The sequence below is a fragment of the Rattus norvegicus genome, chromosome 12 (assembly GCF_021556685.1).
Source record: "Rattus norvegicus strain SHRSP/BbbUtx chromosome 12, alternate assembly SHRSP_T2T, whole genome shotgun sequence".
NCBI classification, from domain to species: Eukaryota; Metazoa; Chordata; class Mammalia; order Rodentia; family Muridae; genus Rattus; species Rattus norvegicus.
The window spans coordinates 28,780,664-28,851,218 of NC_141545.1; the positions used below are offsets into that span (position 1 = coordinate 28,780,664).

Genomic DNA, 70,555 nt, shown 5'->3' on the forward strand with positions numbered 1-70,555 from the left:
TTCTCTGTGTAGGCCTGGCTGTCCTGGAACTCTGTAGACCAGGCTGGTCTCGAACTCAGGGATCCACCTGCCACTGCCTCACGATCACTGGGATTGAAGGCGTGTGCCACCATTGCTTGGCTCCATGGTTCTTCCTCCTGAAGCCTGTGATGATGAGGAATGAGGGAATGCTGACTCCTGTCTTAAGTCCTGAACCTGGCTGAGACGTTCTGACCCCACCTCTTCACCCCACATGTGAGTGTCTGGAGATGCCTTGAGTATCCATTCCTGAGTTCACTGTGAGAAAGAAGTCTACCAGTCTGTCTGCCACCCTCCCCTCAGCGCCCTCTGTCTTCTCTCTCCTGAGACTGTCTTATGTAGCCCAGGGTAGCCTTACTCTATGTATCTGAGGATGACTTTAAACTCCTGATCCCTGGGCTTCACTCCTGAATGCTGGCACTACAGGGCGTAGCCACCACAGCTGGCTTCGCAATCCCGGGGATAAGATAAGAGCTTTAGATCCATGCTAGGGAGTTACTCTACCCACTGAACCACATCACTAGCCCCAAGAGTGGTTACTTGATACAGGATGGTGACTCTTGCACCTTGGAATGTCTTTGTTAGCTTGGTCTCAGATAATCAGAGAAAGGTTAGCATGCTGGTGACCAGCAAGGGAAATGAAGTTCTGGCCTCCCTCCTGCCCCCTGCTGACAGGAAGGAAGTTCTTTTTTTCCCCCTTGGTTTTCAAAACCTGGCTGTCCTGAAACTCACACTGGGAACCAGGCTGGCCTCAGAGTCACCGAGATCCACTGTCTGGCAGGAAGGACTTTCTGTGGGCAAACTTGTCGCCCTGTCCATTTCAGTCTCTGGAGACAGCAGCAGCTCAGACGGACTTCCACTGCTCAGCACAAACCGTGCTGTGGCTTCCCTAGGGCAGCAGGCGGTGGGCGTCTTTCTGGTCACAAAGGGCAGGGTGTGAGCCATACTGAGCTGTCTTCTGCCCAACTGGCAGGTGATAGAATTTTCTGGTAGTGACATCATCAGACAGTCAACTATCTGGAAGGGCTTGTGGAAGTCCTGTGTGGCACAAGAGGGTCACCAGACTCAGTGCAAGGCCTATGACTCCCTGCTGGGACGACCTGAGTCTTGGCAGAAGTCTCGGGTCCTCATGGTCACGTGTATCATCACAGCTGGACTGGGTTTGCTTCTGTGCGTGGTCGGGAGCAAGTGTTTGAAGTGTGTGGAGGAGGAGAACACCAAAGCCAAGATCAGGATGGGGGCAGGGGCATTGTGCCTGCTGGCTGGCCTGCTAGTGACAGTGTCTGTGTCCTGGGTAACACACGACATCATGCAAGGATTCTCCAGCCGGCTGATCCCCTCTGTGCAGAAGGGAAAGATGGGTGCTGTCCTCTACATTGGCTGGGCCAGCTCAGGATTGCTGCTTCTAGGAGGACCCTTGCTCTCCTGCAACTGCTCACCCCTCACTGACCGCCGTCACTCAGTCAGGTACCAAGCGGCCAGCTCCAGCATCGTCTGTAACAGTGGTCTCAACCCTCCTAATGCGGCGACCCTCTAATGCACTTCCTCATGTTGTGGTGACCCCCAACCATAAAATTATTTCTGCTTGCTATTTCACAGCTATAATTTTGCTAACTTAATGAGCCGTAATGTAAAGTAAATATTTTTGGAGATAGAAGTTTGTCAAAGGGGCCATGAGAACCACTGACTATTCAGTAAGCCTGACACCTTCTATCTTTCCGGGTGTCTGTTTGCTCTTGGATTGACCTCAGCATTTCCTGTGACCCTTCAGGACGGTCCTGCGAGGATCACTGACTGAGTCTGGCTGGCGGCTGGTGGTCCTAGGGAATTTTTTTTTTTGACTCATTTTGACACCTTCCTAAGGCTTTCAATTGTCACCAAAAGTCACAGAGAGCTGTTGTCCTAGGAAACAGTCCAGTTACTGATCACGCGGGACCAGGAACCTCAACCCACGAGGGGACTCTGGATTGCTTTGCTGTGGTTCGGATGCTCGACAACCCTGGGAATTCAATGCACTGTTCGTCACATCAGGCTCCTCTCTAAATAAATGTCATCTACAGAATTGCTTGCTAACTGATGCTTACCTGAGCTGGAGCGTTCCACTGGTCCTTGTCCCAGCACTTGGAAGCTGTGACTGGTAGGAGATGGGAGAGGTGCCCGTGTGAGGGCAGCATGGACAGTTCTACGCCCATGGGTGACTTCCAGAAACCCAGGTGTCTTCATTACTGTGACAGAATAGTTGGCAAAGCAATTTAAGGAAGGATGGGTTTACTCAGCGTGTAGTGCCAGAGCTCAGACCGTAATGGTGGGGAAGGCACGGCAGCAGGAGCCTGAGCCGGCTGCTCACGTTGCATCCAGGGTCAGGAAGCAGCGAGAGAAGGATGTAGGTGTCAGATGGCTTTCTTCTTTTTATTCAGTCTGGGACCCAGTCCCCACGGGGAAGGTGTCAAGCACAATCAGGGTGGGTCTTCCCACCTCAGTTAAGTTACTATAGAAACTCCCTCACAGGCCTGCTAAGAGGTTTGTGTCCATAGTGATTCCAGAGTTAACAAAATTAACATTCCCCTGAGTAGAGCACTGTAGGTGACCTGACTGTCTCTGAGCGTACCCACCATCACTACTTCATGGTCGGTCCCTATGTGTGGGGTGGAGAAGGAGGATGACCCCTTTATATGTTGTGGACTCAGATCTTCCTTGAATCAATCTAGTACCAGTGATGGACACGGGTTGGGATGAGGCACACCAAGCCATCTCTGCAGGGTGCAGAGCGCATGGAGGAGGTGAGGTGTGTCCAGTCTTGGGCTAACGTCAGGCCCAGCGAGAAATATCACCGAGTATTCAGCATGGGGATGGAGACTGGGTAGGGGATGGGGGCTTTCTTGGTGGGAGGGGGGTGGGACAAGGGGTGACCTTGGAGCGTCTGTCACGTGGGCAGGGAGGGGTCTCCTAGGCTGTGCAGTTAAGACCAGTGAAAGAGCGAGCAGCTCGGCAGAAGAAAGCTCCCTCCGCTTGGGAAGGTGTAGAGAGTAACCTTGGAGTGTCACACGAATGGAGAAGGACCTCGGGGCTCAGGCTGAGGTGGGGGTGGTCTCCCTGGCTATGCATTCCAGCACCTTGGGACTGTAATCAACCCGATTGGTTACTGAGCTGTTCCTCCTCTGTCCCGAGACAGGAGACTTGTGGTTAGGACACTGGGGAGCTGAACTTTACCAGTTTTTGTTTCTTTTCCCCCCCCCCTCTGGCTTCTCTGAAACGAGGTCTTACTATGTGACCTCAGCCTGGCCTGGAATCCGAGATCTTCCTGCTTCAGGGCCTCAGGATGCTGAGCTGGTGCCAGTCACCACGCCCATCTTCAAGGATCCCTTTGATGGCTGAGTGTCTTTTGTGTGCATGTGTGTACATGTTTACGTATGTGCGAGTGTATATGTCAGGAGCCACTGGCCTGTGCCAAGTGGATGGAAAAGGCCGAGGAGGGCTCAGGATATAGGGTAAGGACCTCTATAACTGCTGGGTAGGTCATCAAGTACATCACCTCAAGTCCTGGGGAAAACCACAAACTATCAGGAGGTGAAAAGAACATTATTTGAAAGACGGAGTGGAAGGCTAATGGCTCTACGGGTTGAGGCGTCATTAAGAGAACAGGGAACCTGAGCATCTGAGCATGCTCAGCATGTGGGCGTGGCCACTGGGGCTTTTGAATGGAAGACAAGACTACAAGGCCGGTTAACCAGAACCTACAGATCTCATCCAGATGCTCGCAGGCTGGAGATGGCTCTATCTACCTGTCGCATTGTGGAGCCGGTGCTGAATGTGTGAGGCAGAATGACAGCCCTTGGCGGCCTCCTCCTCCTCCTCCTCCCCCCTTCTCCCCCTTCCTCCTCTTCCCCCTCATCCTCCGTTGGTCCCGTGGCAGGAAGAAAGAACAGACTTCCATTGTGTGAACAGTGAGATTTGGGTTTCTTTGTTTAATAAATTACTATCAGATCTGTTGTACACAGCAATCCTTTCTCCTTTATTTTTATGTGTGTGTATATGCGGTGGTTTGAATAAGAAGCCCCCTCCTCGAGCTCATGCATTTGAATGTTTAGTCTGTCAGAGGATCATAAGGATTAGAAGGTGTGGCCTTGTTGGATAAGGTGTGTCACTGGGGATGGACTTTGGAGTTTCAAATGCCCAAGCCAGACCCAGGATCTCTTTCAGCATAAAGTTATTGCTAACTTTATGCACCCACCATGATGATAATGGACTAAGCCGTCGAAACTGTAAGCTAGCCCCAATTAAATACATTCTTTCATACGAGTTGCCTTGGTCACAGTGTTTCTTCACAGCGACAGAATGGTGATTAAAACAGTGCATGTATTTGTGTGTCTGTGCATACATAGGTTTGTCCAGGTACATAGGAATGTGTGTGTGCACACCCGTGTGAAATCCAGATATCAATTTGTTTCTCTTCAGGTGTTAGGCATCTGGGTTTTTTTTTTTTTTCTTTCTTTTTCAGACAGGCCCTCATTATAGTGCACTGGCCCTGGCAAGCCTGGCACTTGCTATGCAGCCCTCCAGTCTGTGCGTTTGAATGGGAATGGCTCCTATAGGCTCATACTTAGCTCCTGATTGGTGGAACTGTTTACCTCAGCCTCTCAGGGGCTGGTAACGCAGGTAGGGACCATCACATTCAGCTAAGTCTTTGACTGACCTCAGATCCTCTATTCTGCTGATGTTTGATGGCCAACACGCTCACTCCTGGAGCCAAGTGGGAGCCCCGGAAAACTTCCTCAAGAGGTCCCTCTCCAGATTCTAGAATCATTGAACTGGAGGGACAAAAGACAGGTCTACATAGCTGCCCATAAGCTGTGCCGTGACCTCTGTGGACACAGCATGCCGAATCGGCACCATGCTGAGGTGGGCTTCGTGGTGATGAAGTTGCCTGAGTCACCTATAAACCTTTAAGGGACCCCAATAAAGTCACTGTTTCCCCAAACTGGACTTGGATGGAGCTGGTTCTTTGGTCTGTGGGGTGACCAGATTTTACCCTCTCAATTTGGGGTGACTGGAAATAGGGAAAAAGAGAAATAGCAGACCTCAGAACAGTAATGCCAGGGCTTGCTGGTTCTTGGGGGAGGGGCAAGAAGAGACGGAGCCAGCCTGGTGTCACCCTTGCCCACCGTGACACCTTCCTAAGGGTCTTGTCACTAGGCTCAACTGTGAAATTTCTGATAGCCCTTTGTCCTGGCACCCCTGCCACTGCCTTACAGAAGGCAATTGCTGCTATTGATAACCACCTGCTCCTGGCTGGTAGTCACTAGGGCAGCACAAATGCCAGCCCACAGGAGACTCCAGCCTGGTTCCATACATCATGTATGTGTTATATGCATGCGTGCTTGTCTACATGTGTGATGGGGAGAAAACGTGTGTGGAGGCCAGAATGAGATGCCTTTCTCTGCCTGATCTTTGAGATAGATTCACTCACTGAATCTAGACCTCATGGAATCTTCTAGACTTGATGGCCCTTCTTCAAGCTCCAGGGATCCTCTTGTCTGTGCTCCCTGAATGCTAGGATCGCAGGTATGTGCCTCCCCATGTGGCCTTTTACATGGGTGTTGGGCTTTGAACTCAGGTCCCCATGCTTATGTGGTCACGCACTTGAGCAGTTGAGTCCCTCGGATGAAATGCTGACATGGAATACAAGAGTCCTCATGGGCTTTGGCTCAGTGCTCCCTGCTCCTCCTACATCTGCTGGCTTAAGTCCTGGACTGAGCAGGGCTGAGCAGGGCTGAGCAGCTCCTCCATTTCTTTCTTCAGAAGTTCTGACTGTATGGTGAGCAGGAGGAGAAGGAGGAGGAGGAGGAGGAAGAAGAGGAGGAGGAGGAGGAGGAGGAGGAGGAGGAGGAGGAGGAGGAGGAGGAGGAGGAGGAGGAGACAACCTGTATGTATGGAAAGGTAGTGGTGGGTGTTCCTCATGTGGCTTGGTGACCTGTGAACCCAGGTGTCTTTCTTATCCTTCTAGTTGCTCTGACCAAACACCTGACAAAAGCTACTTTAATGAAGGGTTTATAGTGGGGTAGTAGTTGCCCATGCCTTTAATCTCAGCACTAGGGAGGCAGAAGCAGGTGGCTCTCTGGATTCAAGGTCAGCCTGGTTATACAGTGAGTCCAGGACAGTCAGGGCCACACAGAGAAGCTCTGTCTTAGAAGAAGAGGAAGAAGAAGAGGAGCAGGAGGAGGAAGAGGAGGAGGAAGAGGAAGGGGAGGGGGAGGAGGAGGTGAGGGGGAGGGGGAAATGAGAGGAGGAGGGGGAGGGGATGGGAAGGGGAGGGGGATAGGAGAAGGGGAGGGAGGAAGAGGGGGAGGGGAAGGGGAGGGGAGGAAGAAGAGGAATAGGAAGAGGAAGAGGAGAGAAAGAAGCAGATAAGGAGGAGGGGAAGGGAGGAGGGGGAGAAGAAAGAGAAGAGGAGCTGCTCGGTTCCTGATATGTGGCCAGGGACTGAAGCTTCTTCCCCTGCCCTACCCTCAGCCAGAACCACATGGACAATCAGTATCACTCGGTCCCTATGTCAACTGCTGTGACCACACTTGCTAACACAGACATTCCGCAGATACCCGTGTTGGTGGAGCCTCTGACTAGCTTTGACCTCACAGGTAAGGCTTTTTCAGCCTCTGTCTAAAGGGCACCATCAGCTCTTAGAATCCTGCAGCTCAGAGCTGGTCTCCCCGCCACCCCCACCCAGTTTCCTTGTCCTGACTCCAGGGGATTCTGAACCATGGCTCCCCTGGAACTAGAGCCAGTCAGCGTCTCTTTGGCCACACTGGGCTGGCTAACGCTCCCGTGAGCTGTGTGCTGCTCATTGTGGTGAGAGATAGAACATTTGGAAGATAAGAGGGCCGTAGCTGTCTACGTTTGGGAGGTCTTGTGGAAGATCTGCGAGGTTCAGGGGTGTGGCTGGATGTAGAGCAGACATGTGCCTTCCAGACAACACTGCTATAGAATGTGCATGGTTCTCATGGTCATCTGCATCATTGTAACAGGGTTGAGCTTTCCTCTGTGAGGGACCAGGGGCAAGTTCAGTTGAGTGGAGGCTGAATGAGAGAATCAAGGTCAAGATCCTGATGGGGTAGCCCTTGGGAGTTATCCTGCTGGTGTCCATGTCCTGGATAATACACATTATCTATGGCTTCTCTGACCCACTATTGGTCCAAAAACAGATATAGGGGTTGTGGTGATTTGAAAACGCTTGCCCCAGGGAGTGGCACTATTAGGAGGTGTGGCCTTGTTAGAAATGAGTCACTGTGGGGTGGACTTTGAGACCCTCCTCCTAGCTGCCTGAGGACAGTGTTCCAGGTTTCCTTTGAATAAAGATGGAGAACTCTCAGCTCCTCTAGTGCCATGCCTGCCTGCACGCTGCCATGCTTCCTGCCATAATGATAATGGACCGAACCTCTGAACCTGTAAGATAGCCTTAACTAAATGTTCTTATAAGCATTGCCTTGGTCATGGTGTCTCTTCACAGCGATGGAAACCCTGACTAAGACAGAGGCCTGACTCTACACGGGCTGGAATAGTTCAGTCCCCCTACTGCTGGGAGGGGCCGTGCTCTGCTGCAAATGCCCACCTCGCAGTGGCTTTTTCAGTGTCATTGGTGACTCTGAGGACAGCTCTGCCCCAGACAGCAAGGCATGAGGTGGCCTCTCTACCTTTTGCGTTTGTCTAGATTTTAGGTGGAACTTACTCTGCCTTATGAACCTATTCTGTATTGTTTAGGACAGAAACATTCTCTGGGAGACTTGGGAGACTTACAAGACTCAAGAGAGCTCTCCCTAGGTTCTAGATGTGGTCAATTATTGCTGAGTTAGGGGAGAGGAGACTCCTCTAGGGAGCTTTCTAGTTGGGTAGAAAATCCCGGGATAACGTTTTATGGGTTCCCATCATTCTGTGATGGGGTTGTCCGAGTCACTGGTGATCCAGTGAGATCCCGGGATGTTAATGCCAGAACTGATGGCTGCTGGGGGATGGGCCAATTTGGACAGAGCCAGGCTAGTGCTGTCTTGGCCCACTCAGACACCTCCCTAAGGCTCCTTTGGTTGTGACTGCTCTGGCACAAATGAATATATTATAAAGAGACACCTTAACTATCAGAATATTAAAACAAAGAACCCCAAGAGACTAGAATATTCCCGGGAATCTCATGCTGAGAGAAGAAAAGTCTGTGCTGGCCAGAGTGGGGGGAGATCCATCATCCCCTCCAGGAAAGAAGTGTACAGACTTCTGGAGAAGACCAGTGATGGGCAGGGCTGCACCTTGGTGCTGCTTGAATGTGCGTATCCCTAAATGTTAATATCACGTGGGGACCCCAGGGTGTCACTGGATCTCTCTGTCCATTCTCTAAATGTGGCTGTATTTAATGAATCCCCATTTTAAATTAATTTAGGTATTTTAATTGGCTTGTTGAGGATGGTTGGGGTATGAACTTGGCTCCTTGGGGCCCAGACTGCCAGCCGGTCAGCCTGGCACCACTGCTACTTCTGTACAGTAAGCAAGCTGGGGCGCTGACCACCCGCTCCTGGCAGTTAGATTGTACCAGGTACACCATCCTACAGGGCCCTCCAGCTTGGCTGAGTGAACAGAGATGCAATGTTGGTGTGTCTGCATGCATGCGTGTAAGCGTGTATGTGTGCATGGATTGCAGTACAAATAAAAAAAAAATAGCGGAACCTGTTTCCGCGTGTACCCTGGCTGTCACGTTCTCTCGCTAGTTCTGGCTCCGGTAGGCCATTGGAACTAGCACTAATTCATCAGATTAGAATCTCTCCTGGTGGCTCTCTGCTAGCCACAGACTCTCTGGTTCCAGCTCCCCAGTAAAATCAAGACTCAACGAACTCTAACCCAACAATTAGATTTACGCGTTAAATTCTCAATCCACAATACATCCACACAATAAACTTACAACCAATTGATAAGGATATAAACTGTCCACCTAGATAAGATATAATTTAGTCATCTAGATAACACAAAATCCTGTGCACATCCATCCCTTAAGAATAGTCATAACCGGGGTTGGGGATTTAGCTCAGCGGTAGAGCGCTTGCCTAGCAAGGCCCTGGGTTCGGTCCCCAGCTCTGAAAAAAAAAAGAAAAAAAAAAAGAATAGTCATAACAACCTGTAATATGTGCAGAGAGGAATCTTAACATCTGCCTCCATGTTCCCCTGGCTGCCTCCACGGCTGACTCTGGCCTCCTCTGCCTCCCTAAAACTTTTCTCCTGCCCATCCTTCCTTCTTGTCCAATGACAGATCTCGTTCGATCCTGTACCTGCCTTTCCCTACATGACATCAACCTACATGCATGGTTTTGTGTGTGTATGTATGTGTGTGTGTGTGTGCGCGTGTGTGCGCGCGCATATGTGTGCATGTTTGTGTGTGTGCTCACACATGCATGTGCACAAGTGAGCACAAATGAGTGGGGTCCAGAAGTCGATGGGTGAGACAATAAGTGTCCTCAATCACTTCTTCCCGTTATGTGAGACAGAGTCTCTCACAGAACCTGGAGTCCTAATTGGCTGATCCTCAAGTTTCAGGAATCTCTTTCTAACCTCCCTCTGCCCCCACCCCTACTGCCCACACCCCCACCGCCCCCACCCCACCGACTCCACCCCCATTGTGGGTGTGACAGGTGCATGCATCTACCCCTGACGTTTTAGACCGTTCTGAATGAAGATCCAAACACAGGTCTATCTGCTTGAGAATCTAGCACCTCACCAACTGTGCCATGTGTCCCCCCCAACCCCAAGCATTACTAACCAGTGTCCTGGTGGGGCATTGCCTAGTCTCCTCTCCTCCGCCATGTTACATTGCTCCAGTAAACCTCTTTTGCAAAGGCACTGCCTAGTTCTTGGCAGAGCTAGGCTGGTAGGCTCTCCATTTCCCTGAGGGGTGTGCGTGCCTGTGTGCGTGCGTGCGTCCTATGTCCTCATGCGTGTGTGTGTGTCCTATATCCTCATGTATGTGTGTGTGTCCAATGTCCTCATGCATGTGTCTCTGTGTGTGTTCTATGTCCTCATGCATGTGTGTGTCCTATATCCTCATGTATGTGTGTGTGTCCTATATCCTCATGTATGTGTGTGTCCTATGACCTCATGCATGTGTGTATGTTCTATGTCCTCATGCATGTGTGTGCATGTGTGTGTGTGTGCGTGCGTGAGTCCTATGTCCTCATGTATGTGTGTGTGTCCTATGTCCTCATGCATGTGTGTATGCATGCGTGCATGTATGCGTGTGTGTGTGTGTGTGTGTGTGTGTGTGTGTGTGTCTGTTTATGTCAGGTGTCTTCCTCCATTACTTTTCCACCTGTTCTTTTGAGTCAGGGTCTTTCAATGAACCCTTTGCTCACCAATTGGGCTGGATAGCCTAGCCAGGGTCCTGGGGATCCTGCTGTCTCCACCTCCCTGGAGTGGCATTATAGATGTTCACCATTGTATCTGAGGGGTGTGTGTGTGTGTGTGTGTGTGTGTGTGTGCACGTGATACACACACACACACACACACACACACACACATATATATATATATATATATATCTCCTGTGGATTTGAACTCATGTCTTCACACTTGCATGCACTCTATTAACTGAGCCATCTGTCCAATCCTTCAGCTTCTGTATTGAACTGGCAGTACAACAGTACCGATGGACTTTAGGGCAGTGTTCTCCCCTGCTGTTGTCTCTGCTCCTTATTTATTTAATCGAACTCCTCTGCCCCATGCGGCTGAGATGCTGGGCAGCTCTGAGGGGCACTGCCACTCCCTAAGCCTGTGGGGCACCAAGGCCTATGTGGTGTGGAGAGAAGGATGGTTATATGTGTGGAGTGTGTGTGGGGGACTGGTTGCTCCCCACCCAGCTCAGCTTCCATAGGGTCAGGTAGGACATTGGGTGTCACTGAAGGGACCCCACCCTCATCATCGCATACAAGATTCTGTATGAGGATACACATGTCAGAGAGGCCAGGACAAGCCTGTCTATTCAGGACACAGATACTGTGTAGTGTGTGTGGAGAGGATGTGCCGCTGGGCCTAGTGTCCAGACTGGAGGCTCAGTGAAGGATGCTCCCGGTGAACTCTAGGGTTACATGGTGGCTCTGTATTTTTTTTTAATATTTAAAAGATTTATTTATTTATTATATATAAGTACACGGTAGCTGTCTTCAGACACACCAGAAGAGGGCATCAGATCTCATTACAGATGGTTGTGAGCCACCATGTGGTTGTTGGGATTTGAACTCAGGACCTCTGGAAGAGCAGTCGATGCTCTTAACCACTGAGCCATCTCTCCAGCCCTTTTTAAAATATTTTAATTATTACTTCTCTCTCTCTCTCTCTCTCTCTCTCTCTCTCTCTCTGTGTGTGTGTGTGTGTGTGTCTGTGTGTGTGTGTGTGTGTCTGTGTGTGTGTGTCTTTTTTTTTTTTTTAAGAGACAGGTCTCGCTATGTTGCCCAGGCTGGAGTGCAGTGGCTATTCACAGGCGCGATCCCACTACTGATCAGCACGGGAGTTTTGACCTGCTCCGTTTCCGACCTGGGCCGGTTCACCCCTCCTTAGGCAACCTGGTGGTCCCCCGCTCCCGGGAGGTCACCATATTGATGCCGAACTTAGTGCGGACACCCGATCGGCATAGCGCACTACAGCCCAGAACTCCTGGACTCAATCGATCCTCCTGTCTCAGCCTCCCGAGTAGCTGGGACTACAGGCGTGCGCCACCGCGCCCGGCGTGTGTGTGTCTTAATTGTTGTGACGAGACACCATGACTGAAAAGCACTTGGATGGAAAGGAAAGGGCTCATCTAGTGTACACTTCCTCAGCACTGTCCATCGTCAAAGGAAGTCGGGGCAGGAACTCAAACAGAACAGGAACCTGTGGGCAGGAACTGAAGTCATTTCTCATCTTCCACCATGGGGTTCCTAAAGTTTGAACTTAGGGTTATAAGACTCGATGGTAAGTGTCTTTAAATGCTAAGTCAAGTCTCTCAACCTGTTGGTCACGACCCCTTTGATAAATCCTTATCTCTAAAAACATGTACATTACGAATCATAATTACAGATATGAAGTAGCAACAAAAATAATTGTATGATCGGGGGTCAGCACAACATGAGGAGCTGTATTGAAGGGTTGCAGCATTTGGAAGGAGTTGAGTTTATTCAGAGTTTTTTTTTTTTTTTTTTTTTTTTTTTAACATACAGTCTTAGGATTTTCATTGCTGTGAAGGGACACTATGACCATGACAACACATGGGGTTTGGTTACAGTTTCTGAGGTTCAGTTCGTTGCCATCATGGTAGGAAACATGGCGGAATACAGGCAGACATGGTGCCGGAGAAGGAGCTGAGACTTCTACATATTGATCCAAAGGCAGCCGAAGGGAGAACTGTCTTCCACAGGCAGCTAGTAGAAGGCTCCCTTCCCCACTGGGCAGATCTTGAGCATAGGAGACCTCAAAGCCAACCCCTACAGTGATAGCACTTCCTCCAACAAGGCCACGCCTCCTAATAGTGCCACTCTCTCTGGGCCAAGCATTCAAACACATGAATGGGGGCCATTCCTATTCAAACCACCATACATACATTTTAAACATCATGGTTAAGAGAAAAGAGAGGATCTTGGGAAGAAACTAAGATATAGCAGCGAGCATGCGCATGCGCATGCACATGTGCACTTTCCCCAAGCCTTCGCCTAGGTTTCTTTGCAACAGACACGGAGCCACCTAGGCCATTCTGGTGGCTCATGAGTTAAATCTTCCGGCTGCTCAGAAATGTCCCTCCTCTTTTTAGAAAACTGGGACTATGGGTGGCTTTGGAGAGAGTTGGATAGCAGTCTGAGAAAGCAGCTGTCAATGCGCAAGGTAGTGGTCAGGACGTGGCTTTTGTTGTAATGGAATCTCTGGTAAGAGTCTTCAAAAACTGCAGGTTTGCATATGGAAAAGGAGAAGGGCCTTAAACGCGGAGTTGACTGTATCGGAATTCTAGATTCTCAGCTGGTGAAGGGTTTCTTTCCCTTTCCACATCCTTATATTTTCCCTTTAAAGATAATTTCTTTTTTCATTTCTTTTTTTTTTTTTTTTTTCGGAGCTGGGGACCAAACCCAGGGCCTTGAGCTTGCTTGCTAGGCAAGCGCTCTACCACTGAGCTAAATCCCCAACTCTCTTTATTCATTTCTTTATCTAGTGTATAATTAAAAACCCAATTGTGAAATTCTTAAATGTTTAAAGAGTATTTATTTTGATGTGTATTTAGGGATCTGTCCTCCCCTTCCACTGAAGTGTGCCCTGAGGACATCAGGGTTGGTGGCAAGCTTCTTGATTCACTGAGCTATCTCAGCAGCCCAAAGCCTGGCAAAGGCTGTCCCAGAATTTGTGATCTTCCTGCTTCTACCTCTTTAGCATAGGACACCAGCTCACTGCACAATGCCTGGCTCAAAATTCTTCTGTTGTGCAGCCAAGGAGCTGGCTACCTGTAGAGATCCCTAAAAGATTACAGGAACTTGCCCGGCGGCTTCCAGCAACAGTGTGGTGCCATGCCTCTTTTCCTGCTGTACCGGATACTCAGGCTCATTCTTAGAACGGGTGCAAAGTCTTCAGGACTTGTGGCTCCAAGGTGCAGGTCCCTTTCAGACCCTGTCTTAGGTTTCTAGTGCTTTGACAAAACACCATGACCAAACTCTAGGAGGAAAGGGTTTCTGTGGTGGTCTGAGTAGATATGGCCCCCATAGATTCATGTGTTTGAATGCTTGGCTCAGAGGGAGGGGCACTATTAGGAGGTGTGGCCTTGTTGGAGGAAGTGCGTCACTGGGGGTGGGCTTTAAGGTTTCAGATGCTCAAGCCATGCCCAGTGTTGCATGCAGTCACTTCTGCTGCTTGTGGATCAAGATGTAGGATGCTCAGCTCTTTCTCTAGTACCCTGTCTGCTTGCATGCTGCCATGCTTCCTACCATGATGCTCTAAAAATGTAAGACAGTCCCAATGAAACATTTTTCTCATTTAAGAGTTGCCATGGTCATGGTGTCTCTCCACAGCCGTAGAAACTGTAACTCAGAGAGTTTACTTCAGTTCACAGCTTGTAAGCCATCATCCAGGGCAATCAGGGCAGGAACTCAAGGCAGGAACCTGGAGGCAGGAGCTGATGCAGGGGCCATGGAGAAATACTTGCTTATTGGCTTGCTTTCCATGGCTTGCTCAGCCTGCTTTGTTATATCACCCAGGAGGACCAGCCCAGGGGTGGTACCACCCACAGTGGGTTGGACCCTCCCACATCAGTCATCTATCAAATACCCCACAGAAGACAGAGAGCCAGACTGGACCTGGCATGGGCTTTTGAAACTTCAGAGTCCATCCCAAGTGACACACCCACTCCAACAAAGCCACACCTCCTAATCCTTCCCAAACAGTTCCAATCCGGTCTGAACATTTTCTCAGTTGAGTTCCCTCTTCTGAAACAAAACTCGAGCTTGTGTCAAGTGGACACGGACTGGCCAGCATGAACCCTGAGTGAATTATGTGTTGAAGAGTCTGATTTGGAGGTTACAGGACCAGTTCCAGAAGAAGCCGGGTAGGGGCAGTCCTTTGGACAGGGCTGCCCCAGAGCAGAATAGGGAGGTGCCAGTGAAGAGAGGGAGTCTTGGTGCAGGGTAATTGTGGCATGGTGGGCATAGAGACAGGCATTTTCCTTCCTCTGGTTTGTCTTCTCTTGCCTGCTTCATGATCTGTTTCCCCTCTGCATGGGTCTCTTCTCCCCACCTACTTTCCATCTCATCTTCTGGGTGGTACGTTGCCCAGGCGGACCTCAGACTCACTGTGTAGTCAACGATGACTGTGGATTCCCCATCCTCTGTCTCCATCTCTGGAGTGTGTGCAGGAATTCAAGCATCATGTGCCGCTACTTCTGGTTTATACAGGGCTGAGGACCAAAACTCAGGGCTCTGTGCAGGCTAGGCAATCCTTTTACCAACTGAGCAACATCCCTGGTCTAAATTCTCTCTGTCTCTCCCTGTCTTTGTCTCTGTCTGTCTTTCTCTCTGTCTCTCCTCCCTCCCTCTCCCTCCCTCCCTTACTCCCCCTCCCTCCCCTTCCCCCTTCCTTCTTTCCTTCCTTTCTTGTGTCTAAACTCAGGCCTTGCACATGCTAGGCAGGGGCTCTACCTATACCCCAGCTCACTTTAAAAAAAATTTTTTTGATGGGGAGGTGTGATGGTTTATATGCACTTGGCCCAGGGAGTGGCACTATTTGGTGTGACTCTGTTTGGAGTAGGTGTGGCCTTGTTGGAGTAGGTGTGTCGCTGTATGTGGGGGCTTTAAGACTCTTATCTTAGCTGTCTAGAAGCCAGCCTTCTAGCAGCCTTCAGATGAAGATGTAGAACTCTCAGCTCCTCCTGCACCGTACCTGCTTGGACGCTGCCATGTTCCGGCCTTGATGATAATGGACTGAACCTCTGAACCTGTAAGCCAGCCCCAGTGAAATGTTGTCCACATAAGAGTTGCCTTAGTCATGGTGTCTGTTCACAGCAGCAAAACCGTAAGACAGGAGGCGAAGTGGGTAAGGCATTTGCCATGAAAGCCTGGTGGTTTGAGTTCGATCTCTAGAATCATATAAAGGTGGAAGAACAAAATCAGCTCCATAAAGTTGTCCTCTGACTTCTGTGCACTGTCTTTCAGACCTCATAGATGTCCTCTGGTGGTCTGAAGGAGAATGGTCCCCATAGGCCAATAGGTTTCAATGTTTGGTCCCCAGTTAGTGGAACTGTTTGGGAAGGATTAGGAGGTGTGGCCTTGTTGGAATGGGTGAGCCACTTGGGATGGACTCTGAAGTTTCAAAAGCTTATGCCAGGCCCAGTCTGGCTCTCTGCCTGATGCTTGCAGATCACATGCAAGCTCTCAGGTAGAGCTCTAGCACCATGCCTGCCTACTACCCACCATGCTCCCTGCTATGATGGTTATACATTAATCCTTAGAAACTATTAGCAAGCCTCCAATTCAAAGCTTTCTGGGATAAGCTGCCTTGGTCATGGCATCTTATCACAGCAATAGAACAGTAACTAAGACATCATAATATTAATAATTAAAAATAAAGACTTTGACAGGGTCACCAGGGTATCCCAGTCTGGCTGGGAACTCACCAATCCCCTTGCCTCAGTCTCTCGGGGGCTGGTAACACAGGTAGGTGCCATCACATTCAGCTGAGTCTTTGATATATTTACCTGCATGTCCAGAACGATATACGTAGTATTTCATAGAGATTTGGGGAACATACATGAATGCTGTCACGCTACACACAGCTCTGGGGAGCTTTCTCTTTGCACTTAACCTTCTTTTCCAGACCTCTCCACGCCAACCCATACAGATTTCATTTATTCCGGCCAACCTTGAGTCACCCCTCAGAGGAGTTTCCAATTTTATTTATCCCTCTCTTTACTGATGGGAAGACCTGTCTGCAGTTTTGCACTTATCTTTGTTTCTGAAAGGAGCCCTTTTGCCTTTGTGAAGTAGGATCGTTGAAATGAGAGCACATAAATGGTAATCTAGGCAGGGGCTCTACCACTGAGCCACGCCCCCAGCCCCTCACTGGGGGATTCTAGGCAGGGGCTCTACCGCTGAGCCACGCCCCCAGCCCCTCACTGGGGGATTCTAGGCAGGGGCTCTACCGCTGAACCAACCATTCAGCTATTTGTCTATTTCTAGTTTTAGCTGCCCATGTGTTTTATGGGCAGCTTTGTATGGTCATATCCTGTATGAATCTTGGAGATCCTGCATCAGGCTCTGGGCTCTGCATGAATTTATATTTGCCCCCTAAAGTCACTGGTGCATGATGTGCTCCTGACTCTTTTGTTTTTGCTAAGGAAGGGGAGATAGCATCTCAGGGTGCCTTTGATTCACATCCCCACCCCCACCCCCACCCCCGATTGCTAACACGATTTGAGATTTGACCATCTTTGCACAAACCTCATGGGTGGTTCTTTCCGTTCCTTTTGTTGTTAACTATCTTTGCCCACGCTCCATCAGGCCCTTTGCCTTAAAAAAAGATTTTAAGCTTTCCTCCCTCCCTCCCTCCCTCCTTCTTTTCTTTTCATTTTTCTTCTTTCTTGCTGTGGTCTTGCCTGTGGAGATGAGAGGGCATCTTGGGGCAGTAGTTTTTATTTTTCCAACATGTGGGTTCTGCGGATGGAGCTAAAGTGGTTGGTATTAAGTACTTTAACCTTGACCTCTGATATCTCTCCCTCCTTCCCTCTCCCCCACCCTCTCCTCCCTCCCTCCCTCCCCCTCCCTCCTTCCCTCCCTTCTTTCTTTCTTTCTTTCTTTCTTTCTTTCTTTCTTTCTTTCTTTCTTTCTTTCTTTCTCCATATTGGAGTGAAACTCAGTCTCTTGCACATGCTAGCCATATACTTTATTCACCACCTCCAAATTTCAGCAGTTGCTTCTCTCCTTAAACCATGTGTGTCTCCAGTCTGGGTTCAAATGCAAGTCAATAGTCCTGACAGCAAGTGCTTTACCTCCTGACCTGGTATTTGATTCCTTCTTTCCTCTCTTTCTTTTTGAGACAGGATCTCTGTCTCTGTCTCTGTCTCTCCTCCCCTCTCGTTATTTCAAGACAGGGTCTCTCTGCGTACCTTGGCTGTCCTGGAACTCACAACGTAGACCAAGCTGGTCTTAAACCCAGAGGTCCCCTTTGCCTCTTGCCTCACAACTGTTGGTATTAAAGGCATGTGCCACCGTGCCTGGCTCCATTATTTTATTTCGAATTCGTTCTTTCATTATTTTCTGGAGTTTACAAAAATCATCGATATGACACCACGCACATTCATATGGGAACTTTTATTTTTATCTCGCTGAAAATGGCTCTTTTCAAGTTGCATAAATTAAAAAACAATCACGTTAAAAGACTTGAAATAGCATGTGGGGCAGAAGACTCAGAAGTTAGCCTCAGATACCTAGAGAAATGGAGGCCTGGCAGGGTGCGTGGCTTGCAGAGTCCTGGCCTCAATCCCCAGTTCTGCACAAATAATGAGAGAGCTAAATAAGGGGAAGACTCTGCATCTCATTATCTCGGGTTGGTTTCCTTCTTGTAACCCAGGCATTGACAGGAAATCCACAAGGATCTCTCAGGTGCCTCAAGGAGGTTGCTACCAGGAAATCAGCCTTGCAAAATGAGAAACATTCACGTGCCTTCCAAGGGCCCTGCTCCCCCCTGCGGTGTCTTCTGCCCCCGCGCGACCACATCCCGGTACTGCACCCGCTCGGAGCTCTTTTAGGTCTTGCTCTGGGGATGAGATCATACTTCTCCAGAGAGAGAAGCGGAATGGCGCCCCCTGGCGCGGTGCAGGGGAGCATACACCGATTCCTTTGTGCTCTCAGCTGGTCCTTCCTGGTTCTCTGAATGGAGAAACTCCAAGACTGCACACTCATTCTCCAGCCTGAAACTGATGGGGACAGGGAAGGGACAGGGAAGGGACAGGGAGAGAGGCCTGGTGGTGAGGATAATGGGGTGTCAGTTGAGGAAGCTAAGCTGGGGCTTCTCCTATGGCAAATCTGCTACCCTCAGGGTCCGATCTGGAAGGTAAGTCCATACAGATTTGTTCTCCTCATCCCTCCTTCATTTTGTCCTTCTTTCTCCACATCCCCGTCTCCCTACCTCTCCACCACCCATGTCTGGCAGATAAACTGAGTAGATAGAGAATTGATCCTAGGGATCAGTTATCCGGTCTGTGATGACCTTGTAGCCAGACTTGAGCTCAGAGGAGCAGGTAAGGGGATCAGTGGAAAAGGGTAGTGTGTCATGTGGCAACTGGGTCCCCATGGCAACTGGACCCCCACCCTGTGGCATCTGTGAGGTCACCCTGCCTCTCCTGGCTGGAGGAATGGACGGAGGCCAGACATGGAGGCCGCTCCCCGGGTCAGATTTGGCCTTCCTAGAATTCTCCTGCAGGTTGGGAAGCTCTCTGCGCTGGTAAGCATGGTGCGAATAGGGGACCTGTAGAGAGCCAGCCATTTCCAGCCCCCAAGGGGTAAAGGGCTAACTCCAGAGTATTGTGGCATGGCTGTCTACCCACAATCTCACCTCTTTCCCCTCCCCTACCCCTCTTCTCTTCCCTCTTCCCCATATACCTGTGTGTGTGTGTGTGTGTGTGTGTGTGTGTGTGTGTGTGTGTGTGTGTGTATTTGAGACAAGGTCTTATTATGTAGCCCTGGTGTCCCCGTACTTGCTATGTAGACCAGGGTGGCCTTGAACTCATAGAGATCTGCCTGTCTCTGCCTCCCCTGTGCTGAGACTAAAGATATACTCATCATTACACCTGGCTCTTTCTTTCCCATATATATGTGTGTGTATATATATATATTATATATATATATATTATATATATATATATATATATATATGTATTGTGTGTGTGTGTGTGTTGGGAGTCAGTTCTCCCCTTCCACCGTGTGGGTCCTGGGGGGATTGAACTCAGGTTGTCAGGCTTGGCAGCAAGCGCCTTTAGCTGCTGAGCCATCTCATTGGCCTACTTTCACCTTTTCTTTCTTTCCCTTCCCCTTCTCCCTCCCCTGCTTCCTCCTTTTCTTTCTCTCCTGTCTTTCCAGTGTCTTAGTCTGTGGGTATAGGTATGATGCATGTACATGTGTGCAAATGCCTGTGTGTGCACATGGAAACCAGAGGAGGACGCTCTCTCTCCTTTATTTCTTTGATCCATGGAACTTGGAGCTGATAGATTTGTTTGTTAATTTTATTTTGTTAGGCAGTTTTGCAAGCCCCAGAGATCCTCCTGTCTTCAACAACACCTTCAGTACTGGGATTGCATGCATGTACTGGGCCATATATGCCCTGGGCCATGTGTGCACTGGGCCATGCCTGCCCTGACTTATGATGTTGGCACTGAGGCTGGATATCCTCATGCTTCAGCAGCAAGAACTCTCTCCTCCTCCCTCCCCTCCTCCCCTCCTTCTCCTCCCCCTCCTCCTCTCCCTCCCTCTCCTCCTTCTCTCCCCCGATTCCCCCTCCTCCTCTTCCTCCTCCTACTCTTCCTTCTCCTCTTTCTCTTCCTCTTCCTCCTTGTTGCCAGTGTGATCCTCCTCCTTTTTTCTGTGTAGCCCTGGCTGTCCTGGAACTCTGTAGACTATGCTTGACTAGAACTCAGAGACCCACTTACTTCTGCCTCCTGAGTGCCGGGAGTAAAGGTGTTAACACCACTGCCTGGCTTCAGCAGTGAGCACTCTCAATTACGGAGTCATTTCTCTAGTCCTCTCTCTTTCTCCTCTTTCTCTTCCTCTTCCTCCTTACCTCCTCGCTGTCTCACTATGTGGTCCAGGCTGGCCTGAAACTCACCACTGTAGCCTAGGCTAGTTCCAAAACGTACTGTATAGCCCAGGCTGGCCTTGAACTTCTGACCTCTGCTTAACGGCAGTCGTGAGCCCCATGCTTGGCTTTCTATCCTGGTCCTTCAGAACCCACAGTTCCCAGATGGTCCCATAGATATTGGGTATTAGGGGGTCGGTCCAGGTTGATCATCTCTGTCACCTATGGGCTGGAGGCTTTAGGCTCTACCAGAGAGGGATGCACTTCACTGAGGAATTCTCAATTACAACCTTATCCCCCCATTAATCCCGCTTCCTGGCATGTAGAAGTCACCCTTGAACAGCCTGCCACTCAGACGAGAGACCTGGAAACCTGTCTCTCCTTCTACACTTCTCACAGTAGGTCTCTCATTAAATCTGCCATCCCTCTCCCCTGTCTCCACATCTCTGTCCTTAATGATACCTTTATGCCCAGCTTTCCTCATGATGACAAGGGCAACCAGGGTCCCAGGCGAGCCCAGGGATTTGGGGGAAGCCAGCCAGCCGTGTGTTCGAATCCCACAGTTAATCAGAGGGGAGGTAATTTCTACCATTTTCTTTTAAAATTTTATCAATCATTATTGTGTGTGATGTGTGTGGCTGGTGCTCCATTGCCGTGGCACCTGTGTGGAGGTCAGAGGATGATTTCAGGGAGTCAGTTTCTCCCCTCTCCCCTCTCCATGGGCTCTGGGACCATCCTCAGGTCACCAGGCTTGTGGGGCAAGAGCTTGAACCACCGAGCATGCTCTGTTGCTCATTTGTCTGGTTTCATGTAGGTTAGTGTTGAACTTCCCATATAGCCAGAGAGCCTGGAACACCGGATGCTCCTGCCTCCGAACTGCTGAGCTTACAGGCGTGCAGCGCCTCTCCTGGTTTCATGCAGGACTGGGGCTTGAACCGAGGCTTTCATGACTGCAAGGCAAGCAGGACACAGCTGAGCTCTGTCCCCTAAGGTCACTCTTTTTTTTTTTTTTTTTTTTCTTTTTTTGGAGCTGGGGACCGAACCCAGGGCCTTGCGCTTGCTAGGCAAGCACTCTACCACTGAGCTAAATCCCCAACCCCCCCTAAGGTCACTCTTAAGGAGCTGGCTCAGCGGTTAAGAGCACGGACGGCTCTTCCAGAGGTCCTGAGTTCAAATCCCAGCAACTTCAAGGTGGCTCACAGCCATCTGTAATTGGGTTCTGATCTGTGACAGATGCTCACATTAAAAAAGTCACTCTTAAAAAATAAAATCTTGGGAGGTAGAGGCAGGCAGATCTCTGAGGTCAAGGCCAGCCTGGTTTATAGATCAAGTTCCAGGAGATCCTACACAGAGGTGGGGAAAAAAAGATTGTAGGCAGGGCATGATGGCACTCAGCAGGTAAAGGCGGGAGGATCTCTGTGAGTTCAAGGCTAGCCTTGTCTACACAGTGATCTTGTCTACACAGCAATCTCCAGGACAGTCAGGATTACTTTGAGAGATCAGGTCTCAAAAGAAATAAAAATCGAATGAATGAATGAATGAATGAATGGATGAATGAATGAATGAGACTGTTCTTGTGCATTACAAGTAAACTGAGGCTTAGCTCACAATGACTGGGCAGCCCCTATTTCTAAAGCACTGGTTGGGTTCCACCCCAGGTTGGTGGCACTGGTGACACTGGTGTCCCCGTCTTCCTACAGCTGATCCAGAACCGTATTCACTTGTACCAATTTCTCCTTCTGAAGATGGCCATCTTTCAGCACTGGGTGTCGGGACTAGCCCAGGAAGCCCGGGGTTCTGGCAGTGACCAGGCCTGCCTACTTCCAGAAGTCATCATAACCTATGCTCTGGGCTTGGTCCTTCGAGCTGGACTGGCATTGCTGTGGGTCCCTATGTGGCTGCTGCTCTGGGGACCCAGGTTGTCATACAGAGTCGGACTGTGCTGCACCCACACTATGAAGCTGGCCCTGGGGCACCTCTGTGCCTGGGAACCTCCGGGTCTGTCTCCAGCCACCTTCAGGGACCTGTTTCTATCCTGCCTGCATCGCCTGATGCTGGTGGCCTTGCTGGTACTGCTGCTAACCTGGAAGCTGTTGCAGAAAGCCCATCACTCCAGTCTGGGCTGGCTGCACAGCCAGGTGGGTTGACAGGGATGCAGGCTTGGGAGGCAGCTGGTCAGTACTGGGCATGGGAAGGTCCTGGGGCCACTTACCATGCTCTCTCTCTCTCATTCTTATTTTTAAAGCGTGTGTGTGTGTGTGTGTGTGTGTGTGTGTGCGTGCACGCGCACGCACACGCACACACACACCTGCGTGCACATGTGTGCCCGTGTGCAGATGTCCTCTGAAGCCAGAAGAGGGCATCAGATTCTTTGGGACTGGAGCTGCAGGCAGTTGTGAGCCTGTGCCCACATTATCTAATGTGGGTAACAGAGACCACACTGGAGCCCTCTGGGAGAGCAATAGTTGCTCTCAGCCACAAACCCATCTCTACAGCCCAGTACAACATTACTTTTTTTTTTTTTCCCAGACAGGGTCTCTCTATGAAACCTTGGTTGTCCCGGAACTCAATTTGTAGAGCAGGCTGACTTTAAACTCTTAAAGTTCTGCCTGGCTCTGCTTCCCAAGTGCTGGGAATCAGAGAGGTGCGCCACCACCTCCTGGCCCTTAGAGTGTTACTTACGAAAAAAAAATTGTGTGCATGCATGCTGCACTCAAATGGGTGTCGGAGAACAGCGGGGTTTGCTTCTATTCTTCCACCATGTGTGGGCTGGGGCTCAAAGTCGGCTTACGTGAGCCATCTTTCCAGTCCTTACCAATGCTCCTGCCTGTCTGGACCCTCCTATAGAGTTCTATGCTCCTGGAAGCCCTGGCTTTGCTGAGACGCCTCTACCTGTGGGTGGAGCACAGGACCACACTCACTTCCTGGAACCTGGCCTATCTTGTCACTTGGACTACCTGTCTCGCTTCCCACCTGCTTCAAGCTGCCTTTGAGCACACAGCCCAACTGGCCCAGGCCCAGGAGGTCTCATTCGAGGAGACCTCAGAGCCCTCATCTCAGTTCTTAATTCCAGAATCCTCCACCACCGAGTCTGGACCCCTCCCTTCCCAGCCTGAAACCCCCGGAGAATAAATGTGTCCCCCACCTGCCCTTCAGACTCACCACCTTTTTACCTCGATGGACTGGAAGGCTGTTCTGCGTCATGTGGTGCACGTGCCTGTGCGTAGGAGCACACAGGGGTGAACTATCAGGCTCAGGCACTTCTGGGAAGAAAATCACATTCCTCAAGTGCCTTTCAGGTGTCACGCATCATGCTCCTCAGACACTTTACACATCATTTGCTCTGTCTCCTAGCAACCCCAGCATCTGGCTTGACTATCATTTTCCACACAAGAAAACTGGGCCTCGGAGACTGGACATTTCCAAGGTCATAGAACATACCAGAATCGGCTCAGGTCTCCAGATGGCTTTGTTTCCCGCCCAGGCTGCAGAGTCTAAATCTATGTCCCTGGTTCTTAGCTCCCCAGGGATTTGAAGGGAGCTGGGCAGTTAGAGACTCTGGCCTCTTGAGGGTGCCAGGACCTCACAGTTTAGAGTCGGAGACAACATTTGGAGTAGCTTAAAGTCTGAAAGCAGCTTATCCACTCACCCACACATAGGTATAGGTCTGCACGCTAACCACTGCATCTACACACCCTCCAATTATCCAGAGGACCCTCCCTGTCTCCTCCCTCCCTTCTTCCCAACTTTCTCTCTATCCCTGCCTCCCTCTCCCCTCTGTCCCCCTCTCTCCCTCTTATCTATCCGTTCCCTCACTCCTGCCTCCCTCCTTCCCTCCCCCTCCCTCCTTCCCCCCTTTATCCATCCATCCATTCCTCCATCCACTCAAAACCCATCCATTTATCCATCCTTCCAAACATCTCAGATTCACCCATCGATTCTTCTATCCATCCAAAAGTTCAGCCACCCACTCGCCCACCCAGCCACCCATCAATCCATCTGCCCCAAAACTCATCCTTCCATCCCTCCACTCCCCAGTCCATCTATTTAATCCCCAAATGCATCCATCCACCCATCCTGCCCTCCACTCTTTCACAGATCCATTAGTTAGCTTGTTCTTTCCTCTTCCCAAAATGTCACATCACAAACTACCACTCTCCCCGGGCAAGAGAAGACTTATCCAGTCCCCTCAGCCTCTCACTGGCAAAGGCAGGCTCCTTCAGACATGGGCTAGCCCAGGCTCCGGCCCTGGCCTCAGATGAGTGATGCTTAATGAGGAAAGGGGAGGGGCTTGTTTCCTGAGAGTCAGCCATCACCCCCTCACCCCTGTCCCTGGCTCAACTCCTGGCACATCCGTGTGTGTGTGTGTGTGTGTGTGTGTGTGTGTGTGTGTGTGTGTGTGTAGGTTCAGAGAACCTATTTCCCCTCACCTCACCCTGTTCCTCATCTTCAGGGCTGCTAGTGCCTCCCCTATGGCTGTTCCCTGCTCTTCCTCCAAATACAAGAAGCAACTTACCTGCCTTCAAGAGACCTCAGAGTGGGCTCTTTTTGTTCAAGGGAGCACGGTTGCTGGAGTGTGTGGAATGGCCTACAAGCTCCTGATGAAAGGACAGCCTCTTCCGGCTTCCAGAGAGCCCAGAGCTTGCTGGGGGAGCCTAGGTACCAGACCCAGGAAGGTGTTTGAGCTGCCTGGGACCAGGGTAGGGCCTCTGCATCTAGACAGGAACAGAGAAAAACACAGGCCCAAGGCGGGAAAGGAAGGTGACAAAGATCCGAGCAGGGGGACACAATGCTAAGTGGGGCGGGGCTGGGGCTGGGATGGAATCGGCCTTGGCATTGAACTGAGGTGAGATTGTCTCTGCGATACTGGCGATTTTTTTTTTTTCTTTTGGTAGCTCCCCGCCCCCACCCTGCCCCCATGTGGCATTCGTTGCAGACAGGCAGGGGACTTGGGGTGGCAAGAGGTTGACACACACCACCTGTCACTTTCTACCTCTCTGATCGCCTCTGAAGGTCGCTGATTTTGCCAGACTGGCTGGCTGTCTACATCTCCAGGCCCCTGTTTTTGTTTTATTATTGCTGTTGTTTGCCTTTTGAGACGGTGTAGCTCCGGCTGATCTGGAACCCACAAGGTAGACCGAGACCTGCCTGCTTCAGCCTCCTTAGAGCTAGGATTAAAGGCATGGGCCATCACTCCAGGCTCTTTTTGCTTGGAGACAGGTTGGTCCATGCTGGCCCTGAAACTGCAGTCGTTTCTCATTCTAAACAGCTGGGTCCGCCCGCCCACCAATCCCGGCTTTGGAATCCCCTCGGAGGGCAGCGGTGGCCTTCCTTGGACTGGGACATAGTTCTGGCCTGGCAGTTATTGGGTCCTGTGACTCTCTGCCCTTGCCTTCCCATGAGGCCTTGGATGAGGCTCTTGCCCCGGTCTCAGCCTCAGTTTCCCTGTGTACAGATCATGATGAGGGGAGGTCACCCTCATTTGATGACTAGCTTACCTGCAGACTGGTTAGGTCAGCCTCTTGTATGCACAGCCCTGGCCAGTGAACCTTTACACAAGCTCATGGAATCTGACCTCTGAGATCCCTGGCCCCAGATACCGCTGTGTTTGCTTTAGAGCCTTGAAGAGAAATACTCCAGTCTCTTAAAGACCCTGGTGGCCTGGGGCTAGGATTTGGGAGAAAGGATAAGAGTATCCTTCCGGTTGCTGCTCTGGCCTCTCACCTTAGCTCATTGACGGACTTTCCTGCAAGCTGAACAACCAACCCAGGCTTATCTGCATGCAAAAGATTCTCATGGCTGGGCTGGTTCACTGCTGGTGTTCCCTCATAGACGGGAGGGCTCGGTAGGCTCACCGGATCCTCTAACCTGATCTTCCAGACATTTCCTTCCAGCCATTTGTAGGCAGTCAGTCCTTCCCTAACAGCACATGCTTTGAGAGGGCTGGAGTACACAGTCTAGGGAAGACTAGGAGAAGGGAGTGCCAACTTTGTGGCCACAAAGGCGTCATCGGCATGCGACACGCAGACCTTCCAGGGTAGCTGCTTTGGACTCACCCATTCTTATGAGCCCATAATCCTTCACTCGAACCGTATGGGAAAGCCCAATAAACCCATTAGTTCTCTGGGTGCAAGTTCAGTTTGTCAGTGGAACCTTGGGAAGAGGGGGATAGATGCTCACACTCCAATGTGGAAGGAATTGTGTGTGAGCATCAGCATGTGGACCACAGCACATGTGTAGAGGTCAGAAGACAATCTCTGGTGTTGGTCCTTGGCTTCTGCCTCACTTCAGACAGTCTCTGCTGACCCATTTTATATACCAGGCTACTTGGCCAAGAGATTCTCATGTCCCACATGTCTCACCCTAGGAGCACTTCAGCTGGGGATCCTTGCACCCAGCTGCATGTGGCTTCTGGGGATTTGAACTCAGGTCCTCATGCTTTTGTGGCAAGCACTTTATCCACTGAGCCATATCCTCAGCCCTTCAGCTGCCCCATAACAACACACAGAGCGGAGGCCACAGAGTTAGAACGCCTTGGATTGGAGTCTCAGCTCTAAAATCTAGACCCTCTCAGCTATGTGAAATGGCTGGGCGAGTTAACTCTGCAAGCCTCAGTTTCCCCATTTATGATCAGCAACTACATCCCCGCCTTCACAGGGCTGCTGTGATAGCCTATGCTTGTGTCACGATGCTCTCAGCTGGTCCCACTGCCCCTGGCTATCTCTCCTAGTTTCACCGGCTTCCCAGGGGCCACACTCTCATAGGGATTCTGAGGTGCTGTGGCCGAGGGTCACCAGTCCATCTTTTTCAGGCCTGCGAGTGCAGAGTCGTCTCTGGCTTGCTGGAAGAAAGCGAATGGGGAGCAGTGAGGAAAGGGGGGAGGCCTTGGGCGGGGGGGGGGGAGCGGGCTGGAGGACTGGCCGGCAGATCCACGCAATCTGTCTGCTATGCAGCCCCGGCCCGGCCTGTATTTATTTATGCTGCGCATGTATTTATACCAACCCCTTTCTCATTATTACTACAGGAAACGGCTAGAATTGTTACATACCTGGCGGCCTAGGGGTCCCGCTCAGCCAAGACACACAGGGCCCTTGGCTGTCTCGCTCTGATTGCGAGAGGGCCCCCCATCCCCAGACTCTGGCCCTTCCCTGACCTTTCCAGCACCGGCTCCCAACTTTCTCTTCTCTCTGGGGCCATAGCTTGGGTGAGGGATGTCTAAGTTTCTCCCTGTGTCCCTGGTCCTCACCTCATCTGACCCCAAATAAGGCAATGTTTTCAGGAGTTATGTAGGTGTTCCGCTGGAGATGAGCGCCCCAGGCAGGACAATAGATTTGGGGGAGGGTAAGTGAGCAAAGCGCCCCTCCCCCCCAGTTTGGGGATGAAATCCTGGTTATTCTGGTCTAAGTGTGGGACTGGGCTCTCCGGACCAAGCCCACCCAAGCCTGGGTAACGTTGTACCTGCGACTGTCCCCCACCCTCTGCCCACAAGAACTCGACCATCTCTCCTCGTTGTCCCAGACTTGTCAGGAGTTGGGGGGCTCAGCTTGGACTGCTTCCCCCCCTCTGGGGCCCTCATGCTCCATCAGAACCGCCAGTCTCTCTCCAGTCCCAGCTCTGGGCTTAGCCCAGGTGGGGCTTGCCAGAGCCGAGAGGCGTGGGCCCCCTCCCCAGAGCTCTGGCTTGACATGAACTGTTAGGACTTCACGCCTCAGTCTGAAGGCTCCCTGGCTAGACTCTCCACCCAGGCCACAGGATGCCAACCTGTGTTCCCTATAGCTTCCCTATAGCCTCCGCTTCCGCTTTCTTCCTCAGCAGGGTTAGGGCCTCAGTTGCCCTGTGGGTGAACAGGCTTGACCTTTGACCTCTGCCTCCTCTGGCCACCATACCTTCCTGCCTGAGAGTCAGGAGAGGACGGGTTTCCCTCCTGTCTTGTTACCTTTGATTTTTCAGTCTCTGTGCCTGGTAGGAGATTGGGGCTGGGAGGCTCTACTTGGGCAATTTTTTTTTTAATTTTTTTAAGGATTTGTTTATTTATTTTTCATGTACATGTGTACACTGTAGCTGTCTTCAGACACACCAGAAGACGGCATCGGATCCCATTACAGATGGTTGTGAGCCACCATGTGGTTGCTGGGAATTGAACTCGGGACCTCAGGAAGAGCAGTTGGTGCTCTTAACCGCTGAGCCATCTCTCCAGCCCACTTGGGCAATTCTTAAAACATATAAAGAGAAATTAGATTGAGAGGCCGGAGAGACGGCTCAGTGGTTAAGATCACCGATTGTCTTCCAGAGGACCTGGGTTCAAATCCTGGCAACCATCTATCAGCTGTAACCCCAGTTCCAGGAGATCAGATGCTCCCTTCCGATGTTCACTGGTAGCAGGCACACGTGTGGTATAGACATACAAGCATACATGTATTCATTGGCTATTTGTGTGTGTGTGTGTGTGTGTGTGTGTGTGTGTGTGTGCGCGCACACATTCAAGTGCCACTGCACACACCTGGAGGTCAGAGGACAACCTACAGCTTTCAGGAGTCACTGCTCACTTGCACCACATGGGCTCCTTGGTTTCAAGCTCAGGTCATCAGTCATAGTGGCAGATGCTTTACCCACAGAGCCATCTCCCCAGCCCTGGGGCAGTTCTTGATATGGAGAGGGGCCTCTGGTTGTTGGGAGAGAATAGCTGCAGGGCCCCGGGGCAGGCTCAGGCCCGCTCTACTGTTAGCCGGAGTTCCTGGTTATCGCTGCAGTTTGACCCAGGGTTCCTTTCAGAGGCCCTCTCAGAAACCATTTGGAGTTCCTTCTTAGAACCTTCTCAGCTTCCACTGCACTAATGCATTCGATCAGTGTGTGTGTGTGTGTGTGTGTGTGTGTGTGTGTGTGTGTGTCCACGTGCGCATATGAGGCGAGTTGGTCCTGAATTTATTCTGTAGCTGAGGATGACCTCGAACTTCTAATCCTGCTTCCAACCCTCAAATGCTAGGATTGCAAGCATGTGTTGTGAGGGATGCTGTACACAGTACTAGGAGTCAAAACCTAGTGCTTCAGGCATGCGGGGCAAGCACTCTGCCAACTGAGGTCCATCCCCAGTTCACGTTATCTGCGTTCTGAGGGACCGCAGATCCTTCGTTTGCACCAGGACTCAGTTCTGACCGGTCTCTGGTTTATATAGCCCGGGGCAGGGCAGGCTTGGTTCTTATTTCCACACAGGGCTTTGTTAACATCTGCAACTTAGCATTGGTGGATCTTGAAGCTTTCTTGAACTGGGGATCAGAGTCCTGGGATTAGGGGTTCTGGATGGGACCCCCCCAGGTCTAAATAGAATAGCGAAATCCAAGTCCCGCCTTCAGGTCCCTGATGCCGCAGCTGGATCCTGCACCCATTCTTGGTCACAGTGTGCACATCTGGGGTGATGTACTCCTCACCCCACCCCCAGCTCAGGCTCACATCTGGAGACCAAAGCTGGCTCGCTGGCTAAACACAGAGCATCTGGACGTGAAAAGCTGTTTCTGGGTTAACACGGCCCATCTGGGCCCCTCGCTGCTGCTCCGCCCCGTCTCCACAGCGGAATGCTGGCCGCACATCTGGAGGGCTGGAGCCCGTGTCCAGCTGGGTCAGGAGCCGTGTCTGCCACCATCACCCCCGTCTGCTTGAGGTCCTTGCCCTGAGGCAGGGGGCCTGTATTCAGAGAGTTCCTCAGACTTTCTCTAAGGTGCCGGTCTCTGGGTTTTGCCTGATGGGCTTCCCTTGGCTACAGATTCATCCCAACATGCTCTGTACACATGTCCCTTGGTCCCAGATTGGTGACAGCTGCTACTCTACACCAGCCCACCCGAGGGAGGCTGTTGGCATCACTTAAAAGAGCCTCCGGGACCACTGGATTGCCTGTCTGCGTGCCCTCTCTTAGGCTTCCACCAACTGGAAGGCAAGGATACAGCCTTGGGTTTCTGCCTCGGGACCCACGTCATTGGAACAACCTGAGCCCAGCCTTCTATGCCAACTTCCATGCTTGGCTAGGGGGAGCAGGTGATCTTCCTAGAACCCCGAGACTCACATGAGGACAGCCTGGGAAAAGAGTCAACTAGAGGGAACTGGGCTAGCCTGTGGAAAAGATGACTACCCGAAACGTAAGGACCTCCTGAGCAGAGACTAACATCACCACAACTGGATTTTTTTTTTCAAACCAATGAGAAGGGTCTCTCTCATGTAGTCCAGGCTGGCCTCAAATTCCTTATGTAGCTGAACATAATTCTCGATTTTCCTGGATACTAAGCAAATGCGTCACTGACGGAGCCACATCCTCCTCCGCCCCCTTAACTGGCTCAGGTTCAGTCCAGTCCCTGATAACTACTTTTAAAAGTCACATTAATTTAGAGTGTGTGTGTGTGCGCGCGCGCGCAATGCATATTTACTCGTGGAGGTCAGAGGATAACTTTTGGGAGTCAGTTCTCTCCCTCCACCACATGGGCTCCGGGGATCAAAGCCAGGTCCTCAAGCTTGGCAGCAGGCACCCTTAGCCGCTGAGCCTTCTTGCTTGGGCCCTAACCCTTCGGACGGACATCAGGATATGCAACCATCAAGAGCTGAACCACTTGGGACTCCCGAGTCACGTGACTTCCGCCACAGAGGAATGGATCCGAGCGTCTCCGTCAGGAATACGGCAGATGTTACGTTTTGTATTAGCATATATTAAATCCATAGCGATGAGTTTCATTAGGACATTTTCATACGTATGTGTACTGCACTTGGATTAAAGTCACCCCCAACACCATCCCTTGCCCCCTCCCACTCCTGTTGATCCCGTTCTGATTCCCAACTGGTCTCTCTTCTGTTTCCACGTCTCTGTGGTGTGACCCAGTGAGTTTAATTAGAGTTGCTTACAGGAGCCTTGTTATTTACCAGAGCGGAGGCAACTTACCAGAGGCCCCGCCACTGAAGAGAATCTCTCTCCCTGCTCCCAGCAACAGTCCACTGTTTATAGATCTTCGGAGAGAACTGAGACCTTGTGAGTCCCCCTCACACCCATGGTGGAAGGTGTGAAGGCCTGGTCTTGTGCAGGTGAGCTCAGAAGTCTTGGCGTGCCTGGAAGACAGCATCTCAGAGCGCTACAGGCCTTCCCCGGCGCGTCTACTCTCTGCTGAGCCTGTTGATACTATCGTCCTCTTTTGGGCCGAGCATCCAACAGGCAAAGGTCACTTGCAGGGAACGCAGGATATCAGACAACTTTTAAAGGTCAAACTTTGGAGCTTTCGTTCCGAGAGTCTGTGGAGGGAGGCGCGCTCTCTCTCTCTCTCTCTCTCTCTCTCTCTCTCTCTCTCTCTCTCTCTCTCTCTCTCTCTGTCTCTCTGTCTCTCTCTCTGTGTGTGTGTGAGCGCGCGTGCGCGTGCGTGTGTATGCATGCAACCATGGGGGTGGGGGACAGATGTTTGACATGAAGGGTGGATGAATAAGTAGGCACGAGGAAGAGAGCAAAAAAAAAAAAGAGACCCCCGCCCCCACCGACCCCCTTTCCCAGAGTCCAGAGCCTGCCTGCTTTGAAAGGCTCTGCTCTGGTACTGGCTTACAGCATCCTCCCTGGGATGTGTTCTCCAATACTGCACCCTGTGGTCCAGGCTTATCACAACATCACTGGCTGCGATTGAAAGGAATTCTGTGCAGCTGCAGCCTCTAGCCTGGGGCCCTGGAGCAGCAAGCAGCTGAAAGCGAACGGCTTCTCTTGCCCCTCCCTGGCCACGGAAAATGTGAGTTAACCGACACATGAGTTGGAGACAGTTGTGAATAATAACGGACATGGGCAAGGATTTTGATTTTAATCCATCTATCTTTCATGTGTATGTTGTATGGTATGCGCGGTTTGGTTTGGTTTGCAGATGGTGAGCACACGCATGTAGTTGGGTACATGTGTGTTGATGTCAGGATTCTTCTTCTGCAACTGCTTTTCGCTTCCTGTATTAAAATGGGGTACCATCCCCTGGGAGCTAGAGGGATGGCTTACCAGTTAAGAGCACTGGTTGCGGGGCTGGAGAGATGGCTCAGAGGTTAAGAGCACTGTCTGCTCTTCCAGAGGTCCTGAGTTCAATTCCCAGCAACCACATGGTGGCTCACAACCACCTATAATCAGGTCTGGTGCCCTCTTCTGGCCTGTAGTTGCATACATGCAGGCAGAAAGCTGTATGATGTATACATAATAAATAAATAAATGTTTAAAAAAAAAAAAGAGCACTGGTTGCTCTTCCAGAGGACCTGGGTTCAATTATCGGCACCCACATGATGACTCCTGATGTCTGTTAACTACAGTTCCAAGGACATCTGACGCCCTCTTCTGGCCTCCACAGGTACTGCACACACGGTGCACAGAATTTTGTGGTGCAAAATGCCCATACACATAAAATAAAAACAAACACACCTTGAACAAAATCGGGCTTCCCACTCGAACTTAGGTCTTGAGCATTTGGCTAACTTACCCTGGAGATACCTCCTGTTTCTGCCTCCAGAGTGTTAGCATTCTCTCTGCCAAGTGCTGAGATTACAGACATGAGTCACCACTGCCAGGAACTAGAATCCATAGCATCACATCCCACACGCTGTCCCCAACGTCTTCAGCAGGAGAGTCACTTATCACCCCTATTTTATAGTTAAGGGAAATTGAGGTTCCGTGCAAACAATCATTTGATCACATGGCTGACAAGTGTCCCAGCCAGGGTAGAAACACAGGCCAGTTCGAGCCAGCACTCGCGCTCACGAGGGCCGAGAGGAGACCCCCCCTCCCCTTCTCATATTCTCTCCTCTCCCATGTTCCTTCTGAAGTAGGAATTATTAACCCGAGCTCAGCATGGTGGCAAGTGCCCATATTCCCACCCCTTGGGAAGCCGAGGCAGGAGGATCAAAAATTCAAGGTCAGTTTGCAATCTGTAACAAGACCCTGTCCTACTTTTCTTTTTAAGACAGGGTCTCCTGTAGCCCAGGCTAGCCTCAAACTCTCTGTGTAGTCAAGGATGGATCTGAACTCCCGACCCTCTTGCGTCTATCTCCCAAGCACAGGTTAGAAGCACAGCCACAGCTGACTTACACAGCGCCGGGGAGCATGCTGAGCAGGCGCACTCCCAATGGAGCCACACCCACGGTCCGAGACTGTGTCAAACACAACAACAACAACAACAAGAGCAACAGTAATAATTAGAAGGCTGGGGCCCAGCTTTGTGAGCTTTGTGCTCACTTCCCAGCGGAGCTGGCGGGCTTATGCTCCTCCCAGCCTGGCCTTTGAGGGTGGGTCAGGGCCCCGCAGGAGCAAAATCAGGCAGGCAGTAGAACAATAGAAAAGAAAAGAACGGAAACCCTTTAGGAAGCCAGGATGGGGAAAGAGGCCAGGCTACATGGTGTCCCAGACAGGCTGGGTCCTGGGGTCTTTAGAACAGGGGGCACGGCGAGGACAGAGTGCCCAAGCTGGCCTCTGCTACATTGCAAGTCTGAGTGAGGTTTGTCAGGGCTGCATGAGACCCTGTGTCTGCGCTGCCACAGTGAATCTCCTTGAGTCCCAGTGAGCAAACTCCAGTGGCCTGCACACCCAGAGCCCTCCTGCTGTCCCTTGCCTAAGCCCCAGTGCGCGTCTAGCATTGGTTACAGGGATGCCTACTCTGAGCTATTTCTGGTCTCTGGGTCTGGGTGTCTCTGCATCTCCACACTTTGCTTGATTCATGAGAGGATGTGTCTCCTCAGTTTCCCAGGCTCTCCGTGTGGCCTAGCACTCAACAGAGACCTGGGTTCCATCCCAGCTCTTCATAAACCAGCCACAGTAGCACACATCCATATCCCCAGCCCCCAGGAGGCAGAGGCAGGGAGGTCATGGGTTCTGGGTCATCCTTGGCTACAAAAGTATGTTCAAAGCCAGCCTGAGCTATGAGACCCTATCTCAAACAAACAAAGAAAACAACAACAACAAAACAAAAACAAAAAGCAAAAAACAGACATATAAAATATGGTTTCTCTTTCCTCGAGACCCAGTTAATTCTCCCAGACAAACCAGGCCAGTCCAAAATGAGGCCACCAAAACAAGAGGGGATTGCGAAACTCACATCCAGGGAAAGAGGCCACCAGAAGTATCTTTCCAGGACAGGGGGCCATGACTTGCAGCCAGGTCTGGGGGTCATAGCCTGCCTGGGTCTGAACTATTTTTGTCTGGGGTGGGAGTGGGGGAGGCTGATGAAACTCTTTCTTCGTCTGACCCAAACACTTTCCCCCTTAAGCCGGGGCTGCATGTGGTTCAAATTCATCGTCACCTAATTCAGCACTCAAGGCTCCGTGCAGCACCCCCGCCCCAAGGAAAAGATGAAAACACACGATTGCTGGCAGGCGAGGTGGGTGTGAGGGGCTGTGACAAGCAGGCTGGCTGCCTTGACCTCATCTGCCCCCTGGCTGGCTGTCCCTCCATCTTCTTGGTCCTTTCCACCCCAGTCCCTGTGTTCCCAACAGCAAGAAGTAACAGGCATCTGTCCAAGTCCTGGCAGGGCTGAGAAGGGATGCTGGGACCACCAGCTTTTTCCTTTCTACCTTGGGACTCCTGGAAATGGGAAACGGATATGCCCAGGTTTGTGTACGGGAATGTACGGGTCACATGTGGTGGTGTCACATGTCACACACGGACCTGTTGGCAACATGGAGTCAAGGAAGACGCACCCCCCCATTCTATCCTCTCCCTCTCCTTTTCTCCTCTCCGCTCCCCTCCCTCCCCTCCCTCTCCCCTCCTTTTTCCCTTCCCTCCCTCTCCCCTCCCCTTTCTCTCCCCTTCCTTTTCCTTCCCCTCTCCTTTCCTCTCCCTTTCCCTCTCTCTCCTCCTCCTCTCCCACTCCCCTTGTTCCCCTCTCCTCTCCTCTCCCTCTCTTCTTCTTCCTTCCCTCTCCCCTCCCTCCCCTCCCCTCTCTTCTCCTTTCCTCTCCTCTTCCCTCCCTCTCCTCTCCTTTTCTCTCCCCTCTTTTCTCTTTCCTCCCTCCTTTCCTGTTTTCTCCCTCTCCTCTCCCCTCCTCTTCACTTTTAATTCCCTCTTTCAGTTTGAAAAATTACTTCTTCACTATTTTATGTGCACCTGTGTGGGTCTGAGTACTTCATGTGTAACATGTGCGTGCAAAAGCCTTCAGAGCCCAGAGAAGGGTATCAGATCCCCTGGAACTGTAGTACCAGGTGGTTTTGAGCTGCCCTGTGTGGGTGCTGGGAATGAAAACCTGCATCTTCTTCAAGAACTTCCAGCCCTATCTTTCTCTTTTCTTTCCTTCCTTCCTTCCTTCCTTCCTTCCTTCCTTCTTTCCTTCCTTTATTTCTTTTTCTTTCTTTCCTTCCTCTTCTTCCCCCTCCCCCTCCTCCTCCTCTTCTTTCTCCTCCTCCTCCTCCTCCTCCTCCTCCTTCTCCTCCTCCTCCGCTTCCTCCTCCTCCTCCTCTTCCTTCTGGGACAGTCTCAATGATAGTTAAGCATAACCTCCAACTTCTAAGCCTCATGTCTCCATCTCCCAAGTGCTGGAGTTATGGGTGCCTGAAGGGCCAAAATTATTCTACTTTTCATGTCTGTTGTCTTACACCTGATGTTTGTCACCTAAGGGCAAGATCAGCAAAGCTCAAATCAGAGAGAATCATGGGAAGGGCAGAAGAAAGGAGAACTACCCAAAGGCATGGGAATCTCTCAATCTCTCTCTCTCTCTCTCTCTCTCTCTCTCTCTCTCTCTCTCTCTCTCCTCTCTCTCTCTTCTCTCTCTCTCTTCTCTCTCTCTCTCTCTCTCTCTCTCTCCTTACTTGTGAGGTGTGTAGGTGTGTGTGTGTGTGTGTGTGTCTGTCTGTCTGTCTGTCTGTCTGTCTGTGTGTTATCTACATGTCTGTGCACATGTGTAAATGGGGACAGATACCTACAGCTTTGAAAGCTACTGACTGAACCTGAATTTCATCTCTGGAGACGCCGGATGCCCCGTCGTCTCAGCCTACTCCACTCATGGATCTCTTTGGGGGTCCTTAGCCAATGCAAGCTTGGCATTTCTCAGGAGGAATCAGCTGGGGACAGACAAGAGCCCTCCAATTCCACATACACACGTCTGTCTCCATCCTCACTACGCCCTCCTTCCACTGTAGGTCTTTCCAGGACAGGGTGGGACTGGTCCACCCAGCATCTCCAGTGCCCAGCTGGGTCCAAGGGTGCAGAATGCTTGCTGAGTGAATTAATGCATTTTTCAAGTCAAGTCAGAGTGCTATTTTTATGGCTTGTAGGCCAGATTAACCCAGGGCCATGATTTTCTAGATAAATATTGGCAACCCAGCTGCAGCACATTTTCTACTGAGACCGACTTCTCTCCCTCATCTCTCTCGCTCAGTCTTTGTCTCTCTCGCCGCCCATCTCTGTCTCTCCCACCTCTGTCTCCTCCATGGGTGACCTTAGATTACTCTGTAGCCCAGGCTAGCCTAGAAGTTGTAATCCTCTGGCCTCAGTCTCCCCAGTGCTGAGATGACAGGGACCCCATTCTACCCTTGTCCTGGGGTACAAGACAGGTCCACAGCAAGAGAGGCCATTCCTGAACTCTCCTCCCTCCCACATGTGACTGCCATTTGCTCTGGTGACCCTCTTCTGGGCTGTCCCATCTAACAAGCAGACAGAGGCAGCCGCAGGGTGGGGCTCCCGGAGGTGGCTTTCCTGGGCAGGGTCACAGTTCCTGGAGCTGTAGAGCTGTTTGGGAGCAAACATTTCCCTGTATTGTCCTGTTTCCTAAGACAGCCAAGAGACCAGAGGGAGGAGGGAATTGTGGCTGGGCTTTTCTGCCCTCCACCTCTAATGAGGACAAAAACCTCCTTGCTGGCAGTTGACAGTCCTCGGTGCTGCAAAACGACAGAAGATGGAGTCAGGAAAGGTAGCAGGGCACAGTTGAGAGTTGAGGATTTTGCGTGGGCTTGAGTGGGTCTAGTATTCAAGTCCAGCACAAGATGGTCTCTGAGAGGATGATGGAAGGTGTATCCATGTGGAATCTTTGTGTTTCTTTAAGTCCCTGGTCTCGGCCTCAGACCCTTTAAGAAGGAGCTCCCCTGACTTTTCTTTCTTACCCTGGATCTCTGGAAGACCCCTCTATGTTTTGTGTGTGTGTTCACAGACCTTCTCTGGGGAGAAGACACTCGACGTAATTGGAGTTTTATCAGACACATACCTTGCACACAGGATTTCTCAGAGCCTGAAATGTTCCTAGAACTTTTAACCTTCGGAGAAAGTCCTTGACACCTGAGTCGTTTTCCCTTCATGGGTTTCCCCTGCTCTTTTCAGGACAGGCAGGGCATACTCTGGACAGAACAGGTTGAACAGGCGCCTCAAGGATGGCCGGATGTGAAATAGCAATTCGTCTAGCAACAGTGATGGTTTTGAACAAGGTCGATGCTTTATGGTTTTTTTCATTGTTATAGGTTGCCTTTCTTTTTGCTTATGCTTTAGACTTGGTTCTGTTGTGTAGCCCATGCTTGGATTCTTCCTCCTTCAGCCTCCCCTGTGCTGAGATTGCACCTCTGCTACATGCTTCTCTTTTGTACTGTTGCTGAGTGGAAAACTATGCTTCCACTGTTGGACAGAGTCCGCCATACGAGTTTCCCTGGCGTTGAGCTAGTGAGGTCATCTGGCTAGGTAAGGTATCTTCTTCTCAGATCCTGAAGGGAGATATAGGTCATCTGGTTGATGGAACAAGAAGATGACACAGACACAAGTGACAATTAAGCCATGTGTGGCCAAGTTTGGACGAGACGCAGGCAGCTGGAAAAGCTGAAGCTACTTCTGTCATCAGCTGGCTTGATGTTCCCAGCCTCAGGTGACATCTGATTCCAAGGAGAGACTTTGGGATGAGTTAATGGAACTCAGAACAGGCACTGGCAGGGGCTGGTGGCACAGGTTTCTCATCCCAGCTCTGAGGGAAGCTGAGGATTAGTATGACAGATTTGAGGTCAGCTGGGTTTTAGGCAGACTTCAAGGCTGGCTTGGGCAATTTGAGCTCTTGTCTCAAAATAAAGAGTTGGAAAAGTGGCTGGGGCCATAGGTCAGTGGTAGAGCACCTGCCTAGAATCCCTCAGTGAGGGACAGTTTTCCACATCCTGCTACATCTGGTGTCCTTGAACCCTACTCTCAGGTTGGCGACTCTGGGGCTCAATCTAGGTTTCATTAAGGGAGGCTCTTATTGAAAGGAATTTTTGGAGACAGGTCTTCAAAGATTTATTTATTTATTATATATGAGTACAGTGTAGCTGTCTTCAGACACACCAGAAGAGGGCATCAGATATCATTACAGATGGTTGTGAGCCACCATGTGGTTGCTGGGATTTGAACTCAGGACCTCTGGAAGAGCAGTCAGTGCTCTTAACCGCTGAGCCATCTCTCCAGCCCCGAGACAGGTCTTCAAAATGTAGCTTCGGGTGGCCTTGAACTGTTTGACCTTCCTGCTGGTATTACAGTCATGCCCCATCATGCCTAGCTTCCACCGAGGATTTATAAACAAGTGAGTTTGGTGCTCATAGGACTGCCATCCAAGTTGGTGTCCCAGTTCAACCAACAGATTCAGCTTTTCACTCAAACCCCTCTTCTGTTCTTCCTCGGCAAGGGTCTTCCCTGAGTACTAGAGACCCTCCCGCCTCATGTGGGACTCGAAAGGATCTTCCCTCTCAGTCCTTCCTTACACCTTAGTATCAACTGGGTATGTGGGAACCATCTGACTGGACCCTGAGACGACACCCTCCCCCCCACCCCGTGTGTGTGTGTGTGTGTGTGTGCATGCATGTGTGTACATACAGAGATCAGAGAAGAGATCAGGGAACTATCTTGGGTGTCATTTCTTAGATGATATCCACCTTGGTTTTTTGAGGCAGGGTCTCTTACTGGCCTGGAGCTCATCAAATAGATTAGTTAAGCTAGCCCACAAAGTCCTCAGGAATCCATCTGCCTATACTTCCTAGTGCTGAGATTATAAATCCACAGCTTTTAAAACAACTGCAGCAGCAGCAACAGCAGCAACAGCAACAGCAGCAACAGCAACAACAGCAACAATAGCAGCCACAACAGCAGCATCAACAACAACAACAGCAGCAACAGCAACAACAACAGCAACAGCAGCAACAGCAACAACAGCAACAATAGCAGCCACAACAGCAGCAGCAACAACAACAACAGCAGCATCAACAACAACAACAGCAGCAACAGCAACAGCAGCAACAGCAACAACAGCAACAATAGCAGCCACAACAGCAGCATCAACAACAGCAACAGCAGCAACAGCAACAACAACAGCAACAGCAGCAACAGCAACAACAACAGCAACAGCAACAATAGCAGCAACAACAGCAGCAGCAGCAACAACAACAGCAGCAACAGCAACAACAGCAACAATAGCAGCAACAACAGCAGCAGCAACAACAACAACAGCAGCAACAGCAACAACAACAATAACAGCAGCAACAGCAACAACAGCAACAATAGCAGCAACAACAGCAGCATCAACAACAACAACAGCAGCAACAGCAACAACAACAGCAACAGCAGCAACAGCAACAACAGCAACAATAGCAGCAACAACAGCAGCATCAACAACAACAGCAGCAACAGCAACAACAACAGCAACAACTGCAGCAGCAGCAACAGCAGCAACAACAGCAGCAACAGCAACAACAGCAACAATAGCAGCAACAACAGCAGCAGCAACAACAACAACAGCAGCAACAGCAACAACAGCAACAATAGCAGCAACAACAGCAGCAGCAACAACAACAACAGCAGCAACAACAGCAGCATCAACAACAACAACAGCAGCAACAGCAACAACAATAGCAACAACAACAATAACAGCAGCAACAGCAACAACAGCAACAATAGCAGCAACAACAGCAGCAGCAACAACAGCAGCAACAACAAGCCTGAACGTGGTTTTAATCCTGTGCCTTTAATCCCAGCACTCAGGAGGCAGAGGCAGGTGATCTCTGGGTTCGAGTCCAGCCTCATCTATCAGAGTGAGTTCCAGGACAGCCCGGGCTACACAGAGAAATCCCATTGAAAAAACAAAAACAACCCCGCTCCCCCCAAAAAACCCCCTAAAACAGCAAATAAAGAAAAAGGCTCCGGAAGACATCGATTGGAGAGAGGGCATGGAGAAGGGGATTGGAAGAGGGCAAATGCCTGTCTTAGTTACTGTCCCATTGCTGTGGGGAAACAGCATGACCAAGGTAAGTCATCACAATAAAAGGCTTTTAACTGGGCCCTTGCTTGCAGTATTGGAGGTTTAGTCCATAATCATGGTGGAGTGCCAACAGGCATGGTGCTAGAGCAGGAGCTGAGAGCTTTACATCCTGAGACACAGGGAGGGAGCAGGCAGAGAGAGACGGACACTGGGTTTGGTGTGGGCTTTTGAAATCTCAAGGCCCACTCCAGTGACACACTTCCTCCACAAAGCTCACACCTATTCCAATTAGTTCACACCTCCTAACCCTTTGAATCCTTCCCAAACAATTCCACTCCCCGGTGACTAAGCATTCAGATATATGGATGAGCCCAAGGGGGCATTCTCATTCAAACCAACATGATAATGTAACTACATTTAATTTCAAAGTTGTTTCTAAAAAGACAACATCCTAATTATAATGTGATTTCTAAATTAAAAAAAAATTTCCTTTCCCTTCCTCTCCCCACCTACAATCTCTTCCCCTCTTCTCTTTTACTCTATGAACTTTCCATCATCTTGGCTCAACCTCCCAGGTACCTTTACAGACCTGCATCATCCACCTACCCCTGCATTCTTGTGCATGCATGTGTGTGTGTGTGTACATGTGTGTGCATGCACCTGTCACCTGTGTGGGTGTGTCCACTCATCTTTCTAGACACATATGGAGCCCAGAGGCTGACACTGGAATGTCTCGTTCAGCTGGGATTTCTACTTTAAAAAAGAATTAGATTGTATGTGTGTATGTCTGTGTGGGGTAGGTGGACATGAATGCAGTGTCCTAAGGGGCTGGAGGTGTAGGATCCCTTGTGAGTCATTTGATTGCAATGTTGGGAACAAACTTGGACCCTTTGCAGAAATAATACATGCTCTTAACCGCCAAGTCACCTCACCAGCCTGCTACCTTACGTTTTTGAGACAGAGTCTCTTAGTGAACCTGAAGGTCATTTTTTGGCTAATATGGCTGTCCAGTAATTCTCAGGGATCCTCATGTCTCTGGGTTCCATGACAGGCATTACAGACGCCCCATGTCAACTTTTCATGTGTGTGCTGGGAATACAAACCCAGGTCATCATGCTTTGACAACTGCTTTACCCACGGAGCCATCCCTCCAGTCTCCAGGCTTTCTAATTTAGAGACATTCTTGCTATGTACTTCAGGCTGGGCCCCAGCTTGTGGCTCCTAAGTGCTGGGCTTCCAAATGCAAGCCACCACGTCCAGCCAGCATCGATGTGCCTTTTTAAGCAAACACCTAGGGGACATTGGTGTTGTGGGTCTTAGGGACCACACTTTGAAAGTAGGAAGTATTAGGTATACTCGGTAATTAGCGTCCGCGTTGAATTCAAAGCTTTGATTCGCAGGAGAAAGCTGTGCAGAGTAAGGCTTGTGGAAGGGCTTGGAATGTGAGGTTAAGAGGAGCCATGTTGAGAGAGGCAGAACCAGGTTCACAGAGCCAGTTGGGAGCCAAGGAGGTTAAGTGTTGTCTTTTTCCTGATCCAGGCTGCGGGGGGGGGGGGGGGGTGGAGAACGGGCAGACATAAAGGTCTGGGACAGATGGGAGGCAGGCAGGCCTTGGGAAGTCTGGAGCCGTGCTGGTATTGGGCCAGAGCCCAGTGCACCTGACCCTGGGGCTGGGAACAATGGCCAGGCTGGTCCTGCCTGGCTGGCTGCCTTAGAACATGTGGGTTCTGTCTTCCCAAGTTCTCCCCAGCTCCCTCTCCAGAGCCCATCCCCAGCCGCTGGCCCCTGGACAACTCTTTTCCTCCAGGCTGATTTCGTCTCAGTGGCTGTGAACATTCCTTCTCACAGTGAGGCAGGACGTGCGGACTTGGGACTGTTCAAGAATGGGGACACTCCATGAGGATCCCTGCAGCCCTGGACTCTTGGGGAGCATTGAGAGGACCAGGAAGGAGTCTCCTTGTCCTTGTTTCTTATGCTCTGGGGCTCCTTCTCTATGTGACCATGCAGGATCACATCAGGCAGACACCTGCAGAGTACTGCTCCTTTCTCACGGGGGTGTTGACCCAGTGTTAGGTTTTCCCTCGTCCGATCTTGGGTAGACTTTCCCTCTGCACCGAGTCTGCCCGCTCTGCAGGAGCTGATGTAGGGGAATAGAAGTGCTCATTGTTTCACCAGGACATCTCTGCCTGGCCCCTCTCCTACCATCTAAAGCAGAAACAGGAAGGCCTCTAGCATCCCAGTCCCACAGATCGGTTTTTATCTGGTGGCTGAACAGGGTCTGCTATGGAGCCCAGACTGGCCTCAAAATTTCTGATCCTTCTGCTTGAACTTCCCGAATGCTGGTAGCTATGCGTGTCTGTGCCCAGCTTCCCAACCTCAGGCTGAGAGGGTCGGGACTGGTCAGGGACACACAGTTTGTCAGTGGCCTGACTCTCCCTCCTAGGATCTGGGTGGGTCTGCCATTTTTTTTTTTGTTCTTTTTTTTTCAGAGCTGGGGACCGAACCCAGGGCCTTGCACTTCCTAGGTAAGCGCTCTACCACTGAGCTAAATCCCCAGCCCCTGGTTCTGCCATTCTGAGGAACAGCTACTCACCTAGCTGCGAAGGGATCAGGATTGGTGTCCTCTGTCCCCATATTGCCTTTGAGACCGGGTCTCACATAGCCTAGGCTAACCTTGAATTTGATAGGTAGCTAAAGAATGTTTAAAACAAACTGTGTTCCTTTCCCATAAAAGTAAGCAGTAAATTCTTTATAAAGTGATTTATTTAGTTTTAGGAATATGAATGTTTTACTGGCACATATTTATGTGCCCAGAGCTGGTGGAGGTCAGAATCGAGCATCAGGTCCCCTAGAAGTGGAGTTAGGATGGTGGTGAGTTGCCACGTAGATGCTGGTCATTGACCTGTGTCCTGTGCCAGAGAAACACGTGCTACGAAACACGGAGCCATCTTTTTGGCTTCGTCGTTTATTCATTTGCTTGTTTATTTATTTTTGAGACTGGGTCTCACTATCTCACTAAGGATAGTTTCAAACTCAGAAATCTGCCCACCTCTGACTCCCAAGGGCTGAGATTAAAGCTGTGTGCCACCATACCTGGCCTATAATTTTTTTAATTATTATTATTTTTTATTAATTACTTTACTTACTTTGAGAGAGGCTCTCACTATGTAGCCCTGGCTGTCCTGGAACTCACTATGTAGCCTAGGTTAGCCTCAAACTCATGTTGATTCATCTGATTCTGCCTCCTGAAGACTGGGATTAAAGATGCACTCCACTACACCCAGCTTAAAATTATTTTTGTTATTTTTCTTTTTCTCTCCTTCTCTTTCTGTGCCTCTGTCTCTGTCTGTGTCTGTGTCTCTCTGTCTCTGTCTCTATCTCTGTCTCTCTCTCTGTATGTGTGCACGCACGTGCGCACACACACGCGCACACACGCGCACACACACACATATATGTATACGTATAGTCATAGCACACACATGGAGGTCAGAGGACAACTTGTGGGAATCAGTTTTTGTAGTGAGAATTTTGGTTTCTTGAAAAAAAAAACCCCACAGAAATATTACAAGAATATGTTTTTGTTTTAATCCCAGGTTTGGGATTTGGGGCCGCTTCAGGCTGTCCACAGCAGCTGACTGTGATTTGCCTCATGCTCTAGCAGGGGTGTGATTTTGCCAGTGGCAGGTAGCTTCTGCAAATGTGTGACACTTGGAACTCTGGGGACTTTTCAGAGGGTCTGTCAATGCTAGGGCCCCTAGAGGCAGTGTGGACTGTTGTTGGTTGCTGTCAGTCGCGGTTTGTTAAGTAGTTGTGTGCAAAGAAGGAGGAGGTGGAGGAGGAGGAGGAGGAGGAGAAAGAAGAAGAGGAGGAGGAGGAGAGGAGGAGGTAGAGGAAGAGGAAGAGGAAGAAGAAGAAGAAGAAGAAGAAGAAGAAGAAGAAGAAGAAGAAGAAGAAGAAGAAGAAGAAGAAGAAGAAGAAGAAGAAGAAGTAGAAGAAGAAATAATTAGATATCCCAACACTGAAGGCCAAACTTGCTTGAAGGAGCTTGATGGCCCTGATCAGCAGGAAGTAGTCTAACGATAACATCTTCCTCCGTCCCCTCTATCCTTTTTCTCTCCTATCTACTATTAGGGACTTGAGAGGGTAGGAGGAAAAGGAACGCACAAAGTAGCCAAAGTCTCTTCTACTGATCAAACTGAGGTGGTCCGGTTTGCTGGGGAACTCCTTCACTCACTAGTCACCTGCCTGCCAGATTACAGTTGTGGGACCAACATTCAATTTCCAGGTCTGCCTTGGTCTCTGTGAGCTGGGTCAAGACCCTGTCTTGGGATCAAATTCAATCTGGAGGGGTTGGGGATTTAGCTCAGTGGTAGAGCGCTTGCCTAGGAAGCACAAGGCCCTGGGTTCGGTCCCCAGCTCCGAAAAAAAGAAAAAAAAAAGAAAAAAATTCAATCTGGGGCTGGGGTAAGGATTAGGGTTTAGTCTGACAATGGGATTACAGCCATTTTGTTGTCTTCTGGTCTCAACCTATATTTTCAGAGAGGAGTAGAGTTGGGATTCAGTCTGTAGATGGGCTCTAGGGTCATCTAGGGCAAGAGTTAGGCTCCGTCTAAGGTTAAGATCAGAAGCAGAATTAGAGGTCTGGGACTGGCATCATAGCTTAGATTAGATTGGGGTTCAGCGTGGGGCCATGCCTAGATTTCAGTTTTGGAAAGGCAATGGGTATTGGGGCAAATTAGAGTCAGGATTCAGCCCAGGATGGATGTTAGCCTTTTGTCTGTGGTCAAGCTCAGGCTAAATCTTGGTCAAGGCCAGAAGGTCTATGTCAAAGTAAGAATCAGGCTGGGCCAAGATCAGATCCAGGCTAGAGTCAAGGACAAATGCAGCCTGAGGTCAGTGCCCATGGCTGGTGCTCATGCGTGGGTTAAGTCTGAAGGATGTGTTAGGGTCATCAGGGATACGGGTTAAGGATTAAACTGTGTCAGAACAGGCACTATGAGGAGCTGATAGAGTGTGGACACACTGAAGGGGGTCCTTGTGGTCTCCCACATATCTGTGCTTGGCCCTCAGCCCACAACCCACTGTTCTCTGACTTCCAAAGCTTAAGGGGCAAGAGGAGGGACATAACTGGGTTCAGTGTCTAGAGAAGCAGACCAGATTTCTTCTTGACACTCTGTTTCTCCATCTGAGAATCTCAGTGTCTAGAGACCTGGAATAGTTGCTCCATCGGCTTGAGGACTAGGGGCTTGGGAACGTGGTTCAGTTGTCACAGCATTTGCTCTGCGTGAGTTCCAGCCTTAGTACTGCATGATCTGGACATGGGGACACACGCCTGTAACCCTATACTCTGGGGTTGGAGTCAAGAAAATCAGAAAATCAAGTTTATCCTCAGCTATGTAGGAAGCTCCAGGCCAGCCTAGGCTACTCGAGATCCTGTCTCAAAAAGAAAACAAACACCGCCCCCCAAATCCCTCCAAAACCAAAAGAGGATTAGAGACTAGAGGGCAATGGGGACCACACATGAACCAGTGACTTGGAGAGAGTTGACCGAGGGCGGGTACAGAGGAGGGGATATAGGACAGACCTCCCTGATGTCACAGAGACATCTACTGTCCCTTAGCCGTTAAAGGACCCCTGTTTTGGGGCTTGGACGTGGGACGTGGCAAGGGGTCACTTCATGCACTTTGTGCAAGCCTTGAGATGCTCTAGCCTCTGTTCTGACACCTGCACTGCCCTCATGGTCCCTGGGCCACCCTCAAACAGGAGCATTCCAGGTCAGATGAGCTGATGGCGCTGGGCTCTGATTCTCTGCCCACCCTCTCAGCTCGGCTCCCTAATCTGCCCCCCTCCTGTGGAAGCCGCAGACACAGAAGACAAACCCGTATTGACGTCAGGGGAAGCGCCCACAGGGCCTCGGTCTCTCCCAGAAATTTAGCTCTGGTGCCCACGCGTCGGATGTCTGTGGTTTTTAAAAGGTGAAAATAGGCCACAGACTTGATTCTGTTTCTAAACCTGGCTAGGGGCTGGGGAGATGGCTCAGTTGGTAACGGGCTTGCTTTGTGTGCGTGAGGACCTGAGTTCGATCCCTAAACCAGATAGGGATTGTATGTGTTCAAGTATAGGTAATCCCAGCTGTGGAGGTGTACGATTCTAAGTTCAGTGCCGGGAAAGCAGAGATAGGGGAGTTCTCCGGCTTCCTGGCCAGCCAGCTAGAACTACTTAGTTAGCTCCAGCCCAGTGAGGTACCCTGCCTCAAAAACAGGTACACAGTGTGTGAGGAACAGCATCCAAGGTTGTCCTCTGGCCTCCAGATGCACCTGGACACATGACACACGAAACCTGGCTGGGTAGGCTCTGGGGGTCTCAGGGTCTCTTACCCCCACCCCCATTCCTGCAGACCCTTCTTTCTGTCTTCTTTCTGCCTTGGGAGTTCTTCACCTGGGTTTCCCCTGGGTCCTTCCTTTTACAGTATATAGTCTGGCACATAGTAAATGCTCAGTAAAACATCTGTGGGTGAGGATGACTGGACTGACATTGCCCCTAGATTTTCTGTCTCTGCTGCCCACTTCCCGTATTACCTTCACTTCCTGTGGACATCTGAATCACTAATTTCTTAGCATGTGTGTATGCATTCAAGTCTATGCCTGGGTACACATGTACACATGGAGGCCAGAGAAAACATTGGCTGTTGTTTCTCAGAAGATGTATGTCACCTTGTTTTGGAAGACAGAGTCTCTCAATGAACTTGGAGCTCAGTGACTCTTCTAGGCTGCCTGGTTGGGAACCTCAGGGATACTTGTGTCTCAGTGTGCCCCGACGCTGGGATTACAGGCTCAAACCAGTAAGCCTGGCTTTTTCACATGTGTTCTGGGGGATTGAACTCAAGGCAAGCGTTTTCCTGACTGAGTCATCCCCACCCAGCACCGAGTCATTGATTTCTGTGAGGTTTTCTTTTTCCCCTTGTCACTGATGAAGAGGCTGAGTGCAGCTCAGGGAACCAGATGGCGCTGCTCCTGGATGATGCTGGCTGTCAGTGATGAACTCGGTCAACGTGACCTGGTCCAGCCACAGTGCAGATGGACTCTTCGTCCATGAGAGGGCTGCACTCATCAGGTTTGACCAGGGTCAGAACACGGTCAGCAGGCTTGTCTCTCCTCCTCTTCCTCCTCCTCCTCCTCTTCCTCCTTCCTCTTCCTCCTTTCTCCTTCCTCTTCCTCTTCTCCTCCTCCTCTTTCTTCCTCTTCCTCTTTTTCTTTTTCTCCTCCTCCTCTTCTTCCTCCTCCTCCTCCTCCTCCCCTTCCTTTTCCTTCTCCTCTTCCTTTTCCTCTACTTTTTAATGTTTAGGATGTATGTATGTATGTATGTATGTTTATGGATGTTTTGTCTGCATGTATGTCTGCAGACTAGGAGAGGACACCAGATCCCGTAGGACTGCAGTTACATGGCTGTGAGCACCCTGTGGGTGCTGGGAATTGAACCCAGGACCTTTGCCCAAGGATCTAACACCGTGAGACCTCTCTCCAGCTCCTTGCTTTGCTTCTTGATGCTGCCTCTGAGGACAAGCCTCCTTTCTTGCCCTCAAGGGACCAGCAGTTGTCTAGGGTGGATGGGAAGAAAACAATTGAGCCACCTTTCTTGTTTGGAGTCTATGTATGTATGTGTGTGTGTATGTGTGTGTGCATGTGTGTGTGCATGTGTGTATGCATATGTGTGCATGAACATGTGTTCGTATGTGTGTATGTATGTATCTATCAATCATCTATCATCTCTGTATCTATCTATGGTCTTATGTAGCCAAGACTAACCTCAAACTTGCTATGTAGCTGGGAGTGACTTTGGACTCTCAAATCCTCCTTCCTTCTGCTTCCAGAGTACTGGGATTATAGGCATGTGCCACCATGTCCCGTTTGTGTGGTGTTGGGCTTGAACATGGGTATTTATGCACGCTAAGCAAGTACTCCACATTCCAGCCTTTCATCCCGAGCCTTCTAAAGCTCTGCTGGGACACATGGCTTCACCACCCCCTGTCTGGACTCTATGTCTCTGCCTGTGACGTCCTGTCATTATGGACTGTGATCTGACACGACTGTTCTGCAAGCTATCACCACGGTCCGTGCACACCCATGCTCCCTCTCCCACGCTCCTTCCTCCCTGTCCATCCATGGCTCTTCCAGCCTCTGCCAGCACAACTGTGTCTGTAGCTTTCTCCCAGCCCCTCCACAGATGCCCCATCCCTACTCAGCTAGCAGCAACGTGCATATTACCCCAGGATGACCTCAATCGACCTTTGTACATGAGTGGAGGATGACCTGAAACGTCGGGTCCTCCTGCCTCTACCTCTCACGTGCTGGGATTACAGGTGTGTACCTAGGGCTTCCTGAGTACTAGGTATGCACTAACCGCACAGCTACACCGCCAGCCCCAGGCTCGCTGTGCAGCTGTGATCCCTTCTCAGAGACCCTAGGTGGTGCAGTACTGGTGGGTGCGAGCCACCTACTTGGCTGTGGTTTCCCTTTTGTTGATCCTCGCTGTCGCTCCCAAGAGTCCCTGGAGTGGCCTTCAGAGGGGACTTGCCTCTTGGGAAGAAAACACTCTTTCCAGGAAGCAATCAGGATTTTCCCCACACCTAGCCCCATGGGCCAGAAATACCTGCTGCTGCTGGTTTCTGCTACTCATTCATTCATTCATTCATTCATTCATTCATTCATTCATTCATTCATTCATTATTTATATATATATATATATTTATTTATTTATTTATTATGTTTGGGCATCAGCTGGTCTTCTGAGTGCCATTGTCAGCGGTCCGATGCTGAATTTTGTCTCCACCTTGGCATTTCTAGGAGGAGCCCTAGCCAATTCTGGGTCCAGTTTACAAATGCGGAGAACGGAGGCATTGAACTTGCCTTCCTTTCCTTCTCTCCCTTCCTTCCTTGCTGTGTATGCAGTGCACATGTCTGTATCCACGTGTGTGTATGCATGCATGTGTGTGTGTATGTGTGTATGCATGTGTGTGTGTGTGGTTGTGTGTATGAATGCGTGTGTGTGTGTATGCATGTGTGTATGTGTGTATGCATGCGTGTGTGTATGTGTGTATGCATGCGTGTGTGTGTGTGGTTGTATGTATGCATGTGTGTGTGTATGTGTGTATGCATGCGTGTGTGTATGTGTGTATGCATGCGTGTGTGTGTGTGGTTGTATGTATGCATGTGTGTGTGTATGTGTGTATGCATGCGTGTGTGTGTGGTTGCGTGTGTGTGTGTATGCAGGCGTGTGTGTATGCATGCATGTGTGTGTGTGGTTGTGTGTGTGTGTTTGTATGCATGTGTGTGTGTATGTGTGTGTGTGTTTATGTGTGTGTGTGTGTGTGTGTGTGTGTGTGTGTGTGTGTAGGCTAGAGGTTGGCATCAGATGTCTTCCTTGATGACTCGCCACCTTATTATTAATATTATTTTATGTGATGGCTGTTTTGCCTGCACATATGTCTATGTATCATGTGTGTGCAGTGCCCGAGGAAGCCAGAAGACGACATAAGATCCCCTGGGACTGGAATTACAGATTTGAACTACCATGTGGGTGCTGGGAATCCAACCCATGTCTTCTGGAAAAGCAGCCAGTATTCTTACCTGCTAAGCCATCTCTCCAGCCCTGTCCAATTATTTATTATTATTATTATTATTATTATTATTATTATTAATGACAATGATGATGCTTTCTTTTTTGAGACAGGGTTTCTCCGTGTAGCCTTGGCTGTCCTGGAACTCACTCTGTAGACCAAGCTGGCCTTGAGCTCACAGAGATCCGCCCTCCTCTGCCTCCCGTGTGCTGAGATTAAAGGTTTGAGCTGCCATGGCCGCCAGCACCCACTTTCTTTTTTGGTTCTTTTTTTTTTTTTTCCGGAGCTGGGGACCGAACCCAGGGCCTTGCGCTTCCTAGGCAAGCGCTCTACCACTGAGCTAAATCCCCAACCCCCAGCACCCACTTTCTACAGCTTAGTTCCTGTCAAAGTCTCTCAGTGAACTTGGCCCTGCTCATGGATTCAACTGCACTGGCTGACGAATCAGCCCCATGTCTCTACCCCCTAGCACTGGGTTACCGGCGTACATGACCACATGTGGCTTTTTTTTTCCGGAGCTGGGAACCGAACCCAGGGCCTTGCGCATGCTACACAAGCGCTCTACCACTGAGCTAAATCCCCAACCACCACATGTGGCTTTTTACATGGGTTTGGAGGATCTGAACTTAGGTCCTCATGTTGCCAAGGCAACAATGCACTCTACTGATGGAGCCGTCTTCCTACCTCCTCTCTATACCCTTCCTTCAGTTTTTTCCTTCCGACAGAGTCCCACTCTGTAGCCCAGGCTGGTCTTGAACTCATGGCAATCCTGGCACAGACTCCCAAGTGCTGATGTGAGTCACCACATCTGGCTAAACTTGATAGTCTTTTTTTTTTTTTTTTTTTGAGGTACTACTGCTGAGCTCTGGGTCTCAGTGGTCCCCGGTTGTCAGCACAGAGTGTAATTGAAAGAACCCGGGAACAGAAGAGCAGCGGTCCTGGGTGCGAATCCTGCATCAGAGTACAGTAACTATTGGTCTCGAGCAAATCCTGTAATGAGCCCCAGTTATCTACCAACTCAGGGAAATAAGCCAGATGTGACTCCCCGCTGGTTGTTCAGTATAATCTGCCTTGGCTGCTGCCAACCAGGTGAATGCCTGAACCCATTGCCCACAGCACCACACACAACGCCAGGCTTGGTCCGATGACCACGTGCAGTGTCCTGCCTAGGGAACATGGCAGGTGTCTGGACGCCACGTCCCCAGGCGACTTGCGTGGGCAGAGTTCCCAGCAGTTTATGCTGTGTTCCCAGCCGGTCCCACTGTCAGCTGGGACAGCCCCTGAGCCTCAGAGGAGGTCATAACACCTCCCTCTACGGATGGTGTGTGTGTGTGTGTGTGTGTGTGTGTGTGTGTGTGTGTGTGTGTGTGAGGGGTGGGGGGGAAGACCGATTGGCACCATCCCAGCCTGGCTGGCCTCACACCCCATGTTTTGTTCGAAGGGTTTGGAATGTCCTGGGACACAGAGCTCTGCTCCCTGGGGGAGACACTGGTGCCATCGCCTTGATCTCATCGCTGGACAGGTTTTTCTCCTTCATTCCAGCTCTGCGACTCGGCAGGCTCCCAGCTCCCAGCCTTTGCCAGGCCCAGCTCCTCTGTGTCTGTCCTGTCTCTGGCAGCCACAAGCCTGCAGCTGGGCGCAGAGAGCTTCCCAAGGGAGGCTCCTTCAGCTGCGTGGGCCCTGGGCAAGCCTCTGCAAACTGGCCCGTACCCTTCCCAGCTGCCCTCCATCACAAGCTCCTTCCAATGCGATCCCCCCCCCCAACTCATTCCTCTCACCCTACCAAATCCCCATTCTGGGGGTCTGAGGTCTTTGGGAAACCATGTTCTCAGGACCTCGGAGACTTGGGACAGGCTAGGGCGTGCCAGATGCCCTCATTTCTGCTTTCTTTAGTGGGACAGACTGCACAGGGTGGGGCCTCTGCTCAGCGTGTGGCAGAACTTGTGTCCAAGACATAGAACAACCCTTGCACGTGCATGCCTTGTGCTTTCCCTCCCATTCCCCCCAAGCTTAAAATATCTCCTGATTTTGGGGGTGACTTGTGGGGTTCACTAATTACATCACAGTATTGGAAGGGACAGCCTAGGAAAGCATCAGGAAACAGCCGGACTCACCTGGTCCAGTGTGTGTGTGTGTGTGTGTGTGTGTGTGTGTGTGTGTGTGTGACTATGATTGTGTTTTTGAGACAAGGTCTTTTTTTTTTTCCCCTTTTCTTTTTTTCGGAGCTGGGGACCGAACCCAGGGCCTTGCGCTTGCTAGGCAAGCGCTCTACCACTGAGCTAAATCCCCAACCCCGAGACAAGGTCTTATTTGACACAGGCCAACCTTTGAACCTGCTATGTGGCCAAGGATGGCCTTGAACTCCTGATCCTCTTGTCTCTAGTCCCAGTACTAGATTTATTTATTTATTTATGATATATAAGTACACTGTAGCTGTCTTTAGACACACCAGAAGAGGGTAACGGATCTCATTACAGATGGTTGTGAGCCACCATGTGGTTGCTGGGATTTGAATTCAGGACCTCTGGAAGAGCAGTCGGTGTTCTTAACCAATTAGCCATCTCTCCAGCCCTAGTGCCAGAACTAGAAAGACAAGCCCAGACCTACTTAATTTTCACCTTTTCTGGTTATTGTCTTTGAGAAAAGGTAGCTCTGTTAGTTTCCAATTCACTATGTGGTCCAGGCTGACCTTGAACTCCTGACCCTTCTGCCTCTACTTCCCAAACACTACCACATCCTTCTCTTATCTGGTCAGTTTAAACCTTTGGTATACTCCCTCATGGGGTGGGGCAAGACTCTGCACCCCAACTTGGGGTCCACCTGGCTGGAGAAAGGGGAGACAGAGTCAACATTGTGGTCAGAGATGTAAGGACATATGTGTGTATTGATGTTAGCCCAACACACGTGTGGGTTCTGGAAGAATTCTGAGCTAACCTGACTATCATGCATGGATGAGTGAACCCTGCTGGCGTTGTATCCCACCTGGCTGGGATGGCCCAGCTGGTCTATTATTAACTCCAGTGTGATGAGGATACCTCCTTGGGTAGCAGTGGGGGTGGGTGGGACCACAACTCAGGATGGTCCCCTGTGGCTGGTCCTCTTGGGAAAGTCCTGCCTAGATGTAGGTCAGGTTCCGCCCCAGGCTTGGGCAGACTCTCCTCTTTCCACTTGGTTAATGAGAAAGCCTAAATAAGTCCGTCTTTCTGGAAGCTTCCTATCCCCCCCCACACCCCCCACTACCCCTGGCAGTCTGGCTAGGGCTGTTAATATTCCCTGTGTTTATGACCCCTTGGCTCTGAGACAGGCTCCTTTCTGTAGCCATTGAAATTAATTTTGTGAATCATGAAGGGGGGTAGGGGTGGCTTGTTAGAAACCAAGATGATGACATCTTTCACTGGCCAGTTCGAGAAAACAGCCTGTGTTCAGCCCAGCCTGGGGCCGCTTGCCTGGGCTTGGGTACTGTCTCATGCATTTGCTATGTCTTCTCTCCCCCAGGAGGGGGCTGGCCCTAGCCTGGATGATTCAGGTCTCCTGACACCTACATTGATGTCAGTGGGGACCGAAGCCTTGGGCTCGGTGACCTTGTGGTCCATGACCCCACGCCCATACCCTGCACGGTCTTGGCCTCAGACCATGCCCCTTATGTACTTCCCATGGAAAAGGGCTAGCCTGGAGATTGAGCCAAGGCTGACAACCTCGGCCTCATGTTGTCCCCTCACTGGGGACTGGCGCCGAGCAGCAGTTCTAAAATTAATATGAGGGAATTTAGGGAATTTGAGTGTGAGTTCCCAGACAGCCATGGCTGCCCCAGGGACAAGGGTCCCTGCTTTCTTTCGTCTTCTCCCAATTTCATTCTTTCAGTTTCCCAAATTACCTCAGTCCTCACTGGGCAAACTCTACGCAGTAGGGTTTCTCTCCTCCACACGACTGCAGTTTCCAAGTCTTTCTTTCCTTTTAAAAAATAATCTTTTACTTTATATGTGTGCATGTGTGTACACACACATACACATGTGTGTAGGTGCCTGTAGAAGGCAGGCAGGGGTGTCAGATTCTCTGGAGCTAGAGTTACAAGTGGTGGGGACAGTCATCTGGTGCTGATGTTGGGGGCCAAACTGGGGTCGTGTGCAAAAGCGGCAAGTGCTTTTAACCACCGAGCCATCTCTACAGCCTTCATCCCTTAAATCTCTCATATGCGGCATCTCTTAAGTCATTTCAAATATGATTTGAGGGCTGAAGAGACGGCTCAGTCAGCAAGCACTAGCTGTACGAGCATGAGAGGCTGAGTTTGGATCTTCAGCATCCACTTACACACACACACACACACACGCATGCACACTCATTCATACACACTCACACATACTCACACACTCACTCATACCCACAATCACACACACTCACACACTCACTCACACACACTCATATATACACTCACAAACACTCTCACACTCACACACACAAACACCCATGCACACATGCACGAACACACACTCACACATACTCACACATACTCACACACTCACTCACACACACTCATATACACACTCACACTCTCACACTCACACACACAAACACACATGCACACACACATGCATGCACTCACACACTGACACACTCATTCACACATACTCACACATACTCACACACAGACACACACACTCATACACACACTCACAAACACTCTCACACTCACACATACAGGCACACACATGCACACGCACACACATGCATGCACTCACACACACTCACACACTCATTCACACACACTCACACATAATCACACACAGACACACACGCTCATACACACACTCACAAACACTCTCACACTCACACACACAGGCACACACATGCACACGCACATACAAACATACACACACAAACACAAACACACAAACCCACAAAACCCCACACACACATATACACACACACATGCACACACACTGGATGTGCTGGAGAGGCAGAGACAAATGGATCCCTAGAGCTCACTGGCCCGCCAGACTAGCCAATCAGTGAGAGACCCTGTCTCCAAAAAAAAAAAAAAAAAAAAAGGTGAAAGTGATATAGAAGAATACACCCGGGGGCTGGAGAGATGGCTCAGTGGTTAAGAGCACCGTCTGCTCTTCCAGAGGTCCTGAGTTCAATTCCCAGCAACCACATGGTGGCTCACAACCATCTGTAAAGAGATCTGATGCCCTCGTCTGGTGTATCTGAAGACAGTTACAGTGGACTTATATATAATAAATGAATAAATCTTTAAAAAAAAAAAGAATACACCCGGGGCTGGAGAGATGGCTCAGAGGTTAAGAGCACTGTCTGCTCTTCCAGAGGTCCTGAGTTCAATTCCCAGCAACCACATGGTGGCTCACAACCACCTATAATCAGGTCTGGTGCCCTCTTCTGGCCTGTAGTTGCATACATGCAGGCAGAAAGCTGTATGATGTATACATAATAAATAAATAAATGTTTTTTTTTTAAAAAAAGAATACACCCAACACCAACCCTTAGCATCCACACATGTGTGTGCATGTATGTGCTTGCACATGCTAACACACGCCCACACATAAAAAGATAGATACATAATAAAATACAATTTGTGTGTAATTGGGTTCAGCAAGCACTTTACCGAATGAGCTATATTGGGCTTCACCCAAATTAAAAACTTTAAGGGACTCAATCTAGAAACGAAAAGATAAAGGCTGGAGAGCTGGTTCAGTGGTTAGAGCACAGGAGGCTCGTTGGGAAGACTGCAGTTTGATTGGTATAGCTCCCACATAAAGCGGTTCACCATCACCCATAACTCCAGCTCCAGGGGAAGTTTTCATCTCTTTGGACCTCTGCAAGCACCCACACTCACATGCATGAGCATACATTCATACTCAGACAGACAGACAGACAGACAGACAGATGGACATATGCACACAGCCAGACACACACAGCATAAACAAAAATAAAACAAATTAAAAGACAGACTGTAGGATGAGAGAAATATCTGCAAACATTGTTCCATCCCGTTCCCCTTACCCCAACCCCCGAGTCTCTCTTCTCCCAAGACCAGGTCTTGCCACTTAGCTGGTGCTGGCTTATAACTCATGGTATCACAGCAGGCTTAGTCTCTGCTTCTTGTGTCCTTACTGCAAGTGTGCACTACCATGCCCGGTTTATGTGGTGCTGGGGAGGGGCTCGGGGTTTCATGCATGCTAGGTGAGGACTCTACCTCAAGCATTCAACCAACTGAGCCCCAGGGACCCAAGCTCCTTCTTCACATGTGAAAACCCAACCGTCCCAGCCTACCTGTTTAAAACACAGAACAGGAGCATCTTTCCCCACACTGAGTAGTGTGGACAGCCTTGTGCAAACGCCATCGCCTGGAGTAGCAATCATTGCCTGCTGAGTTTATTCTGTTGGCTTTGTCTGCTCTTACACCTGCTTATCAGGCTGTCTTGATAACATGGTTTTGTCCTATACACGGACGTACTCACATGCATATGAGAAAAATAAAACCAATCTTTAAAAAATAATTTTTAGGTTTGGATACGCCTCCCCCACTTTCTTCTTCTTCCGTTGCTAAAGACAACACACTTGGATTTGCTGAAGATTGCGATGAAGTTTTTTTCATTGGCATGGCCACTGCCTTGGACACAATTGCCATCGTGACGCTGCGCAATCTTCCTCTCCATGAACATGGGTCATCTCCCCACTTATTTAGACATTATGTTTCTTCAGTGATGTTTAGTTTTTGGTATACAAGTTCATTCAGTTTTCTCCGAGGTATTTTTTTTTTTTGGATGCTAATACAAGTAAAAGTTTTCAGTTACTCCCCCTACCCCTTCGTTCTTTTCCTTCTGACCTGAGTAATTTAAAACAGGATTCGATATTTGACGTCTTCGGCCACCAACGAGATGTAAATCAAGACCACTTCAATGCTGGATGCGGTGGCATAAGGCTGTGGTCTCAGCGCTTGGGAGGTGGAGGCAGGAGGATTGCTAGGTTCAAGATCAGCCACAGCTGACAGTGAGCCTGGGCTCATGAGATCTCGTCTCGGGAATACAGCACAAAAGCAGGAGGGAGGAGGAAGCGGGGGTCTCACTGGCTTATGGTCTTTTTCATAGCTACGACACAAATATGATCAGACACACAATACATACAAGGACAGAACTGTCGCAATAAAACCCATTCTGTAAAATTAATATATACTGTTTTTTGACGGGAGGGTTTCGTGTAGCTCAGCTGTCTCGTCTCGTGTATGAGGAAATGGGAAAAAAACCTCTCGGCCTTTTGTGCACATGTGTGCTGTGTGTATGTGTGTAGAGCGGGTGCCCTTATCTGCATATATGCGTATGACGGCTATAGGTTGACTGCTATCGAATTCCATCTTTTTCTTCTTTTTCTTGTGTCTGTGTGTCTGCAGAGAAAGACAGACAGACCCACAGAGACAGACAGACAGACAGAGAGAGAAAGGGTGAGAAACAGACACATACATACAGAGAGAAAAAGAATGAGTGGAGGGAGGGAGAAAAAGAGAGACAGGTGTGGGTAGTGTGTGTATAGTGTGTGTGGTGTGTGTGTGAGTATGTGTGTGGTGTGTGTGTGGTGTGTGTGTGTGGTGTGTGTGAGTGTGTGGTGTGTGTGGTGTGTGTGTGGTGTGTGTGAGTGTGTGGTGTATGTGTGGTGTGTGTAGTGTGTGTATGTGTGTGTGGTGTGTGTGTGGGGTATGTGTATATGTGTGTGTGTGTGGTGTGTGTATGAGTGTGGGGTGTGTGTGTGTGGTGTGTGTGTGAGTGTGTGGTGTGTGTGTGTGTGTTGGGGGGGTATGTCTATGTACACACACAGAGTCCAGAGGAGGCTGTTTAGTGTCCTCCTCTGTCTCCTCTTCATTCTCTATGACAGGTCTCACTGAACCTGGCACTGGCTGGGCCACCAGCAAGCCTCAGAAATCTTCCTGTCTTCTTTGGGACTACCAAAGTGTGTGTGGCCACCCTGGTCTTCTCACATGGGAGTTGAGGACCCAAACTCGGGCCTTGTTTTCCTTCACAGTGACCCTCCTACCCACTTGAACCATCTTCCCATCCCCTTATGTCTTTGAGACAGTGTCTCCCTGAACCTGGGACTTGCCCGTTTAGTTGGACTGGTTGCTCAGCAAACACCTAGGATCAGTTTGTCTCCATTTCCCAGTGCTGGGAATTCAGATATGGTGCCCTGTGCTTTCATGGGTTAGGGATCTGAACTTGGGTTCTTACACTTCTTGGTTATATGTTGGCAAACATGTGACCAACTGGGCTATTCCTTCAGCTCCTGGATTTTTGTTAGTACCTCATTCTTTTCTTCTTTTCTTTCTTTCCTTTCTTTCTTTGCTCACTCTTCCTTCCTTTCTTTCTTTCCCTCCCTCCCTCCCTCTCTCCCTCCCTTCCTTCCTTCTTTCCTTCTTTTTGATATTTCAAAACAGGTTTTCTCCAGAGCTGTCCTGGAACTTGCTCTGTAGACCAGGCTGGCCTCAAACTCAAGGTATCTGCTTGCTGCTGCCTCCTGAGTGCTAGGACTAAAGGTGTGTCCTCTCCCCCACCCCCACACTCCTGGCAAAGCCTCTGTTCTTATTAAAGACTTCAGCTGCTAGCTCCATACCAAGAAGCCTTTTACACCAACATGTTCCAAACCTGCTGTAGAGTCACGTGCAAGGGAGATCAGCCATTGCTTTGGTCCAGCCCAGCCTCTGTTCTCTCCACCGGCTTCCATAGCATCTCCCTCCCTCCCGCTGTTTACCCTCCTCTTCCTCTTTGTCAAATCCCACACAAGCTGCCTCCTTCTTCTCTCTGAACCTATCCCTTCTTCTTCACCCACCGACCCCTCCCTTGAGCAATCACAGGCTACCAAAGTGATGCCCGTCCTCTCTGCAGCCTGGGGATGTGGGTCGGGAGGTAGTTTGCCTAGCATGCACAAGGCCAACGGTTCGAATCCTACTCCTCACAGAAACCAGTGATGCCTTATTGCATGCTTGAGATGGAGACAGGAGGACCGGAGGTTACATTTGTTCTTGGTGAACACAGTTAGTGCAAGACAGGATACCCTGCATCAAATCATGTGAATAGGTCTGGGGAGACAGCTTAGTTGGTAAACTGAGGACTCAGGTTTGGATTCCCAAAACCCCACATAAAAAGAAACTGGGTGTGACAACAATCCCAGTGCTGCAGGCTGGGGGTATGGGGAATGAGGGCCTGGGCGGGGGACAATAGGAGGATTCCTGGAAACTAGTCTGGCCGATGTGTTTAAGTTCCAAGCCAATGAGAGAACCCATCTCAAATGAGAGGTGAAAGGATCCTGAGGACAGGTTGTCCTCTGCCTGTCACCCCCACTGCAAACTAAAGGAAGTCAATCCAAACCAGAGATTTGCCAAAGGACTGAGTGGAGCTGATGGGGGGAGAAGCTGGGGGATCCGTGGAGCCACGAGAGGCTTCAGGAAGCACAGATCATGTTTTAGGGCTGTGTTGATCTGAACTGTAGGGGTCGGTGACAGTGGAACTCTGGGCAGGGTCTGCAGATGGCCTCTGTTGCTTTAGCTTCTATGACAACTCTGGACTCTCGAGATGGGCTGTATATGTCCCCGTGCTGCAAGTCCAGGCATTTCAGGGTCTGAGCATAGAGCTTAGAGCTCTGAGCTGCAGCAAAGCACCCCCCCCCCATGCCTCCTGCCAGCGCTTAATCATTTCCATCTGGGGCTGTCAGAGCTTTAAAAGTTTCCAAGTTCCTCCCCACCCCGCCCTTCCCAGCTGCCTCCTTAGTTTTGCCCCACTGTACCCCTGATGGCACCCCATAGGACACACCAACTTCTCTTTACATGCAGGTTGCAAGGGGCCCAAGGGGCCAAGCAGGAAGGACCCCCAAGCCCCTCACCCTTACCCCCCTGGGGGCTTGTCTATGCTGGAGAACTTGAACGTTGAAAGCCCTCTGTCAAATAAGTTGTTGAGAAAATGGATCTGGGCTGACAAAAGGGCTCAGTTGCTAAAGGCAAATTCAGCCAAGCCTGGAGACCGGAGTTCAATAACTGGGACCTACACAATGGAAACGGGGATCCAGGGGACAATCTGCACAAGTTGTCCCCTGACCTCTACATAGGCATTGTATTGTGGTTCTCTCTCTCTCTCTCTCTCTCTCTCTCTCTCTCCCTCTCTCTCTCTCTCTCTCTCTCTCTCTCTCTCTCTCTCTCTCTCTGTCTCTCTCTCTGTCTGTCTCTCTCTCTTTCTCTCTGTGTGTCTCTTTCTCTCTCTTACACATAAGACATTAAATGTAATAAAATATTTAAATAATCTTAAAATAGAGATGATGGGGTTGGGGATTTAGCTCAGTGGTAGAGCGCTTGCCTAGCAAGCGCAAGGCCCTGGGTTCAGGCCCCAGCTCCGAAAAAAAGAAAAGAAAAGAAAAATAGAGATGATGGGTCTGTCTTACAAATGGGGAAGTTGAGGCTAGAGTCGAACAGGTTGGATCCGGATTGTGGGGCTCAAACCTAACATTCTGATGTCCAGCTCTCCTTTCTCTTCCCCAGTGACAAGAGGTATTTGGGAGCCGAGAAGTGGGGTCTTCCCATGCCCCTGGAATCCCCGGAAAGTGGTCTACTTTGTAGGAAAGTGTTGGTACCTAACCACTGTTCCCAGGGGTACTGTGTTCCTCAGGGGTGAGGAGTCGGGGGTTGAAGGGGCTGGGAAGGGACTCATCTAACTTGCAGCCTCCCCGGAGACCTGCAGGACCTCAGTTTATGAGATTTCAAGTCTGCAAGCTGGCTTTACCCTTGACTTGGGTGGAGCCCGAGGAGGACTATAGGAACCCACTGGCCCTTCCTTCTACATGGATGGGTATGTATGTGGGTGGGTGTGGTGGGTGGAGCAGAGTCTAGTCTAGAAGTTTCCATAGCTTGAAAGACAGAACAATTCCCAAGGGGCCCTCTTTCTTATTAATGTTGGGATCCTGTTCCTGACAGCCCCTCACCCAACTGCAAGCCTCTGTCTATACCTTTCCTCCGTCAGCAGGATTGACTCTCTAGATCATAGCATTCCCATCCTGAGGTGAGCCTTGCCCTGGCCCTTCCATACCTCCCACACAGAACCCACAGATACCTCTGTGTATGCCACAATCACACCCCTCTGGTCTCTTTGTTCAAACCCAGTGAAAGGGCCATGCTTCTTCCTGCAGGATGCCTTCTTGGGAAGACAGACAGGCAGACAAGACAGACAATCATTCTAAAAGGAGAGCTCACACCAAAGTTGACCACTGCCTCATGGGTCCAGTTCACATCAGGGCTCACCGGGAGTGACCAATGTCTCAGGGGCAGGTCAGATCACACCCAGGACTGACTATTACCCCATCATACCAGTTCATACCCAGAGCTGACCACTGCCCCACAAGGTCAGCTCATACGAGGGCTGATCACTGTCCCATAAGGTCAACTTACACTACAACTAACCCCTGTCTTAAAGGGCTGGCTCTCACCAGGGTCGACTACTGCCCCAAGGACCAGTTCACACAGGCATAACCACTGTACCACTGGGCTATGTCACATAAGGATTGACCACCCACTGTTGACTACCGTCCCAAGGGAACAGCTCACACCAGTTCACACTTCCCAACATGGCCAGTTTGTACTCAGAGCACTTACAAGCCCACTGCTACTCCACACACACCTTTTCAAAGGAGACTCCATGTCCTGCCTCATGGCCGGAGAGCCCGAATAAAGTCTAGTGTTCGCACCTACCTGGCTCGACACTCCAGAAGTGTTTGAGATGTTCTTAGTGGGGCCCAGCCTTGGATTATTCTGTCCTGGAGTTCACTGAGGCCTGGGGAAAGAAAGACAAGGTAGAATGGCTGGGCCCTGGGTGGGAGGCTGGAGGGTAAAGTTTGGTGCATGTGACAGGGCTTATGAACAAGGACATGAGACCAGGAAGGGGAGTGAGGAAGGGCCTGAGTCCCCCCATTGAAATGGTCAACATTGGGCTCTTCCTATGCCCCTTCCTCTCTTTGTCTCCCTCCCTCTGAGTTCCCCCTTCTTGTGAAGGCCCTTCTCTTCCCTGAACCCCACATAGCAGAACACTGAGTATTGGGTGGCCAGCTGTCACCCTGCTCCAGGTCTTGGTGCCGTGGCCTTTTCCCAGGGAATGTTCCAGAGCCAGGCATTTTTTTCCCGGGGAGCCTTCTAGCCAGATCCCCCCTCCCGTGGCATGCTGGGAATGCAGTCCTGTGCACGCAAGCCCTTGAGCTTGCCCGGTGGACTTTTAAGGAGCGAACAGGGAGAGAGCTGAGTCCCTGGGCTCTGGCCTGGGCTGGCTGTCATCAGGATCTGGCCCAGGCCTGGCAAGGACTTGGCTGGGCGCCCCCTATGGGGACAGGTCTCAGAGCTCCCAGCAGGACTGAGTCTGGGCAGGAAGTATGCCGCTCAGTTCGGGCTCTGCTCATCTTCGGCTCTCTCACTCTCTACAGTGCTTCAGGCTCAGTATCCCAGCTTTTCCGTGGCAGGGGCACCAGGCCAGGAACTCGGGGTCCCTAGGTACTTCTCAGAGTGGCCTGAAGGTTGTGAACATAAACGTGCTTCAGTTTCAGCCTTAGCCTAAGCTGCTCCGTACTCTCCCGGGTCTTACAGTCTTTCCCGTTTCACGATTAGACATTGAAGGGTGGAGGGATTAAACACGGGACCCAAGGCCTTAGTGCTGGGAGGAGGAAAGATAAAATTTAAAAACCAGCCTCTTGCTGGGTGTGATAGTACACACCTACAATCAGAGAACTCTGGAGACTGAAGCAGGAGGATTGCCTCAAGTTAAAAGCCAGCCTGAAATATATAATGAAATTTTGTTCTTGGGTCAAAATAAGGCTGTCCGTTGTCAGGCTTGATGGCACAGGACTATTACCCCAGCTATTTAAGGGGCTGAAGGCAGGAAGATTTGCTAGCCTAGACAACTTAGTGTCTCTAGATAAAAAAAATCAAAAGAGAGCCATGGGCGTGGCTCAGTGGTAGAGCCCCTGCCTAGAATCCTCCAGTGAGGGGCTGGGGGCGTGGCTCAGGGGTAGAACCCTTGCCTAGAATCCCCCCCTTCCCGCCCGAGAGAGGGGCTGGGGTTTGATTTAGTAGTAGCTCACTTGTGCAGCATTTGCAAAGTCCTGGGTTCAATCCTCAGCACTATAAGCTATACAAATCTATCCTGGTATGTTTCAGTCTCAAAAAATAATTTTACCTCTTAAAAGGCTGATTTGTATTGTTACCCAGCCAGGGGTCTATGTCTCTGTGAGTACGCATATGTGTGTGCAGGTACTCAAGGAGGCCAGGGCTGTTGGATCTCTGGAGCTAGAGGTACAGGCTCCAGAGTTACCTTATGTAAGTGCTGGGAACTGATCCTGGGTCCTCTGCTAGAGCAGCAATTGCACTTACCCATTGAGTCATCCCTCCAGCACTCCTCCCCCATGTGTATGTATCTACGTGTGTTTGTGTGTGAGTGTGTATGTTTGTGTGTGTGAATGTATGTGAGTGTGTGTGTATTTGTGACTATGAGTGTGTATATGTGTGTTTGTGAGTGTATATGTTTTTGTGAATGTATACACATGTGTATTGTGTGAGTGTGTGTGTGTGTGTGTGTGTGTGTGTGTGTGTGCGCAATACTGATGGAGTCAAGAAGAGACTTTCTGAACCCAGAGCTGGAGCGATAAGTGGTTGTAAGTCATCTGACATGGGTACTGGAAACTCAAGTTGAGTCCTCTGGAGAGCAGCAAGAGCTCTTAACCATGAGTCTGTCTTTCCACCCACAAGCAGGGACCTCCTAACATCTGCTCTTGGCCCAGCAAATTTCTCCGGAGACTTTGTGAGCACAAAGTGGGTGGGGACCCTTCTCCTTTCTCTCTGACTGTTCATCTGCCCACTCCTCTGTCCCATTTCCCTCTGCCTCTCTGCCTCTCTGTCTCTCTGTCTCTGTCTCTGTCTGTCTGTCTGTCTCTCTCTCTCTCTCTCACACAGACACACACACACACACGTACACACACACACACACACACACACACAGAGAGAGAGAGAGAGAGAGAGAGAGAGAGAGAGAGAGAGAGAGAGAGAGAGAGGACGTTCTTTGAAGATTAGGCTTGAGATGGCAGGCTGAGGCTGGGGGTGGCGGGCTGGGGCACCCAGCCACGGTGTCGTGGAGTGGGCATATATCAGGACGCAGTAATAGTGAGCACAGCTGTAGCTTGGGTTCATGATTTCTTTTTTTTTCCCTGAAGGTCTTATAGTAGTCCAGGAGAATCGCAGTAGCCCAGGCTGACTCCGAATTCCCTATATAGCAGAGGCCGACCCTGAATTTCTGATCCTCCTGCCTCCACTTCCCAAGTGCTGGGATTACAATTGTGTGCCACCATGCCTGGTTCACACAGTCCTGGGGGCAGGACCGAGGGCTTCGTGCACACCAGACAAGCAGTCTCCCAACTGAGTCACATCTCAAACTCACGATTTGGCTTTTGTTTTGTTGTTTTGTCTTGTTTTCAAGACAGGCTCTCACCCTGCAGCCAGGCTGGCCTAATTCATGCCAATCCTCCTGTCTCAGCCTTGGAGTGCCGTGTAGACTAGACTGGCCTCTAACTCCTAGCAGGTCTGCTCCTTCTCCCTGAGTGCTGGGATTAAAGACACACACTCCCATACCAGGCCTGGGATTTGTGCTTTTTAAAGGAGATATGGTGTTACTTTGAAATGATGGTCTGAGGGAGGAGACATAGTCTCCTCCTGGAATCTCCGGCTTGAGCAGAAACTTAGATTCCCGCAGTGGATGGAAAGACATGGTCCCGGTGGTGGTGTGGGGACCTGGGACCGAAGGTCTCTTCTTATTTATCAACTGGCAGAGAGATTTGAGCCAAGCCTGGTGTCTGGGCAGAATGGCATGGTGGTATAAAAGGGGGCTCACAGAAGACAAATAGCTGGTGTGGGGGTGGGGTGGCAGTATCATTTGTCTGAGTGTCCTGGCTCCCTTTCCATCCCTGGACATGGAGTATGTAGTTAGCTTCTCTCCCTCACATCCACGCCCCAGCCTATGCTGTCTGGTTCCCAGACGTGGCCTCAGTTTATGGGGCCATGTTCCCTCCCCGGCCAACTTGGCGGCCACTTCAGACACTGCTCTCGTGCCTGACCACCCCCAGCCTTGAAGAGAGCTGAACACAGTCTGCAGTCTCCCACCCAGCCGCCCCCACCCTGCTAATCCTGGGCGCACCGAGAGGCCAAGAATGTCTCTCGCATACTCTGGCCGGCTAGGCTGGCCATAAAAAAAGGGGCATGAATCACGGGGGTCCCCGCCTGCCAAATGTTCACTTGGGATATGTTCGAGGCTGGCTGTGCCCAGAGCGCATGGGGGTGGAGTGGGCTGGGGAGGGGAGGGGGAGAAGGGAGGGAGAAGGCGAGCTGGCAGCTGGGATGGATGTAGAGCAATTTGGAGAGGGGGAGACTGTCTGCGGCACCCATCCCCGACGGGAACGTGGAGATCGTGTCTTAGAGTCGGAGGGTTCTGGAATGACGCTCTGTTGGTTCTCTTGAGTCCCATGAGTGTGAAATGCAAGATTCGTGGCATGCTACATGCACACCCACCTACATAACTCTGGAGGCCGAGCATCTGGCTTTACAGGTGGGGAAGTGGAGGCTCCAAGAGGGTAGAGGGTCCAGCCTGGGCTCACACATCCTCTACAGCTACTCTGTGACTGTGGCATGCACTCACTGAATGCTGGAGAGGAGGAGAGGAGGTACCCAGTGGAGTGTACTCTGGAATTCGGGGTGGGGTGATCTCCACTGCCTCCCCACTTCGCTTCAAGCACTGAAGTATCCCACAAATATCCCTTTGATCGGTGGTCTGGCACTAGCTATAAAACCTCTACCTGCCTATCTTTCCTCTTCCTTATATCCTTGATCTTGGAGGGCACCCAGGATGTCTGGTCCTATATGTCCCCTCAGTCGCTTATTCAGAAAACATCTACCCACATCTGGATGTCTGACCCTTCCCAAACCTGTATATTCTTGTTCTAATGGTAACATTTCAAATCGTCCCTTGTAGGTACGTTGCTTCAACTACCTCTTCTGCCCCGCAACAGCCAAGTTTCTTCAAAGCCGTGTTCACACCCCTAACCTCCTCACCTCAGATTCTTCCAGAATTCTGGGGCTCTGTTCCTTTTTGTTCACGTGTAGATGGAAAATGGTGCTGGGGCCGCCATTCCTCTTCGCCCCACCCACTTCTGACCTGCCACTCATTGCTGACACTCCTCCCATCAAGCCTCAGCCTGCCTTCTGACTCCCTTCTCATCCTCTCACGGGATTAATCTTTGGGTCACCTCCTCTTCTCCTGTGGTCCTTGTAGTTGGACAGGTTTCTTCTTCTGGGCTTGGTACCAAACACACTAGGCTGGGATCATCAGCCAGGCCCTTACCAGGGATCCAGACGGGCATGCCTGGAACCAAACTTGATGCACTCAACGAAAAAGTCACAGGACCACACACTTGAGATGTAGGCTCAGCCCTTTGCTGGCCCAGCCCTACTTCTATCTAGGGTCCCCTTCCAAGTGAGGGGTTCCAAGGAGAGAGCCCACTCTTCCTCTCTTATCCCCAGTTTTGGTCCTACTGGTCAACCTAAGTCAATTGGTTTTACCTCATGAGTCTATTCTACTGCATTCTTAGTGCTGGAGAGGGACCCTCACTGGGGGATTCTAGGCAGGGGCTCTACCACTGAGCCACGCCCCCAGCCCCTCACTGGGGGATTCTAGGCAGGTGCTCTACCACTGAGCCATGCCCCAGCCCCTCACTGGAGGATTCTAGGCAGGGGCTCTACCACTGAGCCACACCCCCAGCCCCTCAATGGGAGATTCTAGGCAGGGGCTCTACCACTGAGCCACGTCCCCAGCCCCTCAATGGGAGATTCTAGGCAGGGGCTCTACCACTGAGCCACACCCCCAGCCCCTCAATGGGAGATTCTAGGCAGGGGCTCTACCACTGAGCCACGTCCCCAGCCCCTCACTGGGGGATTCTAGGCAGGGGCTCTACCACTGAGTCACACCCCCAGCCCCTCAATGGGAGATTCTAGGCAGGGGCTCTACCACTGAGCCACGCCCTCAGCCCCTCACTGGGAGATTTTAGGCAGGGGCTCTACCACTGAGCCACGCCCCCAGCCCCTCACTGGGGGATTCTAGGCAGGGGCTCTACCACTGAGCCACGCCCCCAGCCCCTCCCTGGGGGATTCTAGGCAGGGGCTCTGCTACTGAGATCCACCTCCAGCCCCCCACCTTCATCTTGAGTCCATCTCATTTGCCATTGCAGCAGTCCCTTGTCTCTGGGCTCTGCCTTTTTCTAGTCTCCACAGGGAACCACAGGGAGTTCCCTCAAGTATAAACTTGACTTCTCTTCCTCCTCATCTCATTATCCTGTACTGGATCTTCACTTCCTGTCATTTCTGGCTCTAACGTCCTCCCCTTCCCCTCCCCCGACCCCACCTCTCACCCCGCTTATCCTCCACATTCCATCCAAGTGCCCACTGCCCCCTGTATCCCCATACCGATGACTGACTGTCTCCCACCTTTTACCTGACGCTCCCTTTCACTGCATCTGACACAGTCTGCCCAAGTCAAGTGTCTTCTCTTGAGAGATGGTTTATCAGGTTAGAGCGCTCTGCACAAACATTTGGGTCTGACGGAGACCCCCAGCACCCATGAAAGGCGTTGGGTGTGATTGCAAGCACCTGCAACCCCACACATGTCAGAGGGCAGAGACGGAGTTCTGAGGTTTGCTGACTACGATGTAGCTCCAGGTTCAGCGAGAGACTGCATCTCAAGCCACTAAGGCAAATAGTGGTAGCCCAGGATGCCCCTCCCTTCCTTGTATACAAGGATACATATGCCACAAATTCTCTCTCTCCCTCTCTCTCTCCCTCTCTCCCTCTCTCTCTCTCTCTCTCTCTCTCTCTCTCTCTCTCTCTCTCTCTCTCTCTCACACACACACACACACACACCCCTCCTCTAAACTGGTTTTCAACTCTTTTCTGATGGTGGCAATACAGAACCACAGTCTCAACGTGGTGATTGTGAGTCCAAAGCCCACCGGGGCTCCATAAGACTGTCTTGAAACATGCCACCTCCACCTTCCTTGGTTAAGCCCTCCAGGATTTCTCCTTTGTCCCTGTGACACCCAGTACTAAGACTGAACCGTCACACTGAGACCCTGTTGGACTGAGCCTCTGAGATCCTGGGTGAGCCTATCTGTCCTTTAGATCCTTCCCTAGTCCTTGGAGTGGAGCAAGTGTTCAACAAAATCTGCTGGGCGATGGCGGGATGAGATGATTTGCTTAGTTGGTAAAGTACTTGTTTTTCGAGCACAAGGGTCAGAATTCAACCCTCCCCCCCCAAAGCCATGTCACATGCTTATAAGACCAGCACTGGGGAGACAAAAGCAGATAGATTGTTGGTTTCACTGGCCAGTCAGCCTAGCCTAGCCTACTTAGTGAGATCCAGACCGGTGAGAGACCCTCTCCCAAAACAACAAAACCCAAGATGGGAAGCTCTCTGGAGGCAGAGGCAGGTGGATTGCTATGAGTTCAAGGTCAGCCTGGTCTATATAGTGTCTATGTAGTCAGGGCTACACTCTCATACACATCAGAACAGAACAGAAGAGCAAGATGGGTGGGGACTGAGGAACAGCAGCTGAGGTAGTGTCTCCCCCAACCCCCAAATGTCTTGATCCCCTCTGGAGACCCCACCCCCACCCCGTGCCGATATCAAGCGCTCTGGCTGCAGCTCAAGGCGCCAGCAGGTCTGAATCCAGAGCACATCCACCACTCTCCCGGCATTTTGTTTTATTTTGAAGCAGGCTGGCTTGTCTCAAACTCACAGAGGTCCACCTGCCTCTACCACCCAAGTGCCATGTGTGTGCCACCACCCCAGCCAGGGATGGAAAGAGTCGGGTCAGCTGATCCGTCACTCAGTGCCTTTGAGTGTGGCTTGGCTCCACTCTAAGGGCAGCAGGGTCTTTCGGGCACCAGGAAGGGGGTGCGAGATCCATTTCCCCATTCTTTGCCAGGCCCGCCCTGGAAGCCCGAGCTGAGAAACAAGGCGGATGGAAGGCATGAGGGAGACAGATTTTTGTGCAGCGGCCTTCAATCTGTTTGCAATAAAGGGGAAATGGAAAAAATGTTAATTTAATTTGGATGGTGCTCTGGGGAGGACGCTCATGCTACGAACTCTCTTATTGCCCCCTGTCCAGACTTGTTCTGCAGACTCCAGTCGGGGAGGGAGTACAGGGTCAAGGAGGTGATGCCAGAATGCTCCCCCCACCCCGATTTTGGGTCCGGGTTCTGCCTCCACCCGGCAACTGCTCACTTCTTCTCGAACCTCATACCTGATAGTTGCAAGCAAGAACTTCATTGGGGAGGTGGGAGACCCAAGTGGCTTCACTGAGTTCTCATTTCCCTGAGGACAGATGGAGCTCTGGAGGCGATCCCCGAGCTGGAGAGATAGTAGAGTCATCAAAAGTCTTGCTTTGTGACACGAGGACACCAGTTTGAGCCTCGGAACCCAGGTGAGATGATACTGGACCTGATATCTAATCTGCTTGGCATCCCAGTGCCAAGGAGGCAGAAACAGGTGGATCCTGGGGACTTCCTGGTCAGTCTCTCTAGCCTAATCAGTCTGCTCTAGGCCAGTTGAGAGACCCAGTGTCACAAACAGAGGTTTGGAGCGCAGAGGAGCAGAGAATGGCTTGGTGGTTAAAGGTTTATCACCAAGCCTGGACGACCCGAGTTTGATCCCTAGGACCCACATGATGTTAGGAGAGAACCAACTTCCACCGTCCTCTGACTTCCATATATACACCAAGGCACCTGTCTCCCCCAACTCCCCTACAAAATCAACAAATATAATGAAGGTGCCCAAGGAACAACACCTGAGGTTGGCCTCTGACATCCATACACGTGCACATATATGTGCCCGCCATAAATGCATACCCTGTCCACACATGTCTTCCCTAAGCTGGGACGTCCCAGTCCCTTCTTGTCTAAGAGACCATTTGGCACTGCCCCCAAACTTCTACAATCCTAAGGTTAACCCTAGAGCCTGTTAGCTGGTGGGCCACATCGAAGGTAGCACCAGCAGCTTCTCAGTAATGCCCCTTCCCAACTCTGAGTATTGTGGTTGGGGTGTGATGTGTCCCCTTGGAAGCTTGTGTACTTCAGGCTTGGGGCGCAGCTGCTGGTGTTACTGGAAGGTATTGGACTATGAGGGAGCTAGCTCTTCCCATGCATTCACCCACCAGTGAGTTCACGCTGGATCCTCCCCCTCCTTCTTTCCCCCTTATTCCCCTCTCTCCACTTCCTGGCTGCTATGAAGGGAGCAGCCTAATCCACCATGCCTGTCCGCCACAATGTCCAGAGTAACGGAGGTGTCTTAGTGAGGGTCACTTATGCTGAGATGAAACACCATGA

The 70,555-nt window shown here is 50.6% G+C and overlaps 1 protein-coding gene, 1 long non-coding RNA gene and 1 other non-coding gene across 14 annotated transcripts; 1 reads left to right on the top strand and 2 right to left on the bottom strand.

Moving 5' to 3' along the window:
- Positions 1-11,468: 11,468 nt before the first annotated feature.
- On the bottom strand, positions 11,469-11,767 carry LOC148002288 (signal recognition particle RNA). Its single transcript, XR_015634997.1, has one exon.
- Positions 11,768-17,833: 6,066 nt separating this feature from the next.
- On the bottom strand, positions 17,834-26,275 carry LOC120095920 (uncharacterized). Of its 9 annotated transcripts, none has more exons than XR_015634758.1 (4): positions 26,056-26,272; positions 24,848-25,046; positions 23,505-23,594; positions 17,834-18,457 (listed from the first exon to the last, which is right to left on the bottom strand). It is a non-coding gene; the product is annotated as an uncharacterized LOC120095920 (long non-coding RNA). The 9 variants fall into 9 exon arrangements; XR_015634760.1 differs by having other exon boundaries at positions 23,494-23,594; XR_015634753.1 differs by lacking the exon at positions 17,834-18,457 and adding an exon at positions 20,085-21,281 and having other exon boundaries at positions 26,056-26,275.
- Tmem270 (transmembrane protein 270) lies at positions 18,322-23,481 on the top strand. Of its 4 annotated transcripts, none has more exons than NM_001431985.1 (4): positions 18,322-18,594; positions 20,806-20,909; positions 22,032-22,469; positions 23,179-23,481. In NM_001431985.1, the coding sequence occupies exons 1-4, from the start codon at positions 18,558-18,560 to the stop codon at positions 23,461-23,463; spliced, it is 864 nt and encodes a 287-aa protein (NP_001418914.1). In that variant the 5' UTR covers positions 18,322-18,557; the 3' UTR covers positions 23,464-23,481. The 4 variants fall into 4 exon arrangements, with proteins under 4 accessions (NP_001418914.1, NP_001418913.1, NP_001418912.1 ...); NM_001431983.1 differs by lacking the exon at positions 18,322-18,594 and adding an exon at positions 18,879-18,984; NM_001431984.1 differs by lacking the exon at positions 20,806-20,909.
- Positions 26,276-70,555: the final 44,280 nt, after the last annotated feature.

Excerpts from the sequence above, each read along its gene's own strand:
- Tmem270 (NM_001431984.1), top strand. The coding sequence starts at position 18,415 with ATGGAGAAACTCCAAGACTGCACACTCATTCTCCAGCCTGAAACTGAT. Across the intron at positions 18,595-22,031 it reads CTCAGGGTCCGATCTGGAAG|CTGATCCAGAACCGTATTCA; the intron begins GTAAGTCCATAC and ends GTCTTCCTACAG. Across the intron at positions 22,470-23,178 it reads TGGGCTGGCTGCACAGCCAG|AGTTCTATGCTCCTGGAAGC; the intron begins GTGGGTTGACAG and ends ACCCTCCTATAG.